Source organism: Chenopodium quinoa, unplaced genomic scaffold (assembly GCF_001683475.1).
Source record: "Chenopodium quinoa cultivar QQ74 unplaced genomic scaffold, ASM168347v1, whole genome shotgun sequence".
Lineage (NCBI taxonomy): Eukaryota > Viridiplantae > Streptophyta > Magnoliopsida > Caryophyllales > Amaranthaceae > Chenopodium > Chenopodium quinoa.
Window position 1 is genome coordinate 4,018,068 of NW_018745170.1, and position 68,617 is coordinate 4,086,684.

Here is a 68,617-nt window from a genome sequence, read left to right on the forward strand (position 1 = left end):
AGATCTAAACTAATGTTAAATTTATTATTGTTTTATTGTTATTATTAGAATAATCTTGTTTAATTATTATTGTTGTTAATTGTTATTGTTGTTGTTATAATTGTTGTTATTAATTATTATTATTGTTACAATTGTTGTTATTATTTATTTTTGTTGTTATTGTTATTGTTATAGTTGTTGTTATTAATTATTATTATTGATATTTTTATTGTTAAAATTGTTGTTATTAATTATTATTATTATAGTTAACCACTTTTTATTAAAAAATTAATTGTTAATTATGGCATCGAACAACCCATCATCTAGGTCTAGGGGGAAAGGCCGACTTATCCGTAGTAGTAGTTCTAGGGAACCACCAAATACAACGAGCCCCCAAATTACGAGTCAAACCAATGACCCCATTTACTTCCCCCCGGGCTATGAGCCATATAATACGTCGGGATTTCCAGCACCACCACTAAACCAATTTCCACTACCACCATACCAATTTCCACCTAATTATATCGATGATCAACAAAACTATTGTTCTAGCCAAGGTAGCCAAGAAAGTACCCGAATTCCCTCCGGTTCTACCCCTTCTACTGCCACTCCCACTAGTCTCACTACTAACCATCACACACATCATGAATGGTTAACCGAAACTGAGATGCTACTTTTGAAAAACCGAAGGAGTGAGGTATGGCGTTATTTTTTCCTAAGTAAAGATGGTGAACAATGGGCAAAATGTAAAACATGTAATAGTGTATTCACGGCAGTTACCAAAAACGGGACGGGACACTTATCTAGACACATGAAAGCTTGTGCAAAACCAGCTAGTGATCCAACCCAGCCCAAAATTTCCCAATTTCATCCATACGGCTTTACATACAACTATGAGAGGGATAAGAATGAACTAGGAAAAATGATAGTACACGCCGAACAACCTTTTCTTTTCTCGGAAAGTGACGCATTCAACACCTACATTAACAAAGCACTACAACCCCAACATAAAAGAATCTCTAGGAAAACCGTTCGTTCCGCCGCAATGAAAAATTTCCTAGAGTACAAAGTCCGGTTACAAGCCGAATTGAGTAACCTTAACTGTAGAGTATCTTTAACAGCCGATTCTTGGGATAGTGGTTATAAATATCACTATTTATGTGTGACTTGCCATTGGGTAGATGATCAATGGATGTTACAAAAAAGAATAATACATTTCAAAATGCTGGAATACCCACACACCGGCATTAACATTGCTCACCATTTAATGCAAGCAATAGACGAATACAACCTTCGAGATAAAATGATGTCTATGACTTTTGATAATGCAACCTCTATGACATACACAACTAATCTTATCAAACAAAACTTAACCGATGTACTATTAGACGGTGAATCTCTTCATACTAGATGTGTTTGCCATGTACTTAACTTATGTGTACAGGATGGAGTTCGGGCAATTGGCCCATACTACATCAAAATCAGAGATGCTATTATGTCTATTAATAGCTCTAACATGAGATACCAATAATGGAAGAGTTTTCTAAAACAACAAAAGATAAGGGTAATAAAAATTAGAACCGATTACCCAACTAGGTGGAATTCCACCTATGACATGTTAACAAAGGCAATTGAGTACAAGGGCCCGTTAACATTATTTTACAACCAAAAATTTCCACAAAATGCTTTGTATGATGATGATTGGAAAAACTGTGAAAGATATATGCAATTTTTACAGTTATTATATAACATGACGTATTGTTTTTCTACTGTTTACAATCCTTGTGCTCAAAACTTTCTTTCTAATGCATGCTTACTCGCCCAACTTTTCGCTGATCATCGCCATTAAAGTGATTATGATCAGTATCTTCCAGCAATGGAAAAAAAGTGGCGTAAATATTATAGTGAGATTCCTTTGATTTATATTTTTGCTTCCATATTAGATCCTAGGCAAAAGTATGAAAACACATTTATGTTAGTTGACATTTACTTTCAATGCATGTTTCTTGACGATGATGTAGAAAACTATAAGACTAATGTGAAGGATCAGTTTTTTGCTTTATATAGAGTCTATGAAGCCAAATATGGCACCGTTCCTCGCTCAGGGCCTTCCCAACCATCCAAAAACGTAAGTAAGAAGGCCAAACATTTATTTTCACAAGCTACTAACTTGATTTCAAGGTTTTCAGGTGATTCATCAATCAGGAGAACGCAAAGCGACGTCTCGGAGTTGCAGATGTACCTGAGTTACGACTTCACCAAAGGCATGGACGACGATGAGATAAACAGCCTCGATCTCCTTGCATGGTGGAAACAACAAAGCTCGAAGCATCCAACTTTGGCGGCAATGGCACGAGACATTCTTGCTATCCAAGTTTCCTCCGTCGCCTCCGAACGAGCTTTCAGCGCATCCGGAAGGGTTTTAGACGATAGAAGAACAAGTCTAAAACCCGAAACACTAGAAATGTGCGTGTGTTTCAAAGATTGGTTGGATGCGGAAAATCGCTCACAAGACCGTTCTTACGACCACAACGACAACGAAGAAGGAACCTCCGCTTCCGGTTCGGGTTCGACTAGTTCCCAATCTATGCAACTAGCCGATGACCTTGAAGGCGAAGGCGAAGACGAAGACGAAGACGAAGACGAAGACGAGCAAGAAGAAGGAGAAGAAGAATAGACAATTATTGTATATTGTACGATTTTAAAAATATCAATTTTATCATTTTCCAATTTTTGTTTAATACTATCATTGTATGATTTTTATCATTGTTATCATTGTACAATTTTCTCAACTCAAGTAATAATAATATAAAGTACGCATTATTCACATCCAAAGTCCAATTTGCCTTTTTTCCCCGTTTTGTTACAATTTGTAAATTCATATTAAAATAAAATAAAATTATACCAATTACTAATAAATCATAAACATTAAATTTTAAAGTAATAGTATAAAGTAAATATATAAATATAAATATTGAATATACAAATTATAAAACATAAATATTCAACTTATAATTATAAAATTCATAACTTAATAACTTATAACTTATAAGTTATAAACTTATAAGTTACCTTATAAAACTTATAATTATAATTTTATAACTTATATACATTATAAACTTATTAATTTATAATGTTGTCATATAAAAAAAAAAAAAAAAAAATTGAAAACTGCACCAGCCCGCTGCCAGCCCGCAGGCCGGCACGGCACGAGCCCGCCAGGCACGAGGGCCGTGCCGTGCCGTGGGCTAGCCTGTGAAAATGGCCGGCACGGCACGACACGAAATCCTGGGCCCGCCGGCACGACCGGCACGACACGAACCAGCCCGTGGCCCGCCAGGCACGGCCCGGCACGGTGCCCAGGATTAGATACAATTTTTCAAAAACCAAGAGTACTCCGTACCATTTATGGTGTAAAATCTGGGATCGATCCGGTTATTGGTAAACCCACTTCAAAAAAGTGGTAATAGTAGTGGTACACACAAATACACAACTTCGTTTAAGCTCACTTTAAAACCCTAGTAAAACTATTTATAAAATGTACAGTGTACACCCTTTAAAATTGCCGCCCCTAATTTCACGACCAAACAATTTCCTATCTTTATTCTTTATTTTCGCCCAATCAGCTTACGACTTCCGCATTCCCACACATTTTTCAAATCAAAACCCTAATTAATCTAAACTCACGCGATTAATTAGCGCGTGATTACTCACATCGTCGTCATCTTATCAGCATTTTACACGCGTCTTTTTGTTTAATGTTTTTAAGTCGGTTAATTGAGGATATTCTCGTATATTAATTATAGGAATGAGGTTATTTTCGTCAGAAATAGATTTAATTTCGACCACTGTTTTTTCACTATATAAACCCTGACAAAAGCCTCACCTCGAAACCCTAATTTCTTATCTTCCCATTTCTTTATTCTCTCTCTCCTGTTTTCTCTCTCCTCTGCCGCTAGGGTTTTTGCGCAGCTTTCTCTTCTTTCAGGTTTGTCGATCTTTTCCTACTTGTATTATTTTCATTAGATTTATTGTTCAATTGTTGTATTTTGATTATTATATTGGTTTTATTATTAAATGTATTGTTTGATTTTGCTGTTTTCGAGGTTTGTTTGTTTAAGTGATGAATTATTGGTGTGATTGCTCTGTTTTTGGATTTTAGTTGATTATTTTCATTTGAATTTATGATTGATTGAAATTTTTCGATGTTTTTTGAAATCATTGTTTTATTTTTTGATATTAGCTCTTTGATTTTGTTTATCTGGAGATTTGATCGTTTGTATTGTCGATTTGATGCTGTATATGTGAGATTTGAGTTTAAGTTTAGATGACTCTGTTTTTTCGAAATTCTGAATGTTTGATTTTGTTTCGAAAATGTTTTAATTCGTTTGTTTTTAGTCTGTTTAAGTGTTCTGTAGATTTAGTAGTTGATCATGCTAGTAATGTTCAAATCTGTTGATTAAGTGCTTGGATTTAAATTGATGATTATTTTCTGAATTTTGAATGCAAGGAAGTCATCTTCTACCTTAGATTTAGTAGTTCATTATGTTGATTATGCTTAAATCTGTTGATTAAGTGATTGAATTTGATATTAATGAATATTTTCCGAGTTTTGAAGGTTTAAGTGGTCATGCTCTACTGTACGTACCTGTTTTCATGCCAAAATTGTGATTTTTCTAAATATTATGATGTTTTTTATGTTTCAAAACTTTAAATCCATGATTTCTGCTTCAGATTTATATGCTATATGTATAAATCGTTGCAAGTTTTGTATTGATAGTGTAAATGTCTGATGTTACTGTACGTACCTGTTTTCATGCCAAAATTGTGATTTTTCTAAATATTATGATGTTTTTTATGTTTCAAAACTTTAAATCCATGATTTCTGCTTCAGATTTATTTGCTTTTTGTATAACTCGTTGCAAGTTTTGTATTGATAGTGTATATGTCTGATGTTATTGTGGATTGAAAGTGCTCATAAGTCATGTAATGTGATCCTTATGAGCCAACTATCAATTCATAATGAATTAGTAATTTGGTCAGGATAGCTCAGGTTGGTAGAGGAAAGGATCTGTTATCCTCTAGTCACCAGTTCGAATCTGGTTCCTGGCATGTGTAAATTGATGAGCATTGTTATAATATTATAAAAGTAACATTTATGTTATAATATGATTAACTTTCTGACTCATTTTGACATTAATTATAATGTTTTAATATTCCTGTTTGTTCTTTTGTCAATCATTTCCAGATAAGGTTGACAGGTTGTTTTGCACCTATGATTGTAATTTATAAATATTCATTTTCTAAGTTTTCTAGGATGAAGCATGTTTTATCTGAATTTGTAGAATGCCAAGTGTCACTATTTGTTGTGTTTTGTTGTGTTACAGTTGAATTTAATTTGTGCTGTGTGTTTTCGGTGTTCTAAGTTTTTTCTTTGTTCCTGCTCTTACAGGTTAACAGTTTACCATGGGTAAGGAAAAGATTCATATCAGTTTGGTGGTCATTGGCCACGTCGACTCCGGAAAGTCGACCACCACTGGTCACTTGATCTACAAGCTTGGAGGTATTGACAAGCGTGTGATCGAGAGATTCGAGAAGGAAGCTGCTGAGATGAACAAGAGATCCTTCAAGTACGCCTGGGTGCTCGACAAACTTAAGGCCGAGCGTGAGCGTGGTATTACCATTGATATTGCCTTGTGGAAGTTTGAGACCAACAAGTACTACTGTACCGTCATCGATGCCCCCGGACATCGTGACTTTATCAAGAACATGATTACTGGTACCTCCCAAGCTGACTGTGCTATCCTCATTATCGACTCCACCACTGGAGGTTTTGAGGCTGGTATCTCCAAGGATGGTCAGACCCGTGAGCACGCTCTTCTTGCTTTCACCCTTGGTGTCAAACAGATGATTTGTGCTTGTAACAAGGTATAACTACAGTTTCTAATGTTGCAGTATATTAATCTTATAATTTCTAAGTTATAGATTTGTGGTTTATTTCATATTCTTATGCTGACAATGCTGACTCTTTGAAACAGATGGATGCCACCACCCCCAAGTACTCTAAGGCTAGGTACGATGAAATTGTCAAGGAAGTTGCCTCATACCTCAAGAAGGTTGGTTACAACCCAGACAAAATCCCCTTCGTTCCCATCTCTGGGTTTGAGGGTGACAACATGATTGAGAGGTCCACCAACCTCGACTGGTACAAAGGACCAACCCTTCTTGAGGCTCTTGACTTGATCAACGAGCCAAAGAGGCCCTCAGACAAGCCCCTCCGTCTTCCACTTCAGGATGTCTACAAGATTGGAGGTATTGGAACTGTGCCAGTCGGACGTGTTGAGACTGGTGTGTTGAAGCCCGGTATGGTTGTTACCTTTGGTCCTACTGGATTGACCACTGAAGTAAAGTCAGTTGAGATGCACCACGAGTCCCTTCCAGAGGCTCTCCCTGGCGACAATGTTGGTTTCAACGTTAAGAATGTTGCTGTCAAGGATCTCAAGCGTGGTTACGTTGCTTCTGACTCCAAGAACGACCCTGCTAAGGAAGCTGCTAACTTCACTGCTCAGGTCATCATCATGAACCACCCTGGACAGATTGGAAATGGTTACGCCCCAGTTCTTGACTGTCACACCTCCCACATTGCTGTCAAGTTTTCCGAGCTTGTTACCAAGATTGACAGGCGTTCTGGTAAGGAGCTCGAGAAGGAGCCCAAGTTCTTGAAGAATGGTGATGCTGGTTTCGTGAAGATGATTCCCACCAAGCCCATGGTTGTGGAGACTTTTGCTGAGTACCCACCCCTCGGACGTTTTGCTGTCAGGGACATGAGGCAGACTGTTGCTGTCGGTGTCATCAAGAATGTTGAGAAGAAGGAACCAACCAGTGCCAAGGTTACCAAGGCTGCCCTAAAGAAGAAATGAACTGTTAGTGTGTTAATAAAAGCATATGATAAATGCTATCAGGAGTCCTCTTATAAAGACTTGGTGGTTTCTATTAGTAGTGTCTTTATTTTATTGTTCGGTCATATTTTTGCGGGTTTTAAACTCGTGCCTTCATCAACATCAAGTGCCTATTCTCAGAATTGGGTACTTGATCGCCGGTGGCGGGTTTATAATCTGCAGTCTTGTTTATCGTCTGCTGTTTGTTAAATTTGTGGTTGAACTTTGCTGTTTAGCTGAGACGGAAGTTTTGTTTTCCGGAGTTCATTGAGGTCAATATTATTATTATCTTATGCTTTTGCGTTTTAATGTGTTTGCTGATATGCTTCGTTTTTCTGCATCTTTCTAAATTGCTGTTTCCACTTTGCAATTCCTTATGATTCTTTGAATTGGTAATTTTTACTTTTTAGTCTAAGACTCTAAGATACTCGTGAAACAGCATATCAGATAACTAAAGTACTTAGTATTTGAATTAATTCTAGCTTGTTTATTTAACCTTTGGTGTTTGTTTTTTTTTTTTTTTTTTCAAATGCTTTTTAATGTCTTAACTGATTAGTACGAAACAATGTTTTTTTAATGTTTTGACTAGAGGTGGGCAACGTGACGTGCTGGGCTGCCTGGCGTGCCGGAGACCGGACAGCCTATTATTTTTTTAATTTTTTTTGAACAACTTTTAAAATGAATATACTATTTAAATAATTTTATTAACTTATATTTATGTTTTTATATTATTAAATTATTAATTTATGGCCATGCCCACCTCTAGTTTCGACGAAGTGGTGAGTAGGAAAGTTAAAAGTTAGAACAGCTTGTATATATATTAAAAATTAGGATGACAAGTAGGTTGAATTGTAGTTGAGCGAACTTTTATGGATCATTGGTATTATATATATTCAATGGAACTTTGTCCATGCCAAATTAGAAAAAAAGGTTGATTTAATACTAATTAAGGTATATTAATATAAGTTATTTTCATGATTCCATTGATTGATGTGGAATAAGAGGTGGGAAATAATTCTTCGTAGTAATAATCAAAGTTCTTTAGAATCTAATAATTAGAAATATTGTATCAGTTCCCTTGATAAAATTCCAAACATTTAAATTCTTCCTTCCCTTTCTTCTTTCCAATTCACAATACCTCTTTCCCTACGTTATCTTTGATATTCACAATTGAAGCTAACATAGTTAACTGCTAAACCTCTCAAATTATTCCTTTATTCTATTTGGTAGACTTGTTCACAATAGAAAAAAAAAAATTAATAAGAATGTTTTTCCACAACAGTTATTTATCACCATTTATAATTATTCAGTCGAAAGCCAAAGCCAAAGCCACTACTAAAATGCTAATTTATCTCAAAAATCCAGGTGAATTTCAGAGCTCATTATGATTGGGTTTAACTATTTAAATTTTGATTCGATTACTCGGCGAATTTCGTTTTGGCAATCAATACTCTGTACAAAATCATTTTCTAGCAAGGAGTTAGAGCTTCTCCAGTCAAAGAACAGTCAAAGGAAAAAAAAAGTTGGAACTTCTTCAGTCTTAAAAAAAAGAGTTAGAGCTTCAACAATTGATGTACTTCGTATTAAACTTTGGTATTTTCAGTGTCTTGTAATGATCTTGCATCAGCAAAATTTTCCTATTGCAATGCACTTCCAACATCATAAACAAACACATTATTTCATTTATAATAGACCAAAACCTCAGGACATTGTGCTTTCCTCTGTTAGGCAATTCAATGTTTGACTCACTTAAAAAAGTCACTGTAGACTAAGAATTGTTCAAAGAAATTAACTTAAGGAGATAGTATACTACAGAATCTCCGTTGCGCAATTGTTCAATCACAAGTTCTTGAAGGCAGAGTCATGAGTAGATTTCTGGGGAGTCAATTTGGCAAGCAAAGCTTTGTTTGGGCAGTGGTCTGCATCCACGAAATAGAATGTTTCATTAGCTTTGAACGTCACGAATGGCCTGTTGGTCTCAGCAACCCTTATATCAGAAAATTTGATAGTCTTGGTAATTGGGGTAGCCAACCACGACATCATTTCTGCCTCAAAGGTATCAGAACCAGGTTGCCACCTGATCTTATGAATGTAAGGGCTCACAAACCAGTGAAGGACAGCAGTGGTAGTAGCACTGAAGAACATGACAGAAGCTGCAACACCACCTTTCAAGATTACATTCATCTCGGGGGATGTCATAAAGGTTATCACAGGCCCCAAAGATACAGATAGGCAGCAGGTGGAAAGAGAGAGAAGCTTGACTTTCCTGATAGTGGATGAAATTGGACCATAATAGGCCACCCGAGCATCCTTGCCATCTTCATCAGATTCTAGCCCTTTACGCGGTCCTATGCTGATCTTGTTGTCATCTTGTGTTTTAGGGCTGTGAGATGCCCACCTCTTCTGGAAAGTAGTTAGAATAGAAGAGCTAGAGTATAATTCTGCACTTGGGTATAGTCTTGGTGCTTCTGACCTAATGCTGCTATAACCTGAAACTGGATTAACAAACAAAAATGAGAGACCAAAAAAGATCTTAGAAGGACTTTCCAAAGAGCATATGATACTGATGGTAAAAAGATAGTCACAGAAAATATGTCACATATATGATGTGCATCTTATCCAGGTGATTCTCATAATTGTGAGCTAATCAGCAACCGAGTATGGGCTCATTAAAAATACAAGTCATAATAGCACTCAACTTTAGAGCAGCTGTATTTTATTTTGTCTCATCCTGATCAACAAGCTCCAATGTAATTACAAGAAAAATCAAAAAACAGCCAATATCATTGCACACATTGCCGGAACAGGGCGAAAACTCTGGTAATAACATACACTAGGTTTGTTTTAATTGGGGAGGAGGTTGGATAGAGTCTCAGGTTTCATCTGGATCAAGGATCATTCTTATCTCTCCTGTCCCTTAATCCCTAGTACGCTTCAAAGCCAACTCTTCTATCCAAAGAACAAATTGATGGTGATTCCACTTAAATTGAAATTTGCTGGAAGTCATCAACATATGGATCCTTGTGTTACCCTGAGAATTTTGTGAAAATGCTGAGCAATATTGATATTGGTTTTTTTAGGGAAGAGGCACTGGTTTTAACTGAACTCCCTTAGCCAATGATGCACTAAGGTGGTAGCAATGTATGAGATTGTTGGCATGTCAGAACAGAGAGTTACTCAAATTAGATGAGTGCTACAATGCTACCCAACAAGAGGTGTTATGTTTGCTATTTACTTGTCCACCCAAAAGGAAGAAAAGACCTTATATGAGGGTTCCAAATCTAGTTGATGTATAGCAACCAACCGAAAATAGGTTTAGGCAAGCATAACCTTACAGCAGATAAACTAGGTTTGTGGAGGCAATCAAGGCTTGATCATCTATGATCATGTCGATGATATCGTAAGTTCATAACAATGAGTGAGATAAGAAGGGGCAGGGGATTATTATATGACTTGAGAGTGGGATGCAGTGATACTCATACTCTTCATGTTATCACAAGTATTCGTTTTGGATTGTTAACACTTGAACATGAGTTTAAACAATTAGCATTACGTTTTGGACCAGAAATATAGAATATCATAATATATCCATGTCTGATACATAGACAATGGACGCATACCCGTGTTTTACTAAAAAAAAAAAAGCCATCTGTGAGCAAGTGTTCAGGATACTCCCTTCAGCCCTATTATAAACAAGCTTCTTGCCTTATTGTTACCCCAATAGAATGTTCACACTTGCATTTGAAGTTAACTTTTCATTTTTATCACTCCATCACATCAACTCACAGCATTTTCTTTCTATCATCATGTCAGTCTGGTTCATATTCAACAACAATCCTTAATTAATGTGCCGAACACAAGCGTGGAAACTTTCTAGGAACTTAGGAAGGGACTGAGTAAAAATTATGGTGCCTTTTAGAGGAAGTTGAAGCTAGTATTACCAAAAACATAATCTATCCTTACCTTCCAAAAACCAATCTAAAAAGGAGAAAGCGGGAAGGGAAGAACGAAGGAAGAGATTTCTTGGCTATTGTGGAGGTAGCACTGCATGCAATTTCGTTTCTATTCACCTACAATTTGCTACGCAACAAGGTTTGTCTTCCTTGCATATCCTCCACTCTTCTAACAACCTAAAATTCCAATAAAAACTACAAGTCTTCTAAGAGCAGAGGTAGGCAGGTAGCTATCCAACTCCCAAATTTGGAATTTTAACCCATCGTCCCTCAAACACACACTAGACTATGTGGATCCGTCTATCTAGAAGAGACTCCTGCATATGAAACTAGTCACTAGTTCACCAGATCACCACCATTACATAAGAGCCCAGACAAAGTGCAGGAACTAACAAAAGACAGCTAAAGTGCATAAAGAAGGCCATCTTTGATGCGCACAAATCTTTCTTGCTTAAAAAGAATTATTTAGCATTATATTACTTCAGGAAAATTCTCTAACTCAACCTTACTAATATTCTTCTAACAATAGAAGAGCAAATGGTCAGCCAGTAGGGCTAATCAACATGGAAAACCCTTGAACATTGGAACGAATCTAACAAGAGCTCACATTAAAACGTAAAAGTATGGAAAATTTGCCACATTAATCTAAAACAACCATATCGACAACTACACATTATAGGAACAAACATGTTAAACTTATCACTCAAATAAGATCTTAGCCATCGACTTCTCACTTACTAGAGTCATCAGGAATTCTCATTCAAAGAAGAGAGTTCAAAGATTGCAAGCTACACATAATCAACTAAATCAATTCCTACTGGAAGCTGGCTTATTGTGGCTAACAGAAATATCCTGTCGACTATGCAACCACCATGTTCAATGGTTAATGAGATATATCCAGAAAAAGAAATCATGCTAAATAGAGTTTAGAAAAGCACATCAAGGGTAGTCATAATTACCCTTAAACAAACCTACACTAAAACGGGAAATAAGATTCATAGAACTAACACCCAAACTGGAGAGTGGAGACACAACAACTGCAGTAGCACAAGACTAAACTTTGAATTCCAACAGCTTTTGATTTCAGACTACAGCAACCCAAATCCAATGATTACCATCACATTATTAGCTACTCCAGTAACTTTTAAACTTTTGGACATGGTATGATTTGACAAAAGTGACAGCATACTTGTAAAGGTGTCCACTATTAACACATTTCACTAAACAAGTCAGAATCAAAACCTCGTTCTACTGCGGTTCTTTCTCCTTTCCCCCTTTGTTAGAGATTCCACCCAACAAACAGTTCTTCTCTAGAATTAATCTTCCTATATATAATTCAGCTTGCTCACATCTACTCTACTGTATTTTGGCTCCCAATTATCCCAAACCTAAAATGAGCCAAGCTATTACTAAACTTCCCTTCTCCCTCAATCTCAATAATGAAAAGTCTAATAGACTTCATTAATCTCCAGTAACTCTATAAATCCAATACAAAAGAGTCTTCAAGTACTCAAGTGCTCAAGGCAATCGTTATCGGAGTCCGAAGCTTTAGGACCAAACTATAAAAACATCAATGAAAGACACCTCGCATATGCAATCAATTTTTTTTACCATTTCCAAAATCACAATAAACTACATAACTACATGACTACATCCATATTGAACATCAACCATTCAAAGTGGCGTCAAAATTCACTCTTTTTATCACAAATCGTTCTTCAATAATACAATCAATCAATCTTAGACTATCTGTGATTTCTCAGCACCTTTAATCTAAGTTAATTCACACCCACATAAAATTACTATGCACCCAACACCCAGGTCATCATAAAATTGAAATGGGTAGTCAAAAAACATGATAATTTCCATAAACATGAATTATTTTGGATGATTTAAAACCAAACTTACAAGAAAAATAAAGACATTTCTGTGATTTGTAGCAAATAGCAAAAGTTAGGGAGTAAAAGATGTGCGTACCTGAAGAAACATTTCTGGAAATGAGTTGAGTCGCTTGAGAACGGATCAAGTAGTTTAGTCCAATTCTCGCCATTTTTGAGCAACTTTGATTAAATTTTCTCTCTCCTCTGTAAATCGGAGAAATGGAGACAACTCTTTCGAAGGTCTTAGGGAGGGTTTTAGCCTGTAAACAGTAAGTTGGTACATTTAATTTAAAATTCTATAATATAAGATCAATAATTTTAACAACAAAGGGCATTTGGTCTAGTGGTATGATTCTCGCTTAGGGTGCGAGAGGTCCCGAGTTCAATTCTCGGAATGCCCCCTTAATTTACCTTTTTTCTATTTTTTCAAGCTCTCTCTTTTTTGAGAGGTATTAATAATTAGGTGAATAGAATACACTAACATTATATATACAAACTTGTATTAGGTATAAAATTCATTCAATGTTATACAATCGATTTTTCTCGAAAAATTAATTGAACTGGTTTAATCGAAGTGGTATAAAATTGTTCTTTCTTGGATAATTAATTGAATTGGTATAGAATTAAGCGGTATAAAATTGTTCTTTATTGGATAATTAATTGAATTGGTATAGAATTAAGCGGTATAAAATTGTTCTTTATTGGATAATTAATTGAATTGGTATAGAATTAAGCGCTCCTTTTCACGATAAAATGCCCTTATATTTAATTTAAATTATATCATTTGGGATTTTAACGTTATCAATGAAATTTTAGAATAATACTCCGTAAATCTTCATGACTTAATAAAAGAACGATACTTACAAAATATTCCGTCTGTTCTTTTTTGTTCTACTTGCATTTTGTGAGGTTTCCAACATACTTACAAAATACTAGCTAAATGAGCTTAATCACAAAACTATTCAAACTATATAATAGACATGCTGTGAAAATCACATACTCCCTCTGCCCACAATTATCTGCACCAAAGGACATATTTGTGGACTCCTAGGCAAAACTTTTAGTGGATTGTAATTAAGTTTGGGTGAGTTTAATTAAGTTGGAAAATGGAGGGAAATATATGGTCCCACTTATTTTTGTTTTTGTGTGGGTTTAAGATAGTGGGTAAAAGCTGGAAAAGGGTCCCACTCTTCCCCCCATTTTCTGAATTTCGTTGCCAGTGGAGAGGGAGGGGGTGTTTCCCTCTTTTTTTTTTTTTTTTGGTGTGAAATTTTTAAATTTCACCCAAAATTTTCACTTTCACTAAAATTTCAAATTTCACCATATTTTCAAATTTTACTATTGATGCAAACAAAAGGTGCCCCATATAAAAGGCATAGAGCATTCATTGTTCCATTCATTACAAATTTAACCCACCATGGGCATTAAATTCATCTTCAAGTTTCTCAAAAAAAAAACCCATTAATTACATCCATAATTAGTCAAAAATTAGTCCAAAACTAAGGGTAGCATTATGGTTCAGTTTCATAAAAAAACAACAGCAACCAAAAAACTTCATCACCATCCTTCAAATCTGCAAAAACAAGAAAAGGGACACACAACACATGGAAGAATACTTTGATCAGGAGTTTTTGATATAGAGCAACTACTAAATGAGGGACTATTTCAGTACGACACTGCTGATGACAGCATGGATGATGAATCTGAGGGGGACAGCAGTGAAGAGGAACAACAGGCAGAGGAACATGCAACAAGTAGGAAGCAATTAACAGTGCAGCAGAAACGCCAAATGGTTGATGACTATCTACTGAACATGCATGGTGGGGAATTACCCAGAGACTTTTTGTCATAGATGGCAAGAAAATATGGCATTCACAAAAGCACATCGCTGAGGGTCTGACAGTTTGTAAAGCAAAATATAGCACAAGGGAATGTGATTGATGTCAGAAGCAAAAAACTAGGGAAAAGTGGTCCCAAACCTAGACTCATTTCTGATGAGTACTTGCAGTCAGTGCCTTTATACAAAAGGACAATAGAGAGGAGCTATGCATCTGCTTTGAAAGTGTCGCATGGATTTCTCCATAACTTGAAGAAAAAGGGAAGATTAAGAACACATACAAGCACCAACCATCCAACACCTACATCAAATCACAAAGTGGCTAGACTGAAGTGGGCATTAGGCCATATTCACCCTATTCCAACAGTTGGGGATCCAACTTTCATGGATATGCAACAGGTTATACACATAGATGAAAAATGGTTCTATATGAACCCTGAAACAAGGAGGTTCTACCTCTTACCAAAAGAAGAAAACCCCTACAGATGTCAGCAGTCCAAGAGATACAAAATTAAAGCTATGTTCATAGGGATGATTGACAAGCCCCTTTATGACATCTATGGCCATATGCTGCATGATGGGAAGTATGGAATTTTTCCATTTACTTACCAGCAAAGGGCTAAGAAGAAAAGCAAGAACAGAGATGTAGGGGTCATGGAGACAAAGGCTGTGCAGAGTATGACCAAAGAAGAAATCAGGAAAATGCTAATGAACAACATCATTCTAGCAATACACAGGCAATGACATCCTAGTCTGTCTAAGGACATATTCATTCAATGGGACAATGCAAAGCCACATCAAATTCCAAGGGATGATGAATTCATTGCAGCATGTACATCTAAGGGTTTCAACATTCAAATGGTGTTTCAACCAGCTCAATCTCCAGATCTGAATGTTCTGGACCTTGGTCTATTCAAGGTCATTCAGTCCTTGCAATACCAGTCCTTTCCCACAATAATTAATGAACTAATAGAGAAAGTGTATGAGGCTTATGAATGGCTTGATCCAATACTCAACAAGTACACATGGATCACTTTGCAAGGAGTAATGAAAAAGATTTTAGAGAAAGAAGGGGGTAATAACTTCAATCCACCTCATATGGGCAAGAAAAGGTTGGACAACCTAGGTCTTCTTCTGAGTTTTTGGAAGTTGAAAGGGGACTCATTTGGAAAGTAGTTGAGCACCTCAACACTCTTTTTATTCCAACTAATCAAGACAATGCAGACTACATGGAGACAGAGGTTAATGCAGACTAGGTACAACACCATCATTCAATGACAACATAACTTCCACACATAACCAAATATGGACTCACAACTGGTTTTTGTGTTAAGTAAGCAACTGTTTTTTTTGTTGATGCTTATAATGATTTGGTTATGTGTATTTAGGTAGATAAACTTTCTTATTTTCAGGCAGTCATGTAATGAATGATTAGGTTTAAGGTTTGTGAACATGTAAGTTTTTGAAGTGTAATGAATGAATATTAGGATGAATGTTGAAAAATGAATTCCATCAGGGAGTTTGCTTTTGTTTCAGTGGCATGTTGTAGGTTGTTACCTCAACAACAAGAGTTAAAAGGCAGTTGTTAGAGAAAAACAAACCTACACATCCAACTCAAAGTGAGTCCCTTCATCATTTGGAATTTGTTCACGCACAAAACACTTTACGGGGGACTCATACAGAAAGGCACAGGCCCTGACTTGCAAGCACTACTAGGCAACATTCAGTGGGACTATACACAAACAACCATCCAACATAACCCATCATCCATCAACCATGCATTCCCTTGGCCATTCCAACACTACAAGCACCCACCAAATCCAACACAGACCATCTAACATAATCCATCAACTTCAATCCAACATAATATAACCAAGCATACATAAACAAAAAACCAGTAGTGTACACAAACAACCATCCAATATAATCCAGCGTCATATACAGAAGAATACATAATCCAACCTCCAAAACAACACAATCAAGCATCATAATCCAGCAACAAACAATTGTAGGAACTCACATGCACACACTTCACATGCGTTTCGACAATGATAAGCACCAACAACAACCATTTAAATAAGGCAAACCTAAATCAAAACAACTAAAATCAAAATTAGGGTTTAGTAATAATTACGCTGCAAGATCAGTTTGTGGGAGGGAAGTCATAAGGGTATTTGTCCCTTAGATAGGTCATGTAATCAGGGTCCCACTCACTGTAGTCCTCTGTAAACACAGATCTGGACCTTTTCCTCCCATTGGCGGAGCCAGAGGTGGCCGGAGCCGTTGGAGGGTCAAAGAAGACCGCAGTCACCTCCTCCAAGGAGTCAGGAACCTCCACAACCACTACTGGTTCCTTCTGGACCCCCTTCTTCGCTAGATATGTCCTCGAACCCTCCGGGAAGTCGGGAATCACCACAACCTCCTTCTCCTCTACGAATAAGGTAGCACCCTCCTCCTTTTCTTCATCACTCCCTGTGTACTCAACGAGTTTCGTTCCTATTTTTCCATGGGTGAATCTGGAAAAGGAGGAAGAGCACCTACGAACTGGTTTCAAGATCGCAGGTCCTCGTTGTAACTTGTACCGAGTAAACGAAGGCTCAGTGTGCCTCTCAAGGGTGAGGCGTTCAAGGGGACTCGTTCAGATCTGGATTGTTACTCATTTTTTCGGAGAGAGATGAAGAAATTGGAGTTAGGGTTTCGCAGAGCAAATGGGAAGAACAACAAACGGAGAAGTGGAGAGAGAAGAGGGGAGAGAGGAGGCGTTTGAATGAATTCTGGAGAATTCTTTTGAAGATGAATCAATCTGGGCTGCATCTTCAAGGCCAATTCAATGCAGTTCATTGAATGTGGTGGTTGAGAGATAAAAGGTTGTTGATGAGACAGGAGGGGAGGAGTTATATTTTGGTGGGAATCATTAGGGTGAGTTAGATAGTTAGGATTTAATTCAGTGTAATTAACAAATTGTAAACGAAGTTAAAAAATTTAAGTAAGGGTAAGGTTGACATTTTGCTGTTAAAAATTTACTAAAAGAGGAAGAAAAAATTTTGTTGCAGATAATATAGAGCACCCATTTATGGTAAATGTTGCAGATAATTATGGGCGGAGAAAGTACATATAAAGTATTAATCGATGAACTTATAAAGGAAAAAAAAAAAAAAAAAAGAGAAGTGTAGAGATTCCGTAATTAAGTGGCAAAACTAAGTCAATAAGAGTATAAACTGACGCAACTTCTTTTATTACCATGAACTCACCATTGTGGTGTTCTTTATTTTATTGGTGCTAAATTGTGGGTGTTCCTAACTTTTTAATGAGTTCAGTTTAACTACATCTTCGTCTGATTTATATCGGCTACAATTAACAATTGGAATACTCAATAATATTCACTCCTTTTTTCATCACGTCTATAATCCCCTGTAGTTTGCTCTACACTTCCTTATACAAAATTGCAGAGTTCATAAAATGTATTGAAAATTTTCTTAAATCATGCAAAATCATATACCTGCACATAACTTAGCATACGAGTTAACAATAAACAAAGCATTAACTATGAAATACTAAGGAAACACCATACTAATTACTAAATGAAGTTCTTTGATTGATTAAATGCTCAGCAGAAGAAATTTTTGAAGGAGCCCCTTCAAAGGGGATATGAAATCAGAATTCTAAAAAACAGAAACAAAGTACCGCAGACCAAAATCATGCCACCGTCGATCCAGCACCCAATACTGAGAACAAGTGCCGGAAGACGCTGGAGACAAAAGTTTCAGACACAGAGAACACAATTCTAAATAAAACACACAGAAACTACTGATAGAATACAAGTTTGTATACTTGTAACAGCAATTATCTGCCTCAACTGACGAAAAATCTGTTCACTTCTTCTTCAAAGCAGCCTTGGTCACCTTGGCGCCAGTTGGGTCCTTCTTCTCAACATTCTTGATGACACCAACAGCAACAGTCTGCCTCATGTCCCTCACGGCAAAACGACCAAGGGGTGGGTACTCAGCGAAAGTCTCCACCACCATAGGCTTGGTGGGAATCATCTTAACCATACCGGCATCACCATTCTTCAAGAACTTAGGCTCCTTCTCAATCTCCTTACCTGAACGCCTGTCAATCTTGGTGACGAGCTCAGCAAACTTGACAGCAATGTGAGAAGTGTGGCAGTCCAACACTGGAGCATAACCGTTTCCAATTTGTCCAGGGTGGTTCATGATGATGACCTGGGCAGTGAAGTTGGCTGCTTCCTTGGCAGGGTCATTCTTGGAGTCAGAAGCAACGAAACCACGCTTGAGATCCTTGACAGCAACATTCTTAACATTGAACCCAACGTTGTCACCGGGAAGAGCCTCTGGAAGGGACTCGTGGTGCATCTCAACTGACTTAACTTCAGTGGTCAGTCCAGTGGGACCGAAGGTAACAAGCATACCAGGCTTCAACACACCAGTCTCAACACGTCCCACTGGCACCGTTCCAATACCTCCAATCTTGTACACATCCTGAAGTGGAAGACGGAGGGGCTTGTCTGAGGGCCTCTTTGGCTCATTGATCAAGTCAAGAGCTTCAAGAAGTGTTGGTCCCTTGTACCAGTCGAGGTTGGTGGACCTCTCAATCATGTTGTCACCCTCAAACCCAGAAATGGGAACGAATGGGATTTTGTCTGGGTTGTAACCAACCTTCTTGAGGTATGAGGAGACTTCCTTGACAATTTCTTCGTACCTACCCTTTGAGTACTTGGGGGTGGTGGCATCCATCTATTACAAAAAACAGGACATGATCAGAATAGCACAAACAAGGAAAACAAAAATAAATTCCGACAGATCAGAGGACTTAATATACTGCTTATCAACGAAACAGTTTTAAATTATACCTTGTTACAACAACAGATCATTTGCTTGACACCAAGGGTGAAGGCAAGAAGAGCGTGCTCACGGGTCTGACCATCCTTGGAGATACCAGCCTCAAATCCTCCAGTGGTGGAGTCAATAATGAGGATAGCACAATCAGCCTGGGAGGTACCAGTAATCATGTTCTTGATAAAGTCACGATGTCCGGGGGCATCAATGACGGTACAGTAGTACTTGTTGGTCTCAAACTTCCACAAGGCAATATCAATGGTAATACCACGCTCACGCTCGGCCTTAAGTTTGTCGAGCACCCAGGCGTACTTAAAGGACCTCTTGTTCATCTCAGCAGCTTCCTTCTCGAATCTCTCGATCACACGCTTGTCAATACCACCAAGCTTGTAGATCAAGTGACCAGTGGTGGTCGACTTTCCAGAGTCGACGTGGCCAATGACCACCAAACTGATATGAATCTTTTCCTTACCCATGGTAACTTTTTAACTTAGATCTGTAGCAAGAACAAAAACTTAGAAGGCAATAAACAAGCAACGAAAAAAACATATTCAGATGTAATTAATCACCCTGTACCAAAGAAGATTAAATCTCAGGGACAATTGTAGCTTATATCAGATGCACATTACAATATTTGATCAAGATGCAAATTAATAACACATCATGTGCCAGGAACCAGATTTGAACTGGTGACCAGAGGATTACATACCCCTTGCTCTACCCCTGAGCTATCCTGACCAAATTACTAAATCATTATGAATCGATAGTTGGCTCATGAGTATCACATTACATGTCTCGTGAGCACTACCAATCCACAATAACATCATGCTTAAACTACACCTTACAATTTCGATCTTATACGTCAACGATTCCAATTTACACATAAATCTACTATGACATAAGGCACAAGGAGTGGTTAATCCTGATTTGATTAATTTTCAATGACAATAGTTAAAGAATACATCTGACGTATAAGGTGATTACTTAAAAGCATTCAAATGTGAAGAAATGTAAATTTCATTAAATATGCAAGTAATTTTATCAAAATATACAAATAACAATATCAATTTAATACGAACTCATCAAAACCAATATTCCAAAAACACATTCACTAATCGGAGCAACCGGATCATAATACTCTGTTAAATCATCGATTTACAGAGGAACTTAGCCTTATGAATATCATCTTCAATGCATTGATCTACACAATCTCATACTACAATACATGCAACTCAACATATCAATACTTCATAAGAAAATCAACGAATCAACAAACACAACAACAATTCAGCATCAAACAAAAATTTTCTAACACAGAAAATCAAGTTAAACATGTATTAAGATTGAAAACGAGCAATTTCATCACTAATTAACAACTTCTTAATAAAAAATAGAGGTCAAACATGATTAAAAATCGAGGAAAAACAATGAATCAATCAATGAAGAACATGAATCTATAAGAACAGAGATTAAGTTTTCTGCAAATTAAGGAGAAGTTGAAAGAGAGTAGAGAGGAAATAGACCTGAGAGAAGATTCGTAAACCCTAGCCGCAGTTGTGAATTGAGAGAGAGATTTGAAAGAGAGACAGAAGTGAAATAGGGTTAACGTTAGAGGTGAATTTATAGTGCTGGCATTGAGGAAGAAGGATGGCGGTCATGCCGTTGGGCCTTGGGCTTCTTTTCGGGTTTACCGTTTTATATGAATGGATGACATATATGAATCGGGTTTAGGGTTACTTGTTTACCTTCAAGGCTAAGGTTTATCTTTTTGATTAAATAGAATTACTAAAATTTCTTAACAAGAAAAACTAATACGAAGTATTAAGTTGAAAGAATTTTGTAGAAAGTTGTTGTTTGTCTGTGTCTGTTTTCCTTTTTTTTTTTAAAGACGTTTGTCTATGTCTTTAATAAATAAGAACTAAGACAATTTTGCTTGAAGGAATAATGCCATATTGCCATCATCATTTGCCAACCTCAAAAAGTATCTAGCTATCTAACACCCTGTTATTTTAAGTTTATGAACATATTAGAGCAAAGTAGAGTGCTGGTTATTATTTTTTTTTTTTTTTTTGAAAATATGGTTATTATTATTATTATAATCCCGTGCGTTGTACAAATTCTTTTTATATTTCATTTTGTATATTTTATGTAATCCCTTAATATCTAACATTTCTTTTTGTGTTCTAATTTTTACATAAATTTAAGGTAACATTTTTTCTTAAGTTTTTAAAGTTATTCTTATTCATTAATTACATATGTAGAGCTTGAATTTATTAAATGAAATAAATTATGAAAATATTATCACGTGTAAATTTAATTTCTAATTCGTTTTAAAATAATTTAAATACTTATATAAAAGATAATTTTTTTTTTAATAATTTAAATCTTTTTTTTTTGACAAAATTTAAATCATAAATTACTATCTGTTGCTTTTTTCATTGATTGAAATAATACTTTTGCTTATGCAGCGTGCAATGCACGATTTTTTTATATGCATTTTGTTTATTTCTTGTGATCTCTTACTCTCTAACAACTTTTGCTATTTAAATTTTTTGACATAAATTTCGCAGAAGGAATTTTTTTTCTTGCATTATAAGTTTTATTTATTATGAAAAAATCATCTCATTTATTGGATTTTTAGATAAAACCATTAATATCAAAAAAATAATTTATATCTTTTAAATAATTTAAAACATAATATCAAAATATAATTATTAGCTTTTTAAAATAATTTAATCCCTAATTTCTAAAGATAGTTTTTAGTTCTTTAAGACAAAAAATAATAATTTTTAGTTTTCATAAATAATTAAAATCCTAATAAATCACTATCGTCGTTCTTACTCACATGGAAATTTTTTTTAATCTCATTCATTACTTTTGCTTAAGTGGCGAGTGAAAAATTATTAAAATTGTTACTATCATGTTGTACATAACCCAAAATTGTTCCAATTTTTTTGCAATTCTGCATTTTTAGGTATTGGGTTTTTTTTTGGTTCAATTTGGTTGGATACTTTTTAGAATAAAGTCTTACAATTGTGTTAAAGAGGACTTGCTAATATGTTATACATCAGAATTACAAAAACACTACAAAAAGCATTTTTATTTATAATTAGTCTATCATCATTAACTAGTTTTGTACCCCGTGCGATGCCCGGGTTATATATTAAATTTTAAGATAAATTTTCATTTTTGTGCCAAATTTTAAAATATATCATTGATACAAAATTAGTTATTAATGTACATTTGCGACAATTAAATTATGTAGTAGGCACGTAGTGACTGATAATAATATTGGTGAAAATGTTTGATTGAAAAATTATTAAAAAAAAAAAAAAATACCAAAGAAATCTTGAAATTTTAGAAATTTTTAAAAATTAGCCAAAAATAAATTAAATAAAAAATTGTTCTAAGCTCGTTGAGTTGACCTAAACCCAAAACTTTAGGCTAGGGTTGAACATTTCTTGACTCGTGACCTGACCCGAAATGACCCGTGACCCGACCTGATTGATAGGTTTACAGACAGGTTTAAAATCATTAAGATTGTGAAGTATTGTATTTCAATCCATTAGAATGTGTTATAGATGGATGTTGTATGTTTTGAACTATTTTCTTCTTTCCAAAAAAAAAATTTATGATGTAAAAAATAAATTTATATGATAATTATTAACCGTTATAAACTTATAATCGAATAATTTTATTGAATAGAATTATAATTTAATTTGTAAATATGAAATATTGGTATTTTATCGAAAATAAAATTCTAAATCAACAATATTATTCTAAAATTATATCCAAATTTATTGAAAATAAAATTCTAAACAAATTTATTTTCATACAAACTCTATCTAAATCTACCCAACTTTTTTATTAATAAAAAATATATAAATACAAATAAATCCTAAGTGTAAAAATAAACTTGCCAACGTGGCGCGACACTTGGCGAAAAGTTGGAACGTCAAGTGTCGTTGTCTCGTGGTCTGACTAAAAGTTTAGCTTTATATATTAGTTACAAGTATATACGCCGGGCGTTGCCCCGAATTTCTATTTTTTGAAGAGTACGTGTACCTATTTTTATACATGCTTCGTAATTTTTTATGGTACCCATTGTTATTAACTTTTGTTACTTGCTTTTAAATAAATTACTACTGCCTCCATTATTTTAATGTCACATTTGGACTTTGGCACTATTAGCTTGACCTACTTAAACCAACGTTCCTTTTTGGATCCTCACTTTCAAAATCTATTCTTGTCTCTCGTTATTAATTTCTAAATCCTTGATCAAATGATAAATTCTTGTTCATGTGATGTTCTATGCCTCTGAATTGTTAAGTTAAAATATTTTAAATCACTTAATTCCAAAATCTAGATAGTTTTTGTGAATTTTTAATTTATTTTTTTTTACCAAAAGTTTTTGAGAAATTTGAGTTAACATTAGAAGAAAAAAAAAAAGCAAAAAAGAAACTAATTGCAGTACTAATTTAAGTAGTACCTTTTTTAGTTTATTACATCCATTCTTCCTCAAATAAGCTGTAAAAAACAATAATGATATGATTAGGATGAAAATAATTATCTACTCTAGATTATATTGAAACCGAAAACATTGAGGAGCTAAGGCAGGGTATATAATTTTAAGATTGGCACGATAACTATGATTTTTGGTTTAGATATTGATTCTATGATGAGATGCCTAATATAATTTTTTCATGTCAATAATGCATTTTATTGTTTTTGGTATCATATCTATGCTATTAGTATCGAATTATCTTGAAAAATTGTTTATGAATTGAGAAGTACTTGGACACCTGTAAAAGGAAAGGACATGTACACTATCTATTTACGTAACGTACACTTTTTAATAAGCCCAATATACGAATAAGCCGCCGGCATAAACAAAATTGATGAAACCAAAAACAAAACCATAAACGTACACAATTATTAAAATTGAATTTAAAGATAAAGCTTTGATGGTAGGCTAAAAAATTAATGATACTTGACCTTATTTATAGTTATAATTATGTGGTGTAGTATGCGTATAAGAGTGAAATTCTATTTTTATTTGAATACTCATACTAATTATAATTATGTGCTATATTGATAGAAATAAAATATTATTGTTAATTAGATATTCAAGATAGATGTCAATATTTTATCTACATATATTTTAACATTTAAAAAAGGAATTTAAAACTAAAAAAAAGATTAAAAGTCTATCGAAATTAAAATTCCAAGATAACTTTTTTATCCTAAACAAATCTATCTAATTATCCTTACATGACATCTTATGTGGCATGTTTATGTATAATTGTCGCTTACGTGGCACGACACTTGGCAAAAAAAAAATGAAATGTCAAGTGTTGTTGTCTCGTGGCCTGACTGCGAGATCGGCTTTATTTATTAGTGATATGATATGAGATGATATGATTAATCAATAACTCGTTATTACAAATAAAAATTTAATATGACGTAGAGCTCTCACCCTCCTTCAATCATCCTTGAAATGTAAAAAAAATTAATTATATAATCATTTATCTCCTTACGTAAAAAAAATAACTCAAACTAGCATGTACTTTCTTCTCCCACAATATCTATATATATAAAAAAAAAAGACGTGTAGCAACCTAAGCAACATTTCATCATTTTTCCCTTCTTTATTTCTACGCTCTAGCAATCCACTCTAGCTAGCACAATTTCATCATAATCTTACTACATACTTTTATTCCTAGAGTTAGTGTTAATTTTTTGAAATCATGTCTGTGTACATTTTTCCTTAATCATTAAAATTCAAATTATTGATTTCCATCACCTAACTTTCTATTTAATCAAAGAATTAGTCCAACATATGGTCATTTCTCTCTCTAGAATTTCTCTCTCGACTTATTTTGTTGCTATTGTGAATAATTAGGGGTTTTCTTCACACCACGGGGTATGAGGACCTTGAGAGTTTGCTTTAGTTTAATTTTATTAGTTGTTTTTCTTTCTTTTTAACTCTTCCTTTCAATGGAAGAGGGTAATTCCACCAAAAATCCTACTTCAAAAAACACCGATGATGAGATGGTTGATGATCAAATGGAGGATTGTCAATCAATGACACCAATATCTATTGCTTTGAGTCCAAAGGGAATTAATCCAACCCCTATTTCTTTTAGGGAGGCGGTAGCTTATTCTTCACAATGGTTTAGTGAAGCACGAAACATTGCAATCACAACTTTGGATTGGGAGGAACAACCGGAGGAGTTACCTAATTCAAATCTCTTTGTGAAATTCACCCTACAAATGCTTTCAAGGCTTCATGAACCATGGAAGCTCACTCTAATGGGGAGATGTTTAGGGTTGAATATTAGGCCTAGTTTTATGGCTTCACGTACTAAAATCATGTGGAAGGTTAAGAGCTCATTGGAGACAATTGATGTAGGGAATAACGTATATCTCTTTCGTTTTTCTACTCTGGATGATTATGAAAGAGCTCTATATGGAGGGCCATGGTTTATCCTTGACCACCACCTAGTTATTTTTAAATGGAAGCCTAACTTTCGTTCCTCCATCATAAATTTTGATGTAATGTCTGTTTGGATTAGATTTCCTGAGTTACCAGTTGAATATTATGATAAGGAAGCTTTTTTCCAAATTGCAAAAAAGGTTGGCATACCTATTCGTGTTGATTATGCAACTGGTAAGCTTTTAAGGGCACGGTATGCAAGAGTTTGCATTGAGATTAACATGGCTAATCCACTCATTACAAAAGTTTGGGTAGGCGGTGGATGGCAACACGTCCAATATGAGAATATTCATTCTCTTTGTTTTTCTTGCGGCAAAATTGGGCACCTTATAAAGGATTGCAAACAAATGACAAAATTTGATCCAACTGAGACAGTGCATGGATCAGGCCCACAAAAAGATTTGGCACCTTCTATGGAGCCCACAAATCCAATGGTGACACAACATTCTCTAGAAAAACAAGTACAACCTAAAGCAAATATTTCCAAATTGAATGTAGGGGCCCACGTTGAAAAGCCTGATGAATATTCTGATGGGTATGGCCCATAGACTTTGGTTACATGATCCAAGAAATCAAAAGGCAAAGTATAACCCAGTTCCAAAAAATAGCGCCAATAATCCAAATTGGAAGAATAAAAATCAGAACTCAAAGGTTCAAATTCAGAAACAAATAAACTCTAGCATTAAATATGCTCAGGGCTCAAGGCATTTATGGAAAGTTTTTAATGAAGGTATTTTGGGAGATGAATAGCTCCAAAATGCTACTGTTCATCATTTATTGCCACCTACATCTAGCCAGTACTTCTCATTCTCTCTCTAGTTTGAGCTCTGGTTGTATAATTGATAAGCTAGAGTTAACTTCTTCTTCTCAACACTTGGATAAAGTGTCAGAAGACAATCTTGTGAAAGATATTGATATTTAATTTCAAGATTTGCCTATTTTACACACTTCCTCTTCTTAAGCTTTTTCCATAAAGAAAACCCTACACTGGAATTAAATACACTTACTATTGCTTTAACTCCTATTTTCTTTTCTTCTCCTGCTATTTCTAGTTCCGTCCTTTCATCTTCTTCACCAAAAAATCAAAATCTTGATCAAAATGGAAAACAAAAAAATGATAGTTCCCTCAACTTTGACAATGACCTAACCAGCTTCGTCTCAACCACCACGACCATCACCAGTATGGAAATCACTTCCATCTCGACATCATCTAATCCCAGTTCTTCCACCAAACATAACTCCTCCTGCGAACCCATTCCAGCTCTCTCCAACCATGATGAACCTCAATCTTCCACCACCACAAACCTCACCTCCACAATCACTAACTTACCTGCTGTTCCAAGGCCCTGCATTGACTAGAAATTGGACATACAGGGTTCAACCACCCCAACCAACCACTCTTGCCCTTTTCCCCCTGATTCCGAGACCACTTTGCACAACTACAAGGATTCCCACAACAACATCCTTATAGACAACATTAGCAATGGCAACCCTGGATGTAGACCTGTCAATCGGGTCGGTCGAGTCGGGTTCGGGTTGGGTTGCTTTGGGTTGGGTTGCTTCGGGTCACGGGTCGAGAAATGCTCAACTTTAACCCAAAGTTTCGGGTTCGGGTCAACCCAACGGGTTTAGAACAACTATTTTTAAATTTTTTTGACTTATTTATTAAAAAATTCTGTTTTTTCAATCTTACTTTGCTAATTTTTTTTCTCCAATTTTTTATAATTAATCGAACATTTTCATCATATTATTTTTAGCCATTACATACTACATAATTTAACTCGTCACCATTTCACCAAAGCTCATCAATTCCTAACTAATAAAAAATGATAATAAACCTAAAAATAAAACTTTTAAACATCCCAAAATTTAAGGTAAAGACCAATATAATTATATATATGTGGAGTATAATATCTCTTGACATAATATCAATAGACCTGTATATCGGTGGTATTACGGTGATGTGGATTATACGGATGCAATTAGTGTGGGTCGATAATTTGTGTAGGAGGTGATTTGTGTGGATTTGAGCAAGACTGCAAGAGTTATATGAGATAGATAAATGAGAAAGAGTTAAAATGAATGTCCGATGGTAGACAAACAATCAAACTTAATCAATAAACTAATATTAATTTTCAAATAAATGTATTTATTTAAAAAAAAAAAAACCCATAAAATTGGGTTGTCGGGTTGGGTTCGGGTTCGGGTCGGGTTTGACCCACAAGTTTACGGGTTAAACGAGTTTGGGTTATATCGGGTTACGGGTCAAAAAACTTTGTTCAAGACCCAGAAAAACGGGTTAGGTTCGAGTCGAGTCGAAAATTGACAAGTCTACCTAGATGCCTTGAGGAGAAGGGAGGAGGAGATGCCTCATCATGCGAGAATGAACATATCTCTCCAATGGTCATTTCACAAGAGGCTGCTTTGGTTCAGACGCATGCACGAAAATTTACCAATCATTCCCTTACAATGCGCCACAAAATGACAAAACATGGCTCAGCAAAGGCACCTTATGGCAATTTATCAAACTCAAAGGGAAATCTTAGGGATTCAAGCTCAAGTGTTGTGCATGGAGGATCCTCGCTCTCTAGTAGCTCTGAGGAGCTACATCTCATCAATCAAGGTGGAGGATGTCCACAAATTAGGGCATTGGGCTCACTGGAGGGACTAGGAGGAATTCTTTCTACCCTAGAATCATCAACCAGGTGATATTCCACGTTTTTTTACCTCAAAAACCTCTTCCAAATTTAAAAATGAAGCTAATAGTTTGGAATGTTAGGGGAGTGAACAATGATGATTTCATCTCGCATGCTTGGGATTTAATTAGAACTCATAAGCTTGATATTTTGATCCTGCTTGAAACTAAATGTGATGCTGGTAAAGCTTCTAAGTTCTGACATTAAGAAGCAGTTAGGGTTTCATGAAGATAGTGTTATTCCTGCCCGTGATTTGAAAGGTGGGATTTGTGTTTTTGGAAAGCTACCTTGGATTTGGTCTTTTACGCTGATGATGAGCATAAATTCCACTTTCTCTTCAAGTTCCATAATCACAGGCTTGCATGCTCCAAGTGTTGTAAGGGAGAGACATGCATTTTAGAATGACATGCAATCTCATCTTCCTCCCTTTACTACACCTTGGATGGTTGTTGGGGATATGAATGAGGTTACTTCTCAAGCAGAGAAGCAGGGAGGTCGTGCTTTTAGGATTCCCAATGTAGGGATTTCAATAATTTCACTAATAAAGCAGGTCTTATGGATTTGGGAGGAAATCCTTACACCTGGGAGAATGCAAGGCTTGGGATACGCTTAAGAGAATGCCTTGATCGTGCAATTGCTAATGCTGCCTTTGTTGAAATCTTCCCTTAGGTAAAGGTTACTAATCGTGTAAGAACATATTCTGATCATAATCCTATCTTTATTAGTTTGTGTGATGAACCTACTAAAGGTCCTTTCCCCTTTAGATGTAAGGAAGTTTGGTTACAACATGATAATTTCAAAGATTTTTTCATTTCAAATTGGAAAAATTGTTCTCAGACCCTCTATTTTCTAGTTGGCAGGTCCAATTTTCTATCAAATATCCCCCATTGGAATTCTAATATTTTTTGGGAATTTAAATAAGAAGAAAAGTGCTTTTAGCTAGAATAAATGGCATTCAACTATCATTAGCTAATAAATACTCCTATTTTCTTGTCAATTTGGAGTATAGCCTTATTCAAGAATTGAATGTCATTTACAAAATGGAAAGAGTGATCTGGGCTCAGAAAGCAGGATAAATTGGAGAAAGTATGGGGATTATAACACTAAATATTTTCACATTCTAGCTAAGGTTAAGAAAAGTAGAGGGAAAATAGTTGCTTTAAATGACTCTTCTGGCACTTTGATTGATGATCAAATGTTACTTAAGGGGTTAGCCAGAAATCATTTTATCTCCTTGTTCACTAGTACTACTTTGAGTAATGGACCCTCCATGTCTTCTAGTCATATTGTAGCTTTGAATGATTTAGAACAGAATTTACTTGCTTTTATTCCAAGTATTGATGAAGTTAAGTTAAATCTATTTAGGATGGATCCTATCAAAAGCCTAAGCCCAGATGATATCCAACCTCTTTTCTATCAACAATTTTAGGAGGATATTGGGAATTCTATTCATGAATTTATTGTCCAAATCTTTACAGATTCTTAAATCCCTGATAATGTCAATCATTCCTATATTTCTTTAATCTCAAAAAAAGATCATCCTATTTCCATGTTTGAGTTTAGGCCTATTAGACTTTGCAATACCATTTATAAGCTAGTAACCAAAATCATTTCTTCAAGGCTTTGCACTGTGTCATTAGTCCTTTTCCAATCCAGCTTCATTAAGGATAGATGTATGGGAGATAACATCATTCTCATTAAAGAGGTTGCTCATCTTTTTCATAAGAGTAGGATGGGTAAGAACTTGATGGCTTTAAAATTGGTTAGCTAAAGTTTATGATTGGCTAGAATGGTCATTCATCTCTGAATCTCTCAATAGTTTTGGTTGTGTTTCTTTTACTCAAATTTCTGTTTTATGGAATGGTGAAATCACATAAAGTTTTAAACCTTCAAGGGGCATAAGGCAAGGGGATCCTCTCTCTTCTTATCTTTTTGTCTTATGTATGGAAAGACTTTCTCTTCTAATTGAGGACATTGTAAGAAAGGGTAGTTGAATGCCTCTCAAAATCTCAAAAAACTATAGCCTTTCACACCTTTTTTATGCAGATGATGTGTTTCTCTTTGGCACTGCTAATGTTCATAACCTAAACACTATGATGAGTATTCTTGATGAGTTTGGGGTTTTCTCTGGCCTAAAGGTTAATGATCTTAAGTTTAGTATTATTTTTCCAAGTAAAATGGAATATAATATTAGGCCTCAGCTTACTACCTTGTGCAATTTCAAGTCTAGTTTCTCCTTTGGAAAGTACTTAGGAATCAACATTAGTCCTAACAATTAAAAAAGGGGATTACTGGGAGCTAGTTTCTAAGACTTTGGATAAAATTAAGGGTTGGCAAGCTAAATTGTTAAACATAGCCGGTAGATGCACTTTAATCAAATCAGTTCTAAGTTCCTATCCTGCCCATGTTATGCAGCATATTCTTTTTCCTACTTCTATTTTGAATGACATTGAGAAATAATGCAAAAACTTTCTTTGGAACAGGACTGATTCCATTAGATACACTCTAAGAACCTAATAGCAGAATGTCACCATTCATATAGCTATGGGGGGTTTAGGTTTAAGATCCTTACAAGCTTGGAATCTTTCCTTTATGGCTAAGTTGGGTTGGATTTATATAACTAAGCCTGATAAGCTTTAGGTTAAGATCCATAAGGATAAATATGCTAGAAGATCAAACCTGCAAGACTATTTTCCAAATGCCTTTCAATCACCAATGTGGAGAGAGATTTTAAAAGGAAGAAATTTGTTATTCAAGGGCATTATCATTAGAATTGGAAATGGTGAAGATACTTCCTTATAGTATCATCATTGGGTTGATTCAAAACCACTTTACAAGATTATTCCCACTGATATACCTCAATCAAAGTGTCATTGGCAGTGGCGGAGCCACATTGAGTTCTAGTAGGGCACGTGCCCTACCAGGGAGAAGAAAAAAAAAAGAAAAAAAGAAGAAGTTAGTTAAATCTATACTAATATTTCATAATAAGAAAATTTGCAAGTCATACAAACTACCACGTGTCACCATATAAATATTCCATTTTTTTTTTTTGTAAAAAAACAATTTATTTGCTTCTTACCTTCATGCCATTTCATTCCCTTAATCATCTTTAACTTCCCCTTTCCAATCATTTCTATAGGAAAATTAAGCCATTTCCTTGATATTTAAACCATCATGTGTTTTCATTTTAACTTTATTATCTTAGTTTCACATCTCAATTTTAACAAACTAAAACTCATCATCTTACATTGTTTCAAAAAATTTATTTTACATTATTGATAACCATGACCGAAAAATTTAAGCTTCACATGTCATATTCTAAATTTAATGTATTTTTTAAAATTGCATTAATCCTTTTATTTTATTTTTTTTTCCAAAGGGTGTCATTAACCCTTTTTAAGTTTTATTAATTGTTTAATTTCTCGATATTCCTTAACCTTCCAAATCATTATATATGATTTACATCACTTTTCTTTTTAAATGAACAAGATACAATATATGAATTTAAGTTATTTATATTTGAGAATAAATATTTTATATATTAATAATATAATATATATTTACATAATTAAAAATTCACTTCAGCAGTGTATTGCACGAGATAAAAACTAGTTATATTTAAATAGAATACAAAGTACATTACTATGTACAAACTTACTAATAGCCTAGTGGTTGGAGCATTAACTAGGGCATTAAAGGTCATGGGTTCTAATCTCTTATCCAACATTTGTTTTTTTTTTTCTCTCTCTCTCTTTTTTTTGGTTTAATGTCCTTTTTATTTTCTCCTTTCTTTCTTTTTTTTTTCCTTCGTTTTTTTTTCTTATTTTGTTTTATTTTTTTCCCTCGTAAGGTCCTATTTATCCATTATCCCAAATAACAATAAAACTTGAAGACTCATTAAGTTTAATTGTAAAAATTTCTTCTAACATGTTAAGTGCACACTTGGATTATTAGTTACAAATCCTTATAATCGGTATATTGGATCATGCTAGCTATTTAATTTGATACGCAGAATCTATCTGATGATATTGATCCGAACCTATAATAATTTAAAAGATCTTAAAAGAAATTAATAGGGTCATTGATTAAAGCCTTGAATTGGGGTAATATTTAATGGATTTTGGAATAAAAAGGTTCGATAAATACGATTATTAAGTAATAATTTTGAATCTCACTCGTGGAAAAAAATTAAGGACTTGATATAAGGGTTCCAAACCTCCGGAAGGTACGGTGTGGCGGTGCCCTACCATTGTCAAAATCTTGTCTCTGCCACTGGTCATTGGAGAGTTTCTAACATTATAAGAAATGGTAAATGGTACATTGATGACATCAAATACCTTTTACCTGATTATATTTGCTCTCTAATTCTTTGCACTCCTATTTCTACTTTTGATCCCTCCTCCTCTCCAGATCAACTTCGATGGCAGCATCACGTTTCTGGAGTCTTCAACCATTAAAACAACTTACTTCCTTTCTAAGAATACTTCCCCTTTTTACCTTCCCTTTTCTTTCAACTAGAAATCCTTCTAGAAGATTAAAGTGCCTTTCAAATACCAAATGTTTATGTGAATTGTGTTCTTTTAATCATGCCCTCAACTTCTCTTCTTACTACCAAAATCCCATGTTTTAATGATACTTGCTCCAGGTGTTGTACATCTGCTGAATCTTTCATTCATCTATTTAGATACCGCCACAACTCTGGTATTCTTTGGAAGATGATTTTTCAGAAGATAAAGCCACCACCTACTTTTAACTACTCCACCTTCATGAATTCTGACTGGGATGATTGGTTGATTTTCAACTTTTCCCAAACACCAAATTGGAAGTCTATATCTTTATTATGGGAATGTGGCATCTTTGGAAATTGAGGAATGGAATTGTTTTTAATGATGATATCTATAATTGTAACTCTGTGTTCAACAGATTTATTATAGATTATCAAATCAACTCCTTTGTTTTACAGGGTATGTACTGGAGGGGGTAAAGGAAAGAGTACTGATGGTCCAGGTCCTTCAATTTTCAAGCCTCCATGCTAGCACCCTCTTAGAGGTGGTTTCATTAAGTTGAATACAGATGGAGCTTGGATTTCAACAAAAGAAGGAGGAGGAGGAGGTGTTTTCATAAATGTAAAAGGAGAATGGTACTTTGGCTACTCCAACAAGTACAATGCACCCAATGCTTTAGCTGTAGAGCTGTATGCATTAAGGGAAGGCTTGAACTATGCTCAAGCTATACCTCTTCAATATCTGGAGGTTGAAACTGATGCCTAAGCAATAAGAAGTCTGCTCAACAGGGAAGGAGATCATATGACCATGAATTAGCTGCAGTAATCATTGATGTAGCCAGAGCCCTCAACAACAAGAAAATGGCAATGCTTTGGCTCACTATCTAGCAAAATATGCTATGGACATGCATATGGGTCATACTCCACATTATGTAGTTCCTACCAGTGTTGTTGCTGCATATGAAGATGATCTTACTGCTCCGCAATCTCCACCCTCTACCTAGGCTTTTCTTAAATGATTGTTCTTCAACTGTTTGCTTTATGAAATTTTCTAACGGCTATGTATTCTGCTACTTTAGTTACTTTGGGTTCAAAGAATTCATTTTGGTTTTGCGCATGTATTTGAAAGTTAGGTGGTAATTTTTAGGGCCTTGTCCAAGTAATATAGGCTTCCTATTGTGTTAAAAAAAAAAAAAACTTTCTATTTCATTCAAAATATGATTTTTGAATTTGTGGATTTGTTTAATCAAATGTTCTCAACTCAAGGTTTGCTACCTTGGAGTCTTCAACAATATATAGATCTAACTAAATAATTCCCAAGCCCGGCTATAGCATGTCCAATATGGGACATAGAACAGGCCTGCTCAAGAAAATAGGGCCTCTAAAATAAATAAATACTCTATATGTAATGACTAATGAGTGTTACAATATTGTAACATATTTTAGGTAGAGGCCTAGTGATCTCCAAATGTTATCTTAAAGTTTTCATTTTTTATATGGTCATAGGTTCAATTCTAGTACTCTTTTTGGTTGTTCATCCTTCTCTCTTATAGAGAACCCATCCCAGATGATCAAATAAGAAGTGTAAAGTGCTATATTTTTAAATAATATTTTTTTTCAAGTTTTAATATTTGACAAAAATCCGTTTATTTTCTTTTAATATATTATACTAATTGGAGGTGAGAAATATATATATTGTCTACTTAGTAGCGTTTGACACTCGCGAATAAAATGTAATCACATCCATGAAAAGCAAATAAAAAATGTAATTACATAAAATTTTCAATTAATTTATGGATCAAAGTCCAAGTTTTTGTCGTAACATAGGACATCCATTATAATTGAGAGATTTGAGACAAACTTGATAATCTATACTTATATACTAAAGTAATCCCCGTAATTATCCCCAAAGTACACATGTCATCACCTCATAAAAAATTTTCCCGCCACAAAATTTGTTACACTTTTTTTTTTTTTGAAAGAAGGTTGCATTGTTAAGTTATGGCCTTATATTTACGGTATGGAATGATGCACAAAATTAATAATTTAAATAAAATAAAAAATATAATAGTAAAGAACAAAAAAAGAAATGTTATGTAATTTTATAAAATACTACTTAGTATATTATAAAAAGGGTAAGCTTTCATATTACGAATACTAAAATATTATTACTCCTTCTGATTTGGGTACTTTTACCCTGCTACATGGTCCAATAAGAGCACGACACGTGTCCCCTTGGAATGCTCTAAAAGGGCAACCAGGACATGACACGTGGTCTGCGGAGCCTAAAGGGAATTGGTGGCCTTCTCAGGCCCATTTCCCGAGGCACCATAAAACGGTGCAGCCCATCAAACGTAGGTCATTCAGACCTACATAAGGGCACAAATCCCAATGCCCTATAAATAAGGACATTTACCCTATTTTGGGGACATGTTCATTGATTACATCATTTACTATTCTCTTACAACAGAGAAATCACCTGAACTCGGGATCCGAGAAGATTTACTTACTTTTCGCATTTTACTCTGCGAACACGTACTAACTTGATCGTCAGAGGCGGAACTCCAAACAAGCGAAGCTTCCGTTTGTTGCAGGTACAGACGAACGAGGAGCCAGTCTTAGTGACGTAACTCTCCCGTAGGATATCTCGCAAAAAACCCCAAAACATTTGGCGCCTTTTGTGGGGAGAGTACCTTTTATATGGTTTTTCAAGAAACTGTACCGTCTCCTAAGGTAAAGCATCCGTTAGCAGAGGTCCATTCGGACCAGGATACAGATTTGGATCTAGAGGTCGAAATTCACATAGCCAAAGATGGATCCCTCATCTCTAAGTGCATTCGCCAAAAATATTACAGGAAGCGGGGCGATAACCAGGTGGGTCCAAGCAAGACAGTCGGCCAGCCTCAGACTACAGGACAGACTGCTCACATCACTCATGAGGAGTTTGTCAAGTTTATGATGAACTTTAAAGGTGAGATGAGAGACCTCATCAAGACCTAGACAGATGGTCCTAGCAAAAGACAGTCGGCCAAGAAACCCTCTCGCTCTAGGAAGATAAAGCCCGTCAAGGACAGGCAACCCATTCCGCATCCCAAGCATAAGGAAGGGGACCGGCCCCTAATTGACTAGAGTAAACTCCATCTCCTAAGGGAAAACCAGAAAAATCCCATCCGGCATGTGTATCCGGATGGAAACAAAAAGACTTACACTAATGCTCGGCATTTCATCGAGCATAGGAGGAACAACGAACTGTCTGACACGGCTTCAACGCCGACAATGCCAAACATATTTAAGAATATCTCGATGAGGTATCCCTAATCTGCACAGGAGCACCTGTCAGGTGGCTAGTCCGTCCATACAGGTCCTCAAATGATAGGCTCGGTGCCGTATGTGCCCCATCAAACATACAGGTCGTTTACCCAACCTTATCAGCAACCTGCCCTCTTTGGAGGTCAGGCGACATATCAAGTCCAGCCCCTGGACTGGAAGATACGTCTGCTCAAACTTGGAGAACAACCCTCTACGTTCTCCAAGGAAATGGTGAAGAAGTGTGACAAGTGCCAAAGATTTGGCAAGCTTATCCACCGTCCAGCTACTGATCTGACGGCAATTCATGGCCTAGTACCATTCGCCAAATGGAGCATGGATATCTTAGGTTCGTATAAACCTGCGTCAGGTGGTCGACGGTATATCCTAGTGGCTGTTGACTACTTCACCAAGTGGGTGGAATCTGAGGTTGTCAAGGGCATCAAGACAAAGGATGTCATCTCATTCATCTAGAAGAACATCATCACCCGGTATGGGGTATCTATGACTATGGTTTTTGAAAATGGCCCTCAATTTAAGACGTATATCCTCAAGAATTGGCTGGGAGACCAAGGGATCTCTCACTGCTTTGCATCAGTCGGCCGACCCCAAGCAGACGGCCAGGTTGAAGCCTTCAACAAGCTAATCTCATACGGCATTAAAAAGAAAATTGAAAGAGCTAGCGACCTATGGGCTGAGGAGTTAATTCATGTGCTTTGGGCCATTAGAACCACAACAAAAGGGGCAACCGGCAAAACCCCATTCCTCATGGTATATGGTGCTGAGGCCGTTTTACTTATTGAGCTTATCGAGCTGACTCTTCGGGTCATGTTGTATGATGAAGAGGCAAACTAGGAGCCATGTGGCTAGCATTGGACTCTCTCCCAGAACGCCGAGGTAATGTCGCATTACGCCATGAGATTTACCGTCTAAGAATGACAAGATCCTACAACAAGAGAGTGCACAAACAACCCTTGAAAGTGGGGGACTTTGTACTACGCAAGATGGAGGCAACCGGTAGGGCTAATGAGCAAGGCAAGTTGACACCCGATTGAGAAGGTCCCTACCGGATCTATGAAGAAGTAAGAGGCGGCACCTATCACCTGGAAACACCAGACGGCAGGAAGCTAGCCAGAACTTGGAATGTAGACAACTTGACAAAGTACTACTTCTAAGACTTGACAAAGTACTACTTCCGAGATTTGACAACTTGACAAAGTACTACTTCATAGACTTGTAAATTTTTTGTAAATGAAAGGCTTAATAATGAAATATGCTTTTTATTTCAATTTATTTTCATTTTGCAATCATATTATTAGATGCGCTTCCCTATGGGAGCACCGCCGCTTGTGCAATGTGCATACGATAAAATCTAAACCAATGGTCCACTCTGATAGGGTGAGACATTCGGCGACGCCAATTCGGGTGAATTCTCTTACAGAGAGCATCTCCCATTCGAGTGGTACATTGCTATGTAAACTTATAACACAAACGGCCCAACCGACTGCTTCAATAAAGCTCGTAGCCATTAGTCCTCGTAAATCTATCGAACGACCATCACGATTTAACCAACCGTCTTCCTTATGGGAATGCAGATGGAAATCGGCCATAGGACACCTTAGATTAAAAATTTAATGGGGTTAAACTTAACCACATGAACATCTGCAATTTCCCTGGGGCAACACAGACGGCTCATAAACGTAGCCTCCTTTATGGGAAAGGAAGCGTCCACGTAAATGGGTCAAACTTGCTTAAACAAGTATACTGACCTACTTTCCAGAAGGTCTACCAGACCGTTTGCTCTTCTTAATGAGAGAGCAACTCACTCTGAGTGAGCTTGAAAAATATAAACGAATGGGATCACGTCGTCTGCTCAAAAGAAGCAAAGGTGGCCCTAATTAGTACTAGAGGCTAAGTCCAAACTTAGCAATCGTAGCTACTTATTGTCTAAATTTACCAAAAAATCGTCTGTCCCGACGACTGAATACGACCAATGGTTGTCTGATATCTAAACTTTACCCGTCTGCTCTATGGACAACTGATCGCTTGGTTTGGGGCAATCACCATAGTGATTGATTGACTTGGAAATTAGTCATACTCTTTCAAGTATCAAAAACTTCTAAGTCAATCAACCCACCTTTTGAGACCAAGCGTATAGCCGTCCAGGGGCAAGAACATCCGGTATAACAAAAAACCGCATGCATAGAATAAAGCAGGCTATATACTTAATCAAATTTATGTATAGCAACAAAAATTTAAGAACTTAAGAAAAAAAATCTGCAAGAATGCAAAGGATACAAAACCGACCTCACAGTCGGCAAATTCATAAATATTAAAAACCGACCCCACAACCGGTCAAAAGAAATTGTTAACTGATATACAATCGGCGGAAATAGTAGAGGAATGTTGATTAGACATGACTCCACAGTCGGTAAGGATATAAAGTTACTCGGCGCGCAGGCCGGAAAAGTAAGTACTAGGCTATCCGGCCAAAGAAAAGAATTACAAAGCTTAATTTGTTCGAGGGGAGGGCTGCTCTTCATTACCATCAGGCTTTTCACCAGCATTAGCTGGATGCTCCTCATTATGTTCGAGCTCCTGATTTTCGGTCATCTCCTCATCCTCGGGCGTATCCTCTATTTCCTGTTGCAACTGCTGCTCGTTAAGCGCATCAGTGGCCTCATCAAAATGATACTCCCAGATAGAGTAGTCGTTCTTAGGAAATAGAACTTTCCAGGCCATCTTCATCCGTGTGACACAATCGGCCTCATTGTCAGAAATCAACTGTTTCTTTTCTTCCTCGGCCCTGGCCTCAAATTTTTTCTTCAACTGTACCTCCTGGTTGGACAACTTTTGTTTCAAGGTCTCATTCTGACGACGAAGGTTGTCGGTTTCCTTGCAAGCCTTTTCAAGCACCTCGAGCTTGGACTTGGCCATCTTCAGTTGAGCCTCAAGGTCAACAACCCTCTTGTTGGTCGTGTCCAGTTGGGCCTTGACCTACAGATTGGCCTCCGCATGTGAATACAGGATATCACTTGTCAGTGCCTCATTTTTACAAATATCAAACATGGCTCGGTCAAGGGTAGAGGCGACCCGTTCTTTGGCATTCTTTACCTCATTCTATTTGTCTGAGAACAGCTTCTTAAGCCCATTTACTTGTAGCATTGCCTACATCCGTAAAAAACGCCTTGTTAATAACAGGCGGCAAAAGAAAGATAGAAGAGAAATTCTAACTTGGCTGCTTTACCTAAGCCGGGAGAGCCAATATAGCGTCAAAATTGAAGGTGCCAACCCCCCGTACAGACTCCTGTTCAGCATGGGAGACGGCCTTGAGCATGTTCTTGGCAAGCTAGTATATATCTTACCTGTGGGCAACATCTGCACATTCAACATCTGGTAAGAAGTTGGCATAAGCTCGGCCTATAGACCGGGTATCTTCGGAGCTGTTGGGCGACTGCTGATAAGACTTTACCCTACAACGGTAGGGCAAGGGGTTAAAGGCAATAATACCTTGAGGAAGGTCAGCCTCCAAATATCTGTGACACCTTTCTTTATGTCCACCTAGGGCAAGCCCGCCTGTTGCTGCTAAGCCGACAACAGCGGTGAATGGCCGGCCACTCTTCGACGCTTTAGGGGTGTCCGGCTTTTTCAAAGCTTCTAGGGAAGCAGGAGACTTGCCACCAGTGAAGGGGTGAGAGTCTTCCCCATATTTGGCGGCCAAGGAGTTCTTCTGCGCCACCGTCTTCCTTGATTTGGTAGGCGTTCGATCATCTGCAGACGGGCGCTTATGTGGTTTTTGGCCAAAATGAGGGGGCACAAGCGACTTGTTATGTCCCTCTTGCAATATTAAAAGATAAAGCTGTCAATATAAGACAGCACAGTCCGGATGTATGCAAACAAAATGTTGGTAAATATTTCTTACGTGGTCCAACTGATCTCTCTTGAAGGTCTGAGCCTTCTGCTTCATCATTTGGCGGTAGGCGGCGGCAGAATTAGCAGGTTTCTTGCTCGAAGAGACGTGCTCCATTGCTTCGTCTGCAAAAATAGGCCGAATGCAGGTTAAGAAAAAAAAAACTAGCAATTTGTTAACAGACGTAGTTGGCCCTCTTGTAGGGAATTTTTCAAAACTCAACTTTTTGAGCCCCACTGTGTTCATGCTTTTAGGCATGGCGGCGCTCCAATGAAAGAAAGCTAGAGATAGAAAGAGTAGCCAACAAGTTTTAGGAACTTGTAAACTGTTCATAAGTGCGAAGGTTACAACCCATTCACGATCACGGAGATCGCTAACTCCATAGTGGTCCGAAACCATGATTGGATATTCAGGGATGATGGTACGAATCCAACCTAAAAGAGATACTATCAATCAAAATATGATAATCAATCAACCTAAAATAACAAACCCTAACATGTTACTAATAAAAATTATAATCAAAGCATTATCCTAAACATGATACTATCAATCAAAATAACACCCTAAAAATGATACTAGAAATTATAATAACATCCTAACAAGATACTAGGAATTAAAATAATATTCTAAACATGATTTCTACTCCAAAATCGTAGAATAGAGATAGTAGATCTACTCAGTTTGATGCCTTGACTTTCGTACTATTAAAACAATAAACATGTTAGTAACTTCAAGAAAGATTAAATCAACAAAGTAAGTAAATCAAATATTAATTGAAATAGAGATATGGGACCAAACCTCAGAATTATCAACCTTTCCCGTCGAGGTCGAAGGCAACGTCGAGGATGGCTAGGAGTATTCAAATCTTGCAAATGAAGTATGTTGTTGATTGGGGAGAGTATCAAGGATGTGTTTTGGATGTGTTTATGCTAGGCTAGAACATGAAAAATTAAGAGAGAGAGAGAGAATATTAGAAAGGGTATTGATGATGATTGTTAGTGATTGAAAACGGGGTGATACGACCTCTATTTATAGGGAAAAAAGAGATGTTTTATTCAAAGTCAAATTCTTAAATCTTTATCTTTAGAAAACAGGATAAATTAGAACCTTCTAGAGAATTCCAGAAGCTCATAATAAATCCTAATGGATTTAGGATCGAAAACAACCTTCTAGAGGCTTCTAGAAGCTTGTAATAAATCCTAATTGGTTTAGAAATAGGATTAAGGTAAATGGACCCTCTACATGATCATTAGGTCGCAGTTAAGACTTGGTTAAGACTCGCTTTAGTATTTTGGCCAATTGGTTTAAGCTACACCCTTGTGCGTCTACAATAGCTGCAACACCAGCCCATTAAAGAAACCCAATTGCAACGCGCCCAATTGTACACGCAATCCAAACAAAAACGCAACCCACCAACACAAATTTTACAGAAAAACTGTCTCTTCCCAACCGCCATATACTTTTTTAAATATATATTTTTTTTTAAAATCCGTTTAGTCATTTCAAAATTAAATTTCTGGGTTTAATTTCTTCTCTCTGTGATTTTCTCTCTCTAACAATCAAACAAAGTTCATTCTCTTTCCTCTATTTGATTTGGATACCTTATGTTCATAGAATGTTTTGAAATTTTTACAGAAAAACCGTCACTTCCCAATCGCCATATTTTCTTAAAATATTAATTGAAAAAAAAAACAAAACCTTTTAGCCTATATTAGTGCATGTTCATTATTTGGATACCTTATGTTCATAGAATGTTTTAAAATGTTCATAATAAAGTATTTGTTATTCATATGATAAATATTCTTAAGTATTAATGTTCATAAAATATGTCCATATTTTGAATGCTTATGTTTACTTTCTGAAATGCATATGTTTATATTTCTTATGCATATGTTCGCTTTCTGAAATGCATATGTTCACTTTCAGGGAACCAATGCATTATGTTCTTATTTTGAATGATTATGTTCACTTTCTTAAATGCATATGTTCATATTTTTTTATGCATATGTTCACTTTCTGGGAACCAATGCATATGTTCATATTTTAAATGCGTATGTTCATTTACTAAATGCATATATTCACATTTTTAATGCATATGTTCATACTTTTAATACTTATAATGCGTATGTTTCATAATCATTGTATTTTACATTTCTTCAATTTTCTTGTGTTCATAATTAAATACCTTATGTTCATAATATTTGTACTGTATGTTAATTCCGTAGAAGGAATTTGAAAATAAATTGAAGGATCCTTTAAAATCACAAAATCAATCGAAATTCATCACGAAATCAACAAATAATCAATGAAATTAATATTCATTTGAAATTTTAAAAAAAAAAAAAAACAATGCAAATACATCGGAAAAATCAGAAAATCAATTGAAAATCATTTCATATTAATTACATATTCACAAACCTAACTAATTACATAATAATTACAAACAAAATACAATTACGAATTAAGAAAAATCTAACCTAAATAAACCTAATTATAAATCAACAACACAAAAAGCTAACTTGCATTAACGATCTGTGCGAGAATAACAACTAAATCCATACTGGGCAACGAAATCAATTGAAAACAAAATTAGAGAAAATAGAGGAGAGAGAAAATCTTGAATAAAAGATAAAATAGAAAAATCAAAGGAGAGAGAAAATGTAGATCGAAAGAGAAAACAAAGGAGAAAGAAAATTGGGATCAAAATTATTATAGGAAAGAAAAAAGCTAAGAAAAGGGAAAGAAGGAAACTAAGAAAAAGGAAAGAAGGAATCCCAGGGAAGAACATTAAGGAAATGAGGAGGAAGAAGTTAGTGTTGCGTTTCATTAAGAAACAACTGCGTTTAGCAGTGGTGTTGCTATTCTAGTTGCACAAACATGCAACCAAGATTATGCTGTATTTTGGCCATAACTTCTTCATTATAAGTCGGATTTGGGTTTATAATATATCGTTGGAAAGCTCTTTTCAAGCCCCGTCCATCTAAACAATAATTGGACCGATACTATGGACCAAAATAATCTGGTTTGGACGTTTTTACAAGTTGGATACGAAATGAATGATTTTAAGGACACGAAATAAATGATTTTGGTTTAAAACATTTAAGGAAAGGTTAGATACGGTCGGGGCTTAAGGTAAATTCATGAGACTCTTCAACATTTCACCTAACTCTATAATCAAAGACGTGAAAGGTACACATCACTGGGTTTGGTTTTTGGGGAGACACAATCAGGTGTCTACACCTCTACCTTTAGGTTTTTTTGTACTAAGGCCGCAGGCGGAAAGATAAGTGTCGTCCGTCAACCACTTAAACCTAGGGATATAACTGTGGGGAATTATTTCCCTCTTGTTCTTTCCCTCTATGATTTTGGTTGTAACTTTAAAAAGGCCAGGCGTGAAGATTTGATCCCAGCCGTCTATAGGTACAGGCGGCAGGATAACCTTATGTCCTAAGAGATATGGGTTTTGGTTGTAGGAATTATACTTTCGATTCCTCCGGGTGTCGGATGAAGAAATAATGTAAAATTTGTTCCGCCAGTCCTTCCACTTGGATTCCTTGCCAACGGTCATTATATACCCTTTGTGGCAAGTTAAGGTATACCAGCTGGGACCGCTTGATTTAGGGGCCTTGCTCAGATAATGCATCGAGGCAAAAGCTTCAAAACCCGGCTCTACCTTGAGCATTTCGCAGGCGACGACATACCCCAGTATGTTCACCTAGGAATTAGGGGCAAGTTGCCAACCCCCAAGCGGTATCCGTCCAAAATCTTTTCTACGACCGGATGGAGGGGAAATCTTAGGCCCACTTGTGTTGTTGCTTCATAACAACCGAAGCATTGATCTCTATAACTAGGCCCAACGACCAGACAACCGTATCATCCAAGTCAGGAATGTGGATTTCATAACCGGCCCCCATGACGTAGGTGGCACGGAAGTCGTTCAATTTTTTGAACATGTTTTTCTCGGTGCCTGCAAAAATATGGGTGAAGTAAGGGGTGAATTCCTTTTGGGGAGAGGAAGAAGTCTCCCCTCGCCCTCTCTCGGCTGAGGTGGCCTCCTCCGCCGACTCGGATTAAGCTTCAGAGCTCTCAATTTCCTCATTCATAGCAGACGGTCCAATTTCCACCTTGGAGCCGCCTGACTCATCGCCCAAATGGGACGATCCCTGAACCGAGCCAGAAGCATCACTTTCTAACTCGTCCCCTGACTCCCTCAAAATAGAGTCATTAGGCGTACTTGTAGAACTGGGTGGGTGGCCAGAGACTTCACTAACTGGCACCCTAAAGAAGTCGTCCTCATTTTGTTCTCTGGTCGTTCTCTTCGTTCTGGCCATAGTGTCCTGCACAGACACAAAGACGGTCGGATTTGAAAATGTTCGAGGGGGGAGTCCAAGAAGGGGCAAGCGGCACTCCTAATCCTAGATTCAACCGTCCTAGGTGACCGGCTAACAGCTATCCTAGGCTGTGCCGTGTGTGTTTGTGAAACCATTTTTGAAAACAAAGGAAAACAAACACAGACGGTAAATAAAAAGCAAGAAAGAGAAGGAAAGTAGGCGGTTACCTTTAGGATGAAGGTACTGTTGAAACTGCTTGGGACAGCTGCGATGCAGGCGGATCAAACACAAGCGGCATCGATCAAAATTCTCTCAAAAGTCAAAGATTCTCGCGGAGATTTTTCGTGAATATGCGAAAATGAGGGGGTAAAAAGAAATTTATAGAGGGGTAGAATCTCAGAGGCAATTATGAAATTTACTCTAGAAGGTAAACAGTTAAAATACTGTTCACTAATGCATGTGTGACATTTGTCACAGGCACCACGTGGCACGGTCACCCCTGTGAAGGGCAAATGATTTGGGTAATTTTACCGAGCCACGTGGTCTAATAAGTGCTAGCATGATACGTGTCCCCTCAGAATGCTCTAAAAGGGCAACCAGGACATGACACGTGGCTTGTGGAGCCTAAAGGGAATTGGCGGCCTTCTCAGGCCTATTTCCCGAGGCGCCATAAAACGGCGTAGCCTGTCAAACGTAGATCATTCAGACCTACGTAAGGGCACAAATCCCAATGCCCTATAAATAGGGACATTTACCCCATTTTGGGGACACGTTCATTGATTATATCATTTATTATTCCCTTACAACAGAGAAATCACCTGATCTCGGGATCCAAGAAGATTTAGTTACTTTCTGCATTTTACTCTCCGACCACGTACTAACTTGATCGTCGGAGGCGGAATTCCGAACAACCGGAGCTTCTGATTGTTGCAGGTACAGACGAACGAGGAGCCAATCTTGGTGACGTAACTCTCCCATAGGACATATCACAAAAAACCCCAAAACACCTTCCATCTCACATTACTTGTACTATAAAATATCACAATGTTTATTGTACTTTTTTTTTTACTTATAATGATTCCGTTTTGCATAGTTTTTAATAAACAAATAATGAAATACTATTGTACTGTTAACCATGCATAGCACGGGTGCTAAATAGTTCCTCTTAGTGACAATTCCCATGGATGAGTTGATTGAGTTCTACACTATAAATGTTCATTGCACAATTCTATCAACAATAATACTATATAGAAATGATACTAAGTTGATATATGGTCATATGGAGAGGTCCAAACTCCAAACCAATCATGTAAACTTTGTTATTCCAATTGAAGTCGTTTATGACTAGCAAAGTGCATTTCTTGTTCCCTATAAATGATAAGGAGTACACAACAGTAAAGACAATTGTCATACACCCTTCCTGAATTTGCTTAATCTTCTTCTTATTACTATCATTTGATCTGCAACACTAATCTTTGATAGCTTTAATGTCGTTAAAGAAAAAATGTTGGTAACACAAACATTAATTCTCTCAAGCATGCATGACATTTGGAAAATTCATTTCTTGAGCCTAGTAAGAAGCACTGAGTTACCTAAAGTAATACTGTTAGAAAAGACAAAGTATCTCTTGAGGTCCACATCTTTATTCTTGCATTACCATAATTTACAGCTATAATATCACATTAGTTCTTTCGTTGTAGTCTTCTCTGTGCATTGATTTTTGTCCTCATTGGGATTTTTGAATGGCGAATAACCTAAAGTGAAAATATGACTTCCCTTCTTTTGTTAGGAAAAATATTTTCCACCCTTTTGAAAACCAAATAAAAGAAAATGAGAAAAAAAATGAAAAATAACTTTTCATACTACTTCCGTTTCATATTATATGCAATATTTACTAAAAATAGTTGCTACACATTATGTACAACAAATGTATTCCTTTTTTTTTTTAGTTACTACACATTTACTAAAAATTACTTTTCATACTATTTCTCTTTTCATCACGTGAGAATTCCGTGTCAAAGCCTTTGATTCACATAATATGAAACGGAGATAATACAAACATTTATACAAATCAGACCCACGCAGGGAAAGGCAATTGATAACTAATCAGTAATCAACCAGGCAAATTGATAACTAATCACTTAATTAGTAATCAACAAAAGTTGAGTTTTATTCAAGAATGTATTAACAAAGCCTTAACAAAAACAACTGAGCTTTAATTTTGTGGGGAGAGTCTACAATACATGACGTGGACTGCTATGTACTTTAACTGTTATGTACTGCTATGTATTAGTAAGTAATTAAAAAAAAAACTTAATCCCTTTTAGATTCCTTTTAAATTTATATTTCATTGTTTTTAGTTGGATATTGTGTTTCTTTTATTATTATTATTATTATTATTATTATTAGTATTATTATTATTATTATTATTAGGATCATTAAAAAGATTATATATATATTTATATATATATATATATATATATATTTTTCTTCAGGAAAACAAAAAATTTACGTAAGTGAGCCTAATGAGGTTTAGGCTATTGTTACGGTTTTTTCATCTAAGATTTTTATTTATTTGATATATTGTATTTAATAATTTCAGACAAAATTACAAAAGTTTAATTTTTTTTTACTATAATTTGTAATGAATCTATTAAATACAAATAAAATCTTTACATTTATATAAAATGAATCAATATATTTACAAATAAATGAAAAATTTTTGCGGTATAAAATCAAATCTATGCATTGGAATTTTTTAATTGGTTGAAAACATACCTTTGCTTATGTGGCGCGCCAAATGCTCTGTAAAAATGCCTACTTTATTTATATATATTAGATTAGATTTTTTTGAAGAATATTGATTTTTAAAAAAAAAAATAAAATTGAAGAATATTAGTTAATTATTAATAATTTATATTTATTTAAAAAAAATTTTAAAGAAAAAAAAATTGATTGAACGTTTTCTTAAAAACAAAATGAACATATTTTTCCTTTTTCAAATATTTAATTTTAAAGTGTTTGTATATCATAATTGTATAATTTATAGTGTTTTTTTTTTAATTTAAATCCTAATATCAAAAGATCATCTTTTAAAAAAGATAATTTTTAGTTTATAATAATTTAATTCTTAATAAATATTTATTCGTCGTTTTGACCTATGTGGCGAAAATTTTAAATTTCATTCGTCACTTTTGCTTATGTGGCGAGTGAATTTTTTAATTCTAAAATAAAATACAAATCTTTTAATTGGTCGAAATAATACCTTTGCTTATGTGGCGCGCCAAATGCTCTCCAAAAATGCCTGTTTTATTTATTTTTAATTATTTGATTTATTGTATTTAATAATTTCAGACAAAATTACAAAAGTTTAATAACTATTTTTTTACTATAATTTATAATGAATTTATTAAATATAAATAAATTGTAAATATTATTTTTTTTCCGTTATATAAAATCTTTAATGTGAAATGATATATTTTTAATAATTTAAATCCTAAATCATTATTCATTGTTTTACCATATCTTTTATTTCGATAGAATCACCAACCTCGTCCACAACCAACCTACTACAAATAAATTGAACCGTGAAATATTAGCCAAACTGAAATTGATATAAATTAAATATTTACATTTATATAAAATAAATCAATATATTTACAAAAATTGTTGCGATATAAAATCAAATCTATGCATTGAAATTTTTTCATCATCTCCAAAAATAACCAAAGCCATCCATGTATTAATTATACAACATCTAATCGTATGCCATTATATAAACAAATAATCGTTAAGTATCCTAAATAAATACAATGTAACTAATAATTACAAATATAAATTTAAACATAAGATTCTAAAAATTACCCGGACATTGATGACCTAAAACTAACACAAAATTATTAACACAAAATTCGCTTGATGGGGTTTTGTATTGATACAAAATTTTATTTGTGTCGTATGATGTGTTAGATCTGCATTACAAATATAAATTTAAACATAAGATTCTAAAAATTACCCGGACATTGATGACCTAAAACTAACACAAAATTCGCTTGATGGGTTTTGGATTGATATGAAATTTTATTTGTATCGTATGATGTGTTAGATCTGCATGTAAAAAACATTTAGTAAATAAAACATAAACATATATTCGTTGAGTATCCCAAATTAATACAATGTAAGTAATAATTAGAAATACTAATTTAAACATAGGATTTTAAAAATTAAGCTAAAAATTACCCGGCCATTGATGACCAAAAATTAACACAAAATTGCTAACACAAAATTCGCTTGATGGGGTTTTTTATTGATAGGGGTTTTTTATTGATACGAAATTTTGTTTGTGTCGTATGATGTGTCAATTTATAATGGTAGGTAACACAAATTTTAATTTAATTATAATTAGCGAACAATTTGTATTTCTTATCATATATACTATCAAAATTTATCTTATAATAATAGGTATCAAACTTTATTATAAGCGTTCATCATTTAAATATTTCTTAGTACATTGTTTTTCGGATTTCTTATACTCTTAGTATTGAATTAATAAATTATCTTTTCCTATATTTTTACTTTATTTTTTTTTATTAAAATAATTTAATTCGTGGATTATAATCTATGTAGCATTAAAATTTTAGATATATCAAATCTAATTTGTTACTTTTATCTAGGTGACGACATAATTTTTTAATTCAAAAATAAAACAAATCTTTCTTCTTATTGAGTCGAAATAAGCATATTTGTTATATGGCGCTCCGAATGTTCTCCAAAAATGCCTACTTTATTTATATATATTAGATTTTTTTTTTCAGGAAAACAAAAAATTTACGTAAGTGAGCCTAATGAGGTTTAGGCTATTGTTTTGTTTATTTTCTTTTTTCCCTTTTTATCCTGATCCACAACCTTTTTTTTTTTTTTCTTTTCCAGTAAATATACATGCATTGTTTATGTTGGGTGGAAATATGTTGACAATTTACATTTTTAATAGAGTTTGCAACAAATTTAAAGGTATCAGACGGTTTAACAATTGTATATAAGATATGAAATTAAATATATATTTTTTCAAACTTCTACGCTACTTAAATAATACTACGTATGTTATAGAAAAAATATTAGATGGAAAAGATTATTATTCTCTCTAATTATTGACAGGTTGAGAATAAAATAGTTACAATGTATATATATACAAGTAAATTTGGATTCTTAGTCCTTTTCCATTTAATTCTTGTTTGATTTTTTTAAATCTATTTTCTTTATCTTTAATTGTCAATTGTTATGTCGGATGGCTTTAATCAATGAAAATTAGTGTCCTTTGGATTTCGGGTGGGACTTCTTTAAAAAAAATAAAAAATTGATTGTAGTGGTTGAGTTGATATTAATAGAATCGTAAATATCAAATTGCGTGGGATGATTCGAGTTAGATAATTTTTTATTATTTATAAATTAGCCTTAAAATTTGTCAGAATATGTAAGACTCAAACTACAACATAAAAAATACATACAAATATTAGCTTAAAAAAAGATTTTTTTTTAAAAAAAAAATTAATTTTAAAAAACTTGATTAGTTGTACGGTGTAAAAAATCATGTTTTCTTCGGCTTAAAATTGATGATACGAGAATATTTAAAATAAATTTAATTAAAAAATTTGATGTAAAATAAGTCAATTAAAAATAAATATAATGTGGAAAAGATTTGATCTTAGTACCACGCTAATAAAATTGATAAAATTATTCACCATCTTAGCTAAATTTAACTACATGTTTTATAAATACAAAAAACAAATAATATTTAAATTAATCTCATAAATGGTACATAGCGGTATGCTACTTTAATAGTACATAGCTGTGCACGACCTCTATTGTAGAATTATCCTAATTTTGTGTTACAAGTTCCCCTTTAGAGCATTGCCAATGGTGGGCATTTTATTTGCTCATGGGCATATTTGATGAGCAAATAAAATGCTCACCACTTACAATGGTGAGGAAAAACAAAAACCTCAAAAAAAGCTCATGGGCAAATCCAAAAATGCCCACAACATGGGCATTTTTATTGATGAACAGTGATAGCGGTGGGGCCCACAACTTGCTGCTGTTTGTAAAAAAATTTGGCTGCCAGCAACTCAAAACGATGTGTTTTGGGCAAGCAACGCCTCAAAACACGTCGTTTTGAGGGTCAGAATTTAAAAAAAAAAAAAAGAAAGCCTGCTGTTGCGCGTCAGGCATGATGACGAATGGGCACGCGACACGTGTCCTGGGCAGTCTATTGGCCAATGAGAAAATTATAGCCGTTTACAACGATTATAATTTTGTAATTCATTTTCTGAAAAATATATTTAGTAAAAAAATAAAAATACCAACGGTCATAAAATTAAATTGTCTATAAATAGACATGCATTTTGATATATTTTGATATAATTTTGTAAACACTTTAAATAGACATGCATTTTGATATATTTTGATATAATTTTGTAAACACTTTAAAGCGCAGTACGCCGGTAGGAACAAGAAAGCAACGCTAATACTGGAAGCCGTTGCGGATCAGGATTTATGGATATGGAATTCCTTCTTTGGTATTCCCGGATCTTGTAATGATCTTAATGTGTTGTACCGTTCACCAGTGTTCGATGAGGTTCTGCATGGTCGAGCTCCTCCGGTAAATTTTACAGTTAACGGCCATGAATACAACATGGCTTATTACTTAGCCGACGACATTTATCCGAAGTGGGCAACTTTTGTTCAGGGTATCACATTCCCTCAACTGGCCAAAGATAAAATGTTTGCTGACCACCAGGCTGCCGCTCGAAAGGACGTTGAAAGAGCTTTCGGTGTTTTGCAAGCTCGATTTGCAATAATACGAAAATCGTCGCTGGCGTACGATGAGGACATACTGCGGGACATAATGAAAGCATGTATCATTATGCACAACATGATTGTTGAAGATGAGCGCCACAACTACACTCGAGCCGAAGTTCTAAGAGCCTTCTACGAAGAAGATCAACAAGAATTAACACCAGCATCAACGTCTACAACGCCACCGTTTGAATTCAATGTAGGCCGACCTACCTGATTAGGGGATTTTTCCAGCCAATCACCATCTGACAAGTGAACCAACCAGGTTCCGCCATGTGTCCTTCACATGGGCCAATAGGATCCTGCCACGTGTCAAGCAGTGAACTGTCCACCATGGACCAATTACGACCCGACACGTGTCCACCCCATGACACATGGGACAACCGGCCACCAAGGCCCAACTCTTGTGGAAGGCCCAGTCAGCCCTAGGTTTAGCCTAAACCTTGATTGGCACGCTTCCCAAGGTTATAAATACCTTCATTAATCCTCATTAAGGGGGATGACGCACATTAAACACTTTCACCTAGAGAGACTCATTTACCTTATTCCGCATTAATTACTCCCTAAACAAGTACTAACTTGACCGTCGGAGGCGGAGCTCCAACCATCCGGAGTCTCCGTTTGTTTTGCAGGTACAGGCGTCCGGTTCCAGTCTCGGAATTGTAACTCTCCCGCAGAACAACAAAAAAACCCCGAAACATTTTGGCGCCGTCTGTGGGGAGAGTACTTTTGAGATGGCATCAACGTCCGTACCGACTCCAGAAGAGAGGCGTCCCCTGGACGACCCTCAAGTTGAAGTTGAAGCGCACACAGCCTCAGATGGGACTCTAAGGGCCCGACGCACCCGTCACACCGAAAGGAGAGAATGGGTAAATCACCAAACTGGACTCAGTAATCCAGTCGGCACACCGCCTGATCAGCAACAGGCGGCAGAAGGGTCTGCTCCCATTACAAGAAACGAACTCATGACCTTCATGAGAGGGTTCAAGGGGGAAATCCAAGAGTTGATCAATAAGAAGACGCCTGCTCTCTCTAAGGAGCAGTCGGCTAAAAAACCTTCCCATTCAGGAAGAAGGAAGCCTGTTCAAGGACGAGAGGCGACCCCTCATCCTAACTCTAGGAAGTGGGAGCCGCCTGTGCTTGATTTCACAAAGTACCATTTTCCCACGCCAGGGAAGAGGAAGCCTGTTCGTCATATACAAGCGGACGGGTCAAAGAAAACATACTCAGACGCTCGGCTACTGCTGGAGCAGAAGAAGAACGACCGACTGTCAGAGTCGGCCTCGACTTCAGATTTCCAAGATAGTTTGTGCAATACCTCTATGAGGTATACACAGTCAAATCATGAGAGTCAAACAGACGGTACCTCCCGTCGGTCTGGATTTCATAACGACCAGGCGGTACCAAACTTACCATTTGTACCGCAACAACAATATTTTCTGCAGCCGCCTCTATTTGGAGGGCAGGCGGCAAAAAATGTCCAGCCTTTGGACTGGCAACTACGGTTGCTAAGACTTGGAGAACAACCGTCTGCTTTCTCCAAGGAAATTACTGAAGCCGCTCAGCCGACCAAAGTTAAAAACGTGTTAGTAGGCGCCTATGACGGCACTACTAACCCTGAAGACCATTTGATGGCGTTCACCAACCTAATGTATCTCCAAGGGTTGGATGATCCCACCTGGTGCAAGTGTTTCCCAGCGACTCTCAAAGGAATCGCACAGCAATGGTTCGGCAACCTGCCGACTGGTTGTGTGAACAACTTCAGGACGCTTGCTTACTTATTCACCTCCAATTTTTCCATGAACATACCTGCAAAGAAGACGACTCTTGATTTAGGGACGATTCAGCAGGGCGAGAAGGAGGGGCTCCGTTCATACATCAGGCGGTTCAACCTGATGAGGATACAGATTCAAGGGCTACCGGATGAGGTGGCCTATACTGAATTTTTCAGAGGTCTTAAGGATGGGTCGACCTTCAAGTTTGACCTGGTTCGAAAGAGGGTTGCGACTCTTCAAGAAGCCTTGATCGAAGCAGAAGCCTATATACAAGCGACTGATCTCTGTAGTACTGGTAAACAGGCGGACGGAAGGAGGTCCGACAAAAAAGAAGGCCGACCAAAGAAGTCGGCCAATAAAGATGATAAGAAGAGAAAAGAGGTCTGGGCGGTTGATTCCTCAAAACAGCCGGCCCAGAAGAAGAAAAAATAATTCAAACCATACTCCCCAAAGTATGCGTTCAACAAGGATAGCCAAGCTATCCTCAAAGAAATAAAGGGACGGATCTCAATTGAGAAGCCGGCCCCGATGAAGGGTTCTGTGAGCAATCGAAACCAAGATAAATTCTGCAATTATCATGAAGATGTTGGTCATGAAACCAACGAATGCATCAGTCTCATGCGATATCTAGACCGCCTGGCTGAACAAGGCGACCTTGAATCCTATGTCAAGAAGTCAAAGGGGAATACTTCCTCAAAGAATAAGCAGTCGGCCAAAAAAAGCCAACAGGCCGACAATTCTGATACAGATGATGCAGTCGTCTACACAATTGCAGGCGGTTCTCAGGAGGCGGCCCCACTATCAGGGGCAACAAAGACAACATCAGGCGGCTAGATGTCAATTCCGTTCACCAAGAACGGCCCTCCAAAAATTCATTCCTTGAAATTGTCATCACCGAAGAAGATTTAGGAGGGGTTAGGGGGCCGCATGACGACCCCATTGTTATTGAATGCAAAGTGGCCAACCAAAGAGTTGGTCGAATCCTCATAGATACCGGTAGTTCCTCCGACCTTATCAGTAGCAAGTGTCTGTCAAAGCTCAAATACAAGACTGATTGCATACATCCGGTATCCCACCCTCTAGTAGGGTTTGGAGGAGGAGGAGTCCACCCTGTAGGGCGAGTGGATTTACCCATCCGCCTGGGTGAAAAGGGGGAGGGTCGCCACATGGTGGTCCGGTTCCTGGTAGTTGAGGAACTCTCGGCCTACAACATGATTCTGGGACGACGTACCCTAAATAATTCAAAAGCTATCATTATCCCATCTCTTATGTTGCTCAAATTTGAGAAGGATGATGGAACAGTCGGCTCCCTAAGGGGAGATCAAAAGATGGCTCGAGAGTGCTACCTCTTGGATATCAAACCCACTGTCATGGCCGTTGGGTCAAGTGGTGAAAAATTAGATCCTGACGTTGTCAAGCAGGATGCGCTTGCTCCAGAACAAGCGGCAAGAAAAGAAAGGCTGCCCAGTTGGGAGCCGCAAGAAAAGAAAAAAGATAGCAATCACTGACAGAGGAGTGGTCAGATGAATTCCGCCCTCAGCCGGCTGGTGAGCATACGGACCTGGTCCTGGACGACTCCCGCCCTGACCGGATAGTCCAGGTCGGGACGACTGCTCTTAGAGTTCTGGGTGAAGATTTTCACCAACTTCTAAAAGAATACAAAGACATCTTTACATTCGAAGTCCATGAAATGCAAGGCATCAGTCCTGATCTGGCGGTACATAAACTGGCCGTGGATCCGAAAAAGAAGCCGGTAAGGCAGAAGAAGCGGAACCATGGAGAAGAGAGGAGTCAGGCGGTAGCCACCGAAGTTAAGAAGCTTCTTGATGCAGGGTTCATTCGGCAATGTTACTTCCCAGACTGGGTTGCAAATGTTGTGCTTGTTAAAAAGCCGAATGGTACCTGGTGAATGTGTGTGACTACACGGACCTAAACAAGGCGTGCCCGTAGGACAGTTACCCTCTGCCCAAAATTGATAATCTGGTCGACTCAACAGCCGGCCATGCTTTGATGAGCTTTATAGACGCCTACTCTGGCTTTCATCAAATTCCTTTGTGGAAGAAAGATCAGGAGAAGACGACCTTCGTCACTGATCAAGGGTTATACTGCTACACGGTCATGCCGCTTGGTCTGAAGAATGCCTCGGCCACCTTCCAAAGAATGATAAATACTGTATTCTTTGACCAGATTAGGAGGAACGTCGAGGCATACATTGATGATATGATTGTTAAGTCTAAGCTTCAGATAGATCATCTGTCGGACCTCCGAGAAACTTTCTCCACACTCAGGCGGCACCATGTCATGCTCAATCCCAAGAAATGTGTGTTTGGGGTTGAGTCTGGGAAATTTCTCGGATTCCTCATCAATCAGAGAGGAATAGAGGCGAACCCTGAGAAAGTGCAGGCGGTCATCGACATGCAGTCGCCTCACACCGTCCGAGAGGTTCAGAAGCTAACAGGTTGTCTGGCGGCTCTGGGAAGATTTCTAAGCCGATCAGGCGACAAGTGCCTTTACTTTTTCCAGGCTATAAAGAAGAAGGCAAGGTTTGAATGGGGGCCGGATGCTAAGGCGGCCTTCCAAAAATTGAAAGTTCACTTACATTCCTTGCCAAGGCTGGTCAGTCCTTTGCCCAAAGAAGTGCTTTACATGTACCTGGCCGTCTCTGATCATGCTCTAAGCGCTGTCCTTCTTGCTGAAAGAGACGGCTGCTAGCTCCCGGTCTACTTTGTCAGTCATGTACTGAAAAATGCCGAGTTGAGATATCCTTTAGTGGAAAAGTTCGGTCTTGCCCTCTTCATGGCCGTCAAAAAATTGAAGCCCTATTTCTTGGCACATGCAGTTGTTGTGTATACAGATTAACCAATCAAGCGGCCACTGACAACCATGGAGTCGTCAAGCCGGATGATCAAATGGGCAATAGAAATTCAGAGCCTCGAACTCACATTCGAGCCCAGAAAAGCAGTGAAGGGGCAAGCCTTTGCTGATTTTATTGTAGAGATGACTCGGCCCCCTGATTCTCAAGTACCAGACCAAGTCTGGAAGGTTTACGTGGACGGGAGCTCCACCTCAAATGGTTGCGGAGCAGGCATCATATGTCAGTCGCCAGAGGGCGACAGGTATGAGTATGCTCTACGCTTCAATTTTCAAGCCTCGAACAGCGAGGCAGAATACGAAGCTTTACTAGCCGGAATCCACATGTGCAAGGCGGCTGGGGCAAGAAAGATAGACGCTTGTTCTGATTCACAATTGATAGTGAGCCAGTACAATGGTGAATATGAAGCAACCCATCCGGCAATGATCAAGTATCTACAGGCAGTACGACAAGCAGTCGGATCCCTTGAAGACTTTCATCTGACTCAGGTACCAAGATCTGAAAACAACCAGGCGGATGCTCTTTCCAAGTTAGCATCCTCGGCCTCCTGTGATACTCCACGAACCGTTTTCTGGGAAGTTATGGAGAAAAGAAGCATCGAGGAAGACCCTATTGGAATCTTAGATAGAAGTTCCACTTGGATGGATCCAATCTGGGCATATATGACAGACGCACCTTGCCGGATGACCATCACCAGGCGGCCACACTGAAAAAACGAGCGTCCAGTTTTGAAATGATAAGGGGAGAACTTCACAAGAGAGGGTACCTCCAACCCTTCTTGAAGTGTGTTACTATGAAAAGGGCGAGAGATACTAGAAGACCTTCACTCTGGTTACTGCGCTTCCCATGTAGGCGGCAGGTCGCTTGCTCAACGGGCAAGGCAGCAGGGTTACTTTTGGCCTACTTTAGAAGCAGATGCAATGGAGATGGTGAAAAAATGTGACAAGTGTCAAAAGTTTGGCAAGCTAATTCATCGTCCGGCTACTGATCTCACTACTATCCATAGCCCACTACCGTTTGCTAAGTGGGGCATGGATATTCTAGGTCCCTATACGCCTGCTACAGGCGGCAGGAGGTACATACTTGTGGCAGTCGATTACTTTACTAAATGGGTAGAGGCAGAGGCTGTCAAGGGAATCAAGACGAAGGATGTGATCTCATTCATCTGGAAAAATATCATCACTCGGTTTGGGGTTCCCATGTCTATGGTTTTTGACAATGGTCCCCAATTTGAGACGCCTGTTCTCAAAAACTGGTTGGGAGACCAAGGTATTTCACATTACTTCGCATCAGTCGGCTGTCCACAAGCAAACGGCCAAGTAGAAGCTTTCAATAATATCATCTCAGACGGTCTTAAGAAGAAGATTGAACGAGCAGGCGGCCTATGGGCAGATGAACTACCACATGTTCTCTGGGCCATTAGGACGACTGAAAAAGGGTCAACAGGAGAGACTCCATTTTTCCTAACCTATGGTGCGGAAGCTGTTCTCCCAATTGAACACTACGAGCCGACTCTTCGAGTAATGTTATACAACGAAGAGGCGAACTGGGAGTCCATGCGCCTGGCCCTGGACTCACTCCCAGAAAGGAGAGGCAATGCAGTCTTGCGCCATGAAACTTACCGCCTAAGAATGACTAGATCATATAACAAAAAAGTGTACAGGCGTCCACTCAAAGTGGGGGACTTTGTACTAAGAAAGATGGAAGTAATCGGTAGGGCTAATGAGTCCGGCAAATTAACACCCAACTGGGAAGGACCCTACCGAATATGTGAAGAAGTCCAGGATGGCACCTACCGTCTGGAAACACCAGACGGTCAACCCTTGCCTCGAACCTGAAATGTAGATAATCTCAAAAAATATTATTTTTGAATGATGTAAATAGCCGAGAGCTACCTAATAAAAGTTTGGTATTCCACTTCATTTATTTTGTACTAAGAGGGGCATGCCTACTGATAAACAGACGGCTACTCTCCATGCTTTTTATTTACACGTTTAATATTTACACGTGTAATTAAGAGGGGCATGCCGCTTGTTCTACACAACCGGCTACAATCCCATAACATAGTTCATCAAGAACTATCTAAGGCTTATGGCCGAAATAATCAGACCAGGCGCCAGGCCAGCTGATTAACCTTTTAAATTAATTCGCCCTGTCCCAACATCATAGCAGGCGTTCGGCGGCATCCATCCGGATGAAATTCGTCGCAGAGAGCAACTCCCTTTTGGGTGGAACATTGTTCTATAAATTAATCACATGGCACATATACAACTGTCTAACTAAGACAACCACGTAGCCGTTTCTAAGACAATGATAACTCTCACTGGTCCAACAAGTGTTTGCAGTTAGCATTCGTGTCAGATAACCGACTGAGCTACTTGGGATAAGTACAGCCGGTACCTTCTGAGTTAATAGCCAACCAACATTGGCGAATAAAGGGGAACAATCGGCTTCCGCCGCTTGATACCTCTACTACTCAAACAATAGTGGCGGCGACTAAGTAACGGTCATGCTTACTTATAGTCACTCCTAAAAACTTGGTTTGAAACTAATTAAGGTATTCATATATCACCTGTTCTTACTAAGTTCACATCAGAGACTAGCCGGCCTATGCCGCTTAGTGCCTCTACTACTTGAACAATAACCATGGTAAGTGAGTAATCACTTTCCTACTTGGAAAATTTCAAAAAATATGACGAAATCGCCTGCCTAAAAGGGAACCAGTCATCAAGATACGATAGAGACCGGTTGGATAAATGGCCGACTGATCGCCTAGCCTGGACATAGACAAACAGTCGTCCAGGGGCATAGGCAGTCCCTACATTATACCTGTCTGCAGCTATCGGCCATACAAACCAGTCGGTATGGCATGCAAGTGGATATCATAGTTTCGACACTTAGCAAAATAAGAGCACAATTCGAAATTTGACAGCTAAGGCGACCTAAAAAGATGGTCGCCGAAATTCTATTAACAGCCGGCCATAAAGACCGACACAAATATTCAAGACCCCGGCCCCTTGGCCGGGTAAAGATACAAAAATAAGCCGGCCATAAAGACCGGCAAAATATTTAGACCCCAACCCCTTGGCCGGGTAAAACAAAAGCAGACGACACGCAGGCCGAAAAAAAAAAGAAGACATAAGCTTAAGATGGGGGCAGATCTTCAACAATAGCAGCCGCCTGATTAGCATTCTTCTTGCTTGACTCGGCCTCAGCTGCACCCTTTTTGGACGCATCTACCCCAATCGACACCAAGGCCACTATCGGATCCTCCGCCTCCTCCTCTAGCGCCTCATCCTCAGCAGCCGCTAGGACCTCTTGGTTATACCTTTCAGAGCATTGGCGAAATTGTTTTTCCCAAGAAGCAAAGTCGGCATTTGGAAAGAGGCGGCTCCAGGTCATGCGCTGGATTTGGGCCGAGTCCTCCATCATCTCTCGGACCAAATCCTTCTTCTCTTGCTCAGCCTTTGCCGAGAGCTCTTCAGTGAGACTCTTCTCCTGGGTTGCCAGGCGTTCCTTGACATGCGCCAAGGATTTCTCCAAGGAGTCGTATGAGGACATCTTTTGACGAAGAGGCCTCAGCTCGGCTTTGAGGCTCTGGATGGTCGCCTCCAACTCATTATTTCTCTTCTGGGCCGCCTCCAACTGAGTCCTAATAGCAGAAGTGGCCCTGCGCCTGATAATAAAGAATATCAGTTGTCAAAATTTCATTTTGGGCAATTTGAAACATTGCCTTATCACAGTCAGAGGCGGCAATGGCTTTAGCAGCCTTTACCTCTTTATTCTTCGCACTGATGGGTTTGCGAAGGCCGTTTACTCGAAGCATGGACTGAATAAAAGAAAACAGGCGTCAGATTTCATATGAAAAACAGGCGTCCTGGAATTAAAATAACAAAAATACGTTAAGTATACCTCAGCAAGGAGCCCTGCAATTCCATCCAGGTCAAGGGTACCGACACCCCTGACCGCGTCTCTCTCCGCTGGAGGGACGGCTTTGATCATGGACTTGGCCACCTTGACCAGGTCCGGTTCTTGAGGGCCGGCTGCATCAAGATCGAACAAGAACGTTAGATAAAGCAAAAGGAAAGTAGATCCAAACCTAGAAGGGTAGTTTCATACTTCTAGGCGGCCTACCGGGAGTTTGAGAAGGAGTGGCTGGCTGTTTCTCAGCAGTCGCATGTTTCCTGGCAGAACCAGGCGAACTCGCAACAGTCGTCTTCCGGGTTTTGGAGTCCGGTTGTTGGGAGGAGGAAGTTCTTGGTGTGCCCGTCTACAAAAAAAAAACAAAAAAAAAGCCACAAATGGTTAGTATATGTATAAACCCAACCTTTTAACATAAAAAGGGGAAAGGCGAAAGCTGGGAACTTACTAAGGGCGTCTCCTTGTTGGGAGAGTCATCCGAAGAATGTTGCTGCATGATGGATGCACGCAACATAGCACCCGCAGTCTTGGAGGCGGTAATCTTGCTCATGGCTTCCCCTGCATAAATAAATGCAAAAGTTAGGAAAATTCATAAAAATAACTTCTGCAAAAGCACGTATTCGACAGGCCGGCTACCTCTTGAGCATCGACTACTGAGGCCACAGGCGGCCAGGAAGTACTCGTCATAGAGCCATTTGTAGCTCGGGACGCAGTGCAGGGGTACTTTCTCTCGTACCCCTGTAGTAGAGTCGACCCTGGTCTCTACTTTAAAGAGTCCTCGGTCTAGGATCTATTTTTTAGCTTTTGGGGGAACAGGCGGCATGCTGCGACCGCCTGCAATAAGAGGCAGGTCTCTGTTCCACCTATTAAAGCGCTGGTTCAGCTCCTTGTCTGAACTCTCAATAATGAGGAAGGTGTTTCTCCAATCCTTCCATTTGTTTTCCTTACCTCTTGTCATGAGGTAGCCTCTGTGGGTCGTCAATTGGTACTAGCCGGTACCGCCTGCCTTAGGGGTCCGGCTGAGATAGTTCATGTGGGCGAAAGCCTCAAAATTTGGCTCCACCCCATACATTTCACACCCGGCTACGTAGCCGAGAACATTGAACCAGGAATTTGGGGCTAACTGCCATAACCCCAACTCATATCCGTCCAGGATACGCTGAACAGCCGGATGTAAGGGCAAGCGCAGCCCAGCTCTGATGGCCGCCTCATAGCAGCCAAAGCAGGCGCTATCATAACTAGTCCCAGCCGGCCAGAAGACTGTGTCTTCCGGATCTGGCACAAAAACTAGAAAGCCAGGACCCATTGCGTGGTCCGCTATGAAGTCGTCTACTTTCTCTTGCATGGCCTTGATTCGGCCTTTAGGAACGGTGCAGTAGTAAGGGGTGTTCTGCTCTCTATAAGTGGCGGATGGCTCCGCCCAATTGTCCCCCTTCTCTACTGAATGGGTAAGCCTCGCCTCTTGTAGGCGGTTGTTCCTCTCCTCTGTGTCGGGAGAAAGGTGACCAGAAGAATTGGAATCGGACTCGTCCTCTGAAGATTCCGAAGAGGACGACTCCTCCCCTCTCCCAGAGGGGCCCGCCTCTTCTCCTTCAACAGGAGCGGGAGAAAATGTAGACATATCTACGGTAAAATGGGAAGGGACCATTTTGATCCCTCCCTCAGAGCTGTCGCAGCCAAGCTGCCTTGGTTCACTTCAACATCTGGCGCTTGGTCAGATGTCTCACTAATCGGCACCTGGTAGGAGGAGCCGTCCGAATTTGTGATCCTAGCAGTTCTTTTTGTTCTGACCATTATGTTCTACATAGACACAGAGACAGTCGGACTTTGTATAAAAGGCAAAGATTGGTTCGAAAAGGGGCAGGCGGCACTCCTAGTCCTAAACTCAGCCGTCCCCGGTGACCGGCTGATCACTAACCTAGGTCGTGTCGTGTGCTTCCGTGGTGCCATTTCAGAAAGAAAAAATAAAGAAAAGTAAAAGAATGAGAGAACATACGGTTACCTGAACGAGTGATAAGTTGACGAAGTTCTGGAAAGTCTGAGTATCAGCCGACTTGTCAGAGCAGGCGGTAGGCAGGAAATGTCCGAAATGTCAGAGCAAGTTCAGGGGTTCGAGTGTTCTCTTAAAAAAGTTCTCAAGTGTGAAAATATCTGAAGTCAACACGCCCTTATATAGGCAAAATGAGAAGACGAAGAGTCACTTTCCAAATTCAAAATTTGAGCGGGAAAACCCTCGGCCTTTCACCATATGACACATGTTGCAGGTCGTCGCCTGTTACGAGCCGACACCTGTCACAGGTGACATGTGACCAGTCACGTGCCACCTGTGAGGGGCAAATGATTAGGGGATTTTTCCAGCCAATCACCATCTGACAAGTGAACCAACCAGGTTCCGCCATGTGTCCTTCACATGGGCCAATAGGAGCCTGCCACGTGTCAAGCAGTGAATTGTCCACCATGGACCAATTACGGCCCGACACGTGTCCACCCCATGACACATGGGACAACCGGCCACCAAGGCCCAACTCTTGTGGAAGGCCCAGTCAGCCCTAGGTTTAGCCTAAACCTAGAGATTGGCACGCTTCTCAAGGTTATAAATACCTTCATTAATCCTCATTAAGGGGGATGACGCACATTAAACACTCTCGCCTAGAGAGACTCATTTACCTTATTCCGCATTAATTACTCCCTAAACAAGTACTAACTTGACCGTCGGAGGCGGAGCTCCAACCACCCGGAGTCTCCGTTTGTTTTGCAGGTACAGGCGTCCGGTTCCAGTCTTGGAATTGTAACTTTCCCGCAGGACAACAAAAAACCCCGAAACACTACCAACTTTGACTTTAACGCATTTCTACAGCGAAAAGCTTCCCTCCGTGATAAAGAAATTCATCTATCTCTGAAACGTGATTTAGTCGAACATATTTGGTTACAATACGGGCCACGTAATTAGGGAAAAATTAGCACGACTTTAGGCCAAGTACTATGGCCTACCTACTTTTCCGTACGCAGTCGAATTATTTTTTAATTGTTGTGTTTATTTTATTTCCTAAGTTTAATTACGCATGACGTTGCAAATGTAATTTGTTTCTAGTATTGTACCGCTTTTAAAATAAATAAAAACATTTAAGAAATATTGAGCTTTTTTTTACAATTATTTCATATAACGTACTTAAGTTTACGACAAATTTTAACGATAAAAAAGTCAAAAATAAAAAAAAATAAGTTACACAAATTTAAACTACTTTTTATTTATTTGGAGTAATATTGTTAAAATATAAATGAAAATAATAAATAAAGAAGTGTTGTGTAGAAGAGAGAAAGTAATGGTGGGGTATTGAAAAATTAAGAGAGAGAGAGTGGTGGGTGGGCATTTTTTTTGCTCACCATTGGGAGAGAAAATGTGAAAAAAATTTACCCATAAGCAAAACTGATTTGTTGAGAGAGAAAGTGGGTAGAGAGAGTGTGGGTGAACATTTTTTTTGCTCACCATTGAGAGTGGTCTTACCCGCCTTATTATTCAAAGAAAGACAACTGAAAACTGATTGGCGAAAAATCTCCACCAACCATTTTCGATATTCGAGAAGACCAAGTCAAGCAAATGAAGCTGCCTTTCTCATAAACATCATACTGTACTCCGTACGTAAAAAATAAAATCAAAACTAGTCATTTTCATAACATTATAAAATATCTGGACTCACAAAATTTCGATCTTTTTATTGTTTTCTAGGTTTTGATATTGAAAGGTCACTCTATTCACTTAGAACCCACTCTATTCTTTATAATCATCGTTTCCACATTTTTTTTTTTGTTCAATTGTTCTTTTGTTGTTCCCTCTTTTCTCTTTCCTCTGCGCTTCCTCTAAGGTCATTTTACTATTTACTTTTTTTTTTTTTTAATTCTGTTTGTTCAATTATTTGCTTTGATGATTATGATTTTGATCGTGTTTGATTTTATTTTGACGAATTTTGATCATGTCGATTTAATTTGTTTGTATTTCATGGTGTTTTGATTTTTGACTTTTATTTTCATAGGTTTACTTCTGAGTTTGTAGTTACTTTAGTTAATAATTTTGGTTTAAACAGTAATACAGTGTGATTGTAAAAAATATAGTCATTTTAGCTAGCTACTCTTTCCGTTTCTAAAAGTTCTTCATGTTTTGACAATTACAGTCGAAACAAGAATTATTAGGGACGGAGGGATTAATTAACAATCTTGATGATGTTCTATATTTTGGTAAATTTGGAAATTGGCTTCTGACATGTACATTTAATTGAGTTTATACTTTATACTCACTTTATTTGGTAATTTTTATTTTTATATGCTTACTTTTGATATATACTCATTTAAGTTGATAATTTTGATTTAAGCAGCAATATAGTATGATTGTTAAAAAAATAAAAATAAATAAAAAAAAAAAATTAAGAAAAAGAAAAGTCATTTTAGCTAGCTAATTTTCTCTGTCTCTGAAAGTTCTTCATGTGTGATTGTTTTAGCAAGACAATTATCGTCCTGGCTACTGGTATATATATACCCACTTAAGTTGATAATTTTGGTTTAAACAGCAATATGATGAATGATTAAATTTTGGTAAAATTGGCTCCTAATATGTATTTTTGATGTTTAATTATTGCTGTGAATATATGTTTATAAACTTGTTGGAATGAACAATATAATTGTGTAGCAACAAAAACCATTCTGAGGTGTAAAAGGTGCTCCCTGACCTTGGGGGATCAATTTCTATTAAAGTAAACTTTCGTTGTGAAATTGATGATTTATGGATTTGAAGGATGGTAGAGAAATTTTTGGTTCTTTCTACGATGAGGGAAGGCCGAGAAGTTGTTGTGATAGGCTAGAGGGTTCACTTGTCGGTGTATTTGAATACTAACTCAATGTTCTGTAACTGCAGGTTAACAGTTCCTAAGTCGTTATGGGTAAGGAGAAGATTCATATTAGCTTGGTGGTCATTGGCCATGTCGACTCTGGTAAGTCGACAACAACTGGTCATTTGATCTATAAGCTTGGTGGTATTGACAAGCGTGTGATCGAGAGATTCGAGAAGGAAGCTGCTGAGATGAACAAGAGGTCCTTCAAGTACGCCTGGGTGCTCGACAAACTTAAGGCCGAGCGTGAGCGTGGTATTACCATTGATATTGCCTTGTGGAAGTTTGAGACCAACAAGTACTACTGTACCGTCATTGATGCCCCCGGACATCGTGACTTTATCAAGAACATGATTACTGGTACCTCCCAGGCTGACTGTGCTATCCTCATTATTGACTCCACCACTGGAGGTTTCGAGGCTGGTATCTCCAAGGATGGCCAGACCCGTGAGCACGCCCTTCTTGCCTTCACCCTTGGAGTCAGACAAATGATTTGCTGCTGTAACAAGGTATGAATAATTGAATATTAACGATCATGTGCTTTGGTATCTGGATTGGTCAGTTCTGACTTTTGGTTTGTTTCTTGGAACAGATGGATGCCACCACACCTAAGTACTCAAAGGCTAGGTATGATGAAATTGTCAAGGAAGTCTCTTCATACCTCAAGAAGGTTGGTTATAACCCTGATAAAATTCCATTTGTTCCCATCTCTGGGTTCGAGGGTGACAATATGATTGAGAGGTCCACCAACTTGGACTGGTACAAGGGGCCAACTCTCCTCGAGGCTCTAGACTTGATCAATGAGCCAAAAAGACCCTCAGACAAGCCTCTCCGTCTCCCACTTCAGGATGTTTACAAGATCGGAGGTATTGGAACTGTGCCTGTAGGGCGTGTTGAGACTGGTGTCTTGAAGCCCAATATGGTTGTTACCTTCGGTCCTACTGGACTGACTACAGAGGTTAAATCTGTTGAAATGCACCATGAATCTCTTCCAGAGGCTCTTCCTGGTGACAATGTTGGTTTCAATGTGAAGAACGTTTCTGTCAAGGATCTCAAGCGTGGTTATGTTGCTTCTGACTCCAAGAACGACCCTGCTAAAGGGGCAGCTAGCTTTACTGCACAGGTCATTATCATGAACCACCCTGGACAAATCGGAAATGGCTATGCTCCAGTGCTGGACTGCCATACCTCTCACATTGCTGTCAAGTTTTCTGAGCTTCTGACCAAGATTGACAGGAGATCTGGAAAGGAGCTTGAGAAAGAGCCTAAGTTCTTGAAGAATGGCGATGCTGGCATGGTGAAGATGATTCCCACCAAGCCCATGGTGGTGGAGACTTTTGCAGATTACTCCCCACTCGGTCGTTTTGCTGTGAGGGACATGAGGCAGACTGTTGCTGTTGGTGTCATTAAGAGTGTTGAGAAGAAGGATCCAACTGGTGCCAAGGTCACCAAGGCTGCCCTTAAGAAGAAATGAACAATGTCTGCATTATTCACGGTATATGATTTCTATGGAGACTTGATCGTCTCAGTTAGTAGTGTTTATTTTGTTGGTTGTAGAATAGTCTCATCACCAACATCAAACACCTATTCACAGAATTGGGTACTTGATCGTCGGTGGTAAGGTTTTGATCTGCAATGCCAGCCTTTTTTCTTATTTATAAACTATGTATGTGAGGAAAACAATAGGATATCCTCTTACATTGGGGAATCCATAACGAATTTGAGTGTAAAAGGAACTACGTTTCCTGCTATTATGATTGCGTTATATATTAAGGGGGTGTTTGGTACGGGATTTTTGTAGGCTTGGAAACGGAATCAGATACCGTTCCGTTAGAATCCGTTTGGTTGAGAAGTAAAGTAACAAATCACGTTTCTTAGTGGAAACCCATTCCACTACTTTGTTTCCTTCAAAAAAACTGGAGAAACAATTAACGTTTCTCTCCTCTAACCCCAAAAACACACAACAGCCTCTTCTCTCTCTTCTCTCAAAGAAATGTCGAAACCCTAGATTTCGCTCAACGTATGCAGATTTCGTTCCCAAATTATCGAACCTCTAGATTTCGCTCAAGTTAGGTATGTTATCTCAAAACCCTAGATTTTGAATTGTTGTTGAATTTATAAATCTTTCTATTTGATTGATTGTATATTTTGATTTTTCTATCTCGAAATACATGATTGATTGCAATATTATTTGAGTTTTTATCTATATTTTCGTTTGAATTTTTGATCTATTTATTGATTGCTATTTTCGATTTATGGTGTTAATTTCTAGAGTTTTTTTCCCTAATTTTTCTAATTTATTTGAGTTTTAAATTTTTCAATTGAATTTTTTGCCAGAATACCAGAGTCGTAGCACTAGAATATCAGATTTACAGCAACAACATTAGAGATATGAGTAATTTCAATTGTGAAAATAAGATTTATGAAAATGAAAGGATGTGCAGAATCTGGAGGTTGCCCAACTGACTATGTTGCTGTTTCTGTATCTTCCCTTTCTTTTTTTCTGTATGCTCTAACTTTTCCCCTTTTATCAATTACAGCATTTTTGTATTAGTTGTAATTAGTTCATCAATTTTAATAATATCATTTTTGCTTTAATGGGTTAATGATTCTTGCTTGTTTGTGCTAATTTAACTTAATTATATGGACCTGTAAAATGTGCTTCACTGAATACTGTTTTTGATTAGTTTTTTCTGAGTTTTTTTGGGGGATTTTTGGTTAATCTTATGCTAAAAGTTGATGGGTTACTTATCAATTGGTTTGGTTATTGCTGGTTAATTTCTAGTCTCTAGGGTAATGCTACTTTGGACTATCCAATTTTTTCATTCAGTTAATAACATTTATTGATCTTATCTGAAATTATTGTTAAATCTACTGTCTGTTGGGTGTATGTGTTGTCTTTGCTATGTAATGATAGCAATAACAGATTTAGCAAATCAGCTTGATGGATTTGGTTCTTCTTATTAGGACTAACTAATTAAGTATTATTGACAATTATGCTCTTTATGATATTTTCCAGACTTGATACTCTTGACTAATTGATTAAAAAAAAATCATTTACCTCTCAAGAAGTGGACCTCCTAAAGTAAATTTACCTATCTATATAATAATAATGGCCTAGCCTATCCAAAGAAATTAACACACTTTATTTCTTACAATATGGTGTATAATGGTACCTTACAGTAAACATCTACTTACTAATAGAGCATCTACTTTGTTTCGTGCTAGTATTATTGACAATTATGCTCTTTCATATTTTCATTGGCAATAATAAAGCATCTTATCTATTTCTGTTGAATGTTTAGATATAAGCTGCATGATTTTGTTGTAGCACTAGAATCTTATCTTTTTCTATTGAATGTATTTTTAAGGTTCTTGAAATGGCTCGTATTGGGAAAAGAAGAAGAGCAAAACAAGTTCAATTGGTTATTACAATGATTATTGTAGTTTTTATGCTGTTTTGGATTTGGTATTTGATGAGCGTTGTTACAATTAGAGGGGCTCAAATCAATGAAAGGAAAAGGAATAGGAAATTGTTACGCTCGTTATTTTTGAGTCACTTAATAAGACAGAGTGATGTAAGCTGTAAAAGTGAGCTTCGTGTCAATAGACGTACTTTTAATATTATTTG

At 37.4% G+C, this 68,617-nt stretch overlaps 6 protein-coding genes and 1 non-coding gene across 9 annotated transcripts; 5 read left to right on the plus strand and 2 right to left on the minus strand.

The window, feature by feature from the left end:
- The first annotated feature begins 3,849 nt into the window (after positions 1–3,849).
- On the plus strand, positions 3,850–7,226 carry LOC110710187 (elongation factor 1-alpha-like). Of its 2 annotated transcripts, XM_021888454.1 has the most exons (4): positions 5,432–5,485; positions 5,543–5,637; positions 5,683–5,778; positions 6,063–7,226. In XM_021888454.1, the coding sequence occupies exons 1-4, from the start codon at positions 5,446–5,448 to the stop codon at positions 6,897–6,899; spliced, it is 1,068 nt and encodes a 355-aa protein (XP_021744146.1). In that variant the 5' UTR covers positions 5,432–5,445; the 3' UTR covers positions 6,900–7,226. The 2 variants fall into 2 exon arrangements, with proteins under 2 accessions (XP_021744145.1, XP_021744146.1); XM_021888453.1 differs by adding an exon at positions 3,850–3,967 and having other exon boundaries at positions 5,432–5,907; positions 6,018–7,226.
- A 1,350-nt stretch (positions 7,227–8,576) lies between these two features.
- LOC110710341 lies at positions 8,577–13,001 on the minus strand. Of its 2 annotated transcripts, none has more exons than XM_021888625.1 (2): positions 12,848–13,001; positions 8,577–9,412 (listed from the first exon to the last, which is right to left on the minus strand). In XM_021888625.1, exons 1-2 carry the CDS (start codon positions 12,918–12,920, stop codon positions 8,757–8,759), a joined length of 729 nt encoding a protein of 242 aa, XP_021744317.1. In that variant the 5' UTR covers positions 12,921–13,001; the 3' UTR covers positions 8,577–8,756. The 2 variants fall into 2 exon arrangements, with proteins under 2 accessions (XP_021744317.1, XP_021744318.1); XM_021888626.1 differs by having other exon boundaries at positions 8,577–9,406; positions 12,848–12,995.
- A 78-nt stretch (positions 13,002–13,079) lies between these two features.
- On the plus strand, positions 13,080–13,151 carry TRNAP-AGG. The gene has a single exon. It is a non-coding gene; the product is annotated as a tRNA-Pro (tRNA).
- Positions 13,152–18,158: 5,007 nt separating this feature from the next.
- Positions 18,159–21,071, minus strand: LOC110710321 (elongation factor 1-alpha). The gene is made up of 3 exons (XM_021888605.1): positions 20,967–21,071; positions 19,458–19,939; positions 18,159–19,341 (listed from the first exon to the last, which is right to left on the minus strand). The coding sequence occupies exons 2-3, from the start codon at positions 19,917–19,919 to the stop codon at positions 18,460–18,462; spliced, it is 1,344 nt and encodes a 447-aa protein (XP_021744297.1). The 5' UTR covers positions 19,920–19,939; positions 20,967–21,071; the 3' UTR covers positions 18,159–18,459.
- Positions 21,072–25,440: 4,369 nt separating this feature from the next.
- On the plus strand, positions 25,441–26,487 carry LOC110710436. Its single transcript, XM_021888729.1, has one exon. The coding sequence runs from the start codon at positions 25,441–25,443 to the stop codon at positions 26,485–26,487; it is 1,047 nt and encodes a 348-aa protein (XP_021744421.1).
- A 24,007-nt stretch (positions 26,488–50,494) lies between these two features.
- Positions 50,495–51,755, plus strand: LOC110710437. The gene is made up of 2 exons (XM_021888730.1): positions 50,495–50,507; positions 51,172–51,755. Exons 1-2 carry the CDS (start codon positions 50,495–50,497, stop codon positions 51,753–51,755), a joined length of 597 nt encoding a protein of 198 aa, XP_021744422.1.
- A 12,058-nt stretch (positions 51,756–63,813) lies between these two features.
- LOC110710251 (elongation factor 1-alpha) lies at positions 63,814–66,773 on the plus strand. The gene is made up of 3 exons (XM_021888525.1): positions 63,814–63,969; positions 65,013–65,495; positions 65,579–66,773. The coding sequence occupies exons 2-3, from the start codon at positions 65,034–65,036 to the stop codon at positions 66,458–66,460; spliced, it is 1,344 nt and encodes a 447-aa protein (XP_021744217.1). The 5' UTR covers positions 63,814–63,969; positions 65,013–65,033; the 3' UTR covers positions 66,461–66,773.
- The last annotated feature ends 1,844 nt before the right edge of the window (positions 66,774–68,617 follow it).

Coding starts and splice junctions, on each gene's coding strand:
- LOC110710187 (XM_021888453.1), top strand. CDS start 5,446: ATGGGTAAGGAAAAGATTCATATCAGTTTGGTGGTCATTGGCCACGTC. Junction 5,908..6,017: donor TGATTTGTGCTTGTAACAAG/GTATAACTACAG, acceptor TCTTTGAAACAG/ATGGATGCCACCACCCCCAA.
- LOC110710341 (XM_021888625.1), bottom strand. CDS start 12,920: ATGGCGAGAATTGGACTAAACTACTTGATCCGTTCTCAAGCGACTCAA. Junction 9,413..12,847: donor TTCCAGAAATGTTTCTTCAG/GTACGCACATCT, acceptor TTGTTAATCCAG/TTTCAGGTTATAGCAGCATT.
- LOC110710321 (XM_021888605.1), bottom strand. CDS start 19,919: ATGGGTAAGGAAAAGATTCATATCAGTTTGGTGGTCATTGGCCACGTC. Junction 19,342..19,457: donor TGATCTGTTGTTGTAACAAG/GTATAATTTAAA, acceptor TTTTTGTAATAG/ATGGATGCCACCACCCCCAA.
- LOC110710436 (XM_021888729.1), top strand. CDS start 25,441: ATGGAAGAGGGTAATTCCACCAAAAATCCTACTTCAAAAAACACCGAT.
- LOC110710251 (XM_021888525.1), top strand. CDS start 65,034: ATGGGTAAGGAGAAGATTCATATTAGCTTGGTGGTCATTGGCCATGTC. Junction 65,496..65,578: donor TGATTTGCTGCTGTAACAAG/GTATGAATAATT, acceptor TTCTTGGAACAG/ATGGATGCCACCACACCTAA.